The 72,089-nt window shown below is 45.2% G+C and overlaps 1 long non-coding RNA gene across 1 annotated transcript; it reads left to right on the forward strand.

Moving 5' to 3' along the window:
- The first annotated feature begins 35,907 nt into the window (after window positions 1-35,907).
- Window positions 35,908-40,578, forward strand: LOC308463227. Its single transcript, XR_013979519.1, has 4 exons — window positions 35,908-36,054; window positions 36,813-36,911; window positions 38,671-38,727; window positions 40,521-40,578. It is a non-coding gene; the product is annotated as an uncharacterized lncRNA (long non-coding RNA).
- The last annotated feature ends 31,511 nt before the right edge of the window (window positions 40,579-72,089 follow it).

The raw sequence follows: 72,089 nt of genomic DNA on the forward strand, positions 1-72,089 counted from the left end.
AAGTAAATATCTCTTTAAAAATCCACTGCTGTCTCCTCGGCTGTTTGATGCAGGATCGAGACCTGAAGTCTTCTCTTCTAAGAATGAAGTAAAGCTGTAGCTTCAGTGGAATAGCATGTGTTCTGCATGCGAGATGCTCCAGCTTTAAGTCCCAGTATTTCCAGATGGAGTTTGGAAAGACTCCTAACTGAAAGTCACGAGAGCTGCTTCCAGTCAATACTGAGCTAGAGTGAGGAACAAGTTGTCTTGAAATAAGAGTTGTCTTCCTCACCACTTCCTCATTGGTGGCTTGTGCCCATGGAGACTGGTAGCATGGAAGGCCAGGCGATCAGTCATGAACTGGCTGGATGCAGAGGAGCAGTGGGAGACACCAGCAAGGGAACCCCCAAGGGTTAGAGCTCAGAGCCAGGAGACTGGTGATGGGACGACAGGGAGTGGTCAAAGGAAGAAGAGAGGGCAGAATGGGAGGAAGTGGTGTCAGGAGCTGAAGAGGTAACAGGGTTTAGTGAGCAGGAAGAGGTTGTGGCAGACAGCAGTCCTGACTCAGAGGCAGAAGAGGAGGGGGGTCAGGAGACTGAGATGATGCAGGCTCCCCCTCCTGCTGTGACCAGATTCCCTCTCCCCTGGTCTCCCAAAACGCGAAGAGGAATGAAGAGGCCAGAGCACAGAGAGGCAAAGTGACAGAGCCTTAGGCTGCTGGAGAAGAAACCAGGGAAGGAGAATTAGACAGCAGTTGGACAGTGGGGATCTTCAGTCCTCACAACTTGCCTCGTTGGGGCAAGACCCACAGGGGAAAGTTACTGCCATCCCTAAGCCTGTACTGTTTTGGTTTCTTTGAATAAAGAATTAACTTCACCGACAACGGGTGTTTTATTACTGACCTACTCCTGGCTCCAGGGGACGCGGGTGGTGCTGTGGGTTAAACCACAGAGCCTAGGACTTGCCGATCAGAAGATCAGTGGTTTGAATCCCCACGACGGAGTGAGCTCCCATTGCTTGGTCCCTGCTCCTGCCACCCTAGCAGTTTGAAAGCACGTCAAAGTGCAAGTAGATAAATAGGTACCGCTCCGGCGGGAAGGTAAACGGTGTTTCCGTGTGTTGCTTTGGTTCGCCAGAAGCAGCTTAGTCATGCTGGCCACATGACCCAGAAGCTGTATGCCGGCTCCCTCGGCCAATAAAGCAAGATGAGTGCCGCAACCTCAGAGTCGGTCACGACTGGACCTAATGGTCAGGGGTCCCTTTACCTTACTCCTGGCTCCAGCTCCTCACAGAAGGTGGAACCAAAGCCACTGAGAGGCAGTGCCAAATAGTTCTTCAAGGGTCCTACAAGGAGGAAGAAGCTGACAGGTAGGGCTAAGAGAAACTAATTAAAACCTACACACTGATTCGGGTCTGGATCGAGAATGGGTGGCATCCAGGTCAGCCCAGGGTAGATCAGTTTGATCAGGCCCCACAAGAATGGGGGCCTGGTTGAAATGAAAAAAAAAAAATTCAAGATAACATTTGTTAAAAGACCTGAAACATTTTTATTAGGTATTGTAGGTCAAGATTTACCAAAAGACAAGAAGAATCTATTTATGTATGGGGCCATAATTCTACTAGCTCAAAGGTGGAAAAGCGATGAAATACCAATGAAAGAACAACGGCAAGAAAAGTTGATGGAATACGCTGAAATGGCGAAACTAACTGAGAGACTCAAAGATAAGGACAACAATGACTTCAAAAAAAGATTGGGAACCTTGTATGATGTATATACAGAAACAATGCATTGAAATGAACTCACTTGCAGGATTCAAGTACCGGTAATTACAATGGACAAACATAAATAGAAAATATAAATATGAGGTTAAAATGTTAAGAACAGACTGACAAGGTACAACTTTAATTTTAGTACATAAGGCATATAAAATTATCAGCAGAAGAAATAAATGTACCATAAGCCAGAAAGGGAAGTTGGGGGAAGTCGGGGTGGGGGGTTAATGTAAAATGTAATTTGAATTTTTGATTATGCTAAAACTTGGTGTAAAATTTTAATAATAATAATAATAATAATAAGAAGAAGAAGAAGAAGAAGAAGAAGAAGAAGAATGGGGGCCTGGTTCAGGGAAGGGGATGTCTGCAGCCCCACTGACAGGCAGTGCCATCCCTTGGACTGGTTGTAAGTAAGAAGCCAAGCAGGTGGATGTTGATGGGAGTCACACTAAGCCCTTTGCTAGGACAGTACTCCTGTCCTCCCTCAATGGTACCTCTTCCAGATTTTCAACTCTCCTCAGGTTACACTTCTGGGAGAGGCAAAGAGGTATAAATAATGGGCATTGCATCCTGAAAAGAGAACCACTCCTTTCCCAAAACTCATCCCTGGCCTCTTAATATGCTTTATGATCGGCCAGGACTAAATATAAAGCTGCCCATGAAACAAGCTGAAAGGTCCCAGGAACATGTTGAGTTCATACCACCGGCTATAAATATTTGCTTGAGATTTATTTTGGAAGCAGGAAAAACAGAGAGGACCATTGCTTTGGTTATTTTTCTTAAGCGCCAGTCATTACTAGAGGTAAGTAAGCTTCCTAGAAGCTGGAACATGTGCTGAGGAGGGCAACCAATCTAATGCCAAGACTTATGAAGAAGTTGGGTTGAGGTAATTGGGTGTGTGTTTAGCCTGGAGAAGAGAAGGTGATAAGTGGTGATAAGATAGGTAAAGGTAAAGGGACCCCTGACCATTAGGTCCAGTCGCGGATGATCTGGGGTTGCGGCGCTCATCTCGCTTTATTGGCCGAGGGTACAGCTTCCGGGTCATGTTGCCAGCATGACTAAGCCGCTTCTGGTGAACCAGAGCAGCGCACGGAAACGCTGTTTACCTTCCCGCCGGAGTGGTACCTATTTATCTACTTGCACTTGACATGCTTTTGAACTGCTAGGTGGGCAGGAGCAGGGACTGAGCAATGGGAGCTCACCCCATCGCAGGGATTCGAACCGCTGACCTTCTGATCAGCAAGCCCTAGGCTCTGTGGTTTAACCCACAGCACCACCATCTTCAAATGTCTGAAGGAAGGCCTGTCACATGGAAGATGGAGCAAGCTTGTTTTCTGCTGCTCCAGAGGGTAGGACCTGAACCAGTGGATCCAAGCTCCAAGAAAAGAGATTCTGACTAAACATTAGGGAGAACTTTCAGATGGTAAGAACTGTCTGACAGGGGAGCAGACTCCCTCAGAAAGTGGTGGACCCCCCCTTCATTGGAGGGGTGGATTAGATCACTTCCAACTTTGGGATCACTTCCAACTTCACAATTCTATGGTTCAATGGTTCCTTGTGAATGAGATAGCTTTCAGAGATATTTCTGTTTCTTGCCCTCTATCTCCCACATAAATTAACAACAGATTATGCATATAAGGTAAAATGTGAGCTCCTTATTTCTGTCGGCGATGGATTCAAGACAGAAGTGCATAACCCAAAAGTATGAATATATGAATATTGCTTGGTATTTTAGTAGTTTCCTAAAATGTCACTCTCCTATCCTTTCACATGAGGAGAAAAGGGCAGGCAAAGTATCAAATCATCTGAAGCATTTGCAGTTTTAAAGGGAAATAGGAAGGTCCGTATAGTTAAAGCTATGGTTTTCCCAGTAGTGATGTATGGAAGAAGAAGGCTGATTGCCGGAGAATTGATGCTTTTGAATTATGGTGTTGGAGGAGACTCTTGAGAGTCCCATGGACTGCAAGAAGATCAAACCTCTCCATTCTGAAGGAAATCAGCCCTGAGTGCTCACTGGAAGGACAGATCCTGAAGCTGAGGCTCCAATACTTTGGCCACCTCATGAGAAGAGAAGACTCCCTGGAAAAGACCCTGATGTTGGGAAAGATGGAGGGCACAAGGAGAAGGGGACGACAGAGGACGAGATGGTTGGACAGTGTTCTCGAAGCTACTAATATGAGTTTGACCAAACTGCGGGAGGCAGTGGAAGACAGGAGTGCCTGGCGTGCTCTGGTCCATGGGGTCACGAAGAGTCGGACATGACTAAACGACTAAACAACAACAAAGGAACTGATGGGAGGACTGACCAAAAAGTGTGTTGGGGTGTATTTCCTTAAAAACTTTCAGGAGCAATACCCACCCCCCACTTTGGAGTCCCCACCCACATTGCTCTAAAAGTGTGTGTGAATTTTTCTGTTTCCCATTCAGAGTGAGGCCAGGAAGCTGGAGCCTCACCCTCAGTTGGCTTTGTTACATTTTAATATCATCAAGATCCCACTATCACATTCAGCACAGGATCCCTGATGGTTTGAGATTCACTATTCTCACAAGAAGACACAGAGTTTTAGGTTGAGTGTGTGTGTTTTTTTTAAAGACACCCAATCAGCAACAGGTTTGAAGGCAACTGGCAGTGAACTAAGTGAGCAATCAGGGGGAGGTGTGTTTATGTGGGAAGAAAACATTTTGGACTTTCCCCATGTATACCTTTCACCTTAAAAATAGAACATGTGAATATTCAAATCAACCACGGTTGATGAGCTACCTCCCTCCCTTCCTGAATCTAACTGAATTTAGTTCTGGCAGCATCCCATTAAAACCAAAGGAACACTGTACTCCATTGGTAATGTTGAGGCTGAACTACCATAAAGCATTCTATGTGGGGCTACCCTTGGGACAGGTTTGGAAGCTCGAGTTGGTGCAGAATGTGGTAGCCAGGTTGCTGATGGGGTCACCTGGCCAACAACATGTAACACCATTGTTAAAGCATCTTGACTGACTGCCCATCTACTACCAAGCCCGGTTCAAGGTCCTTGTATTAATTTACATAGCCCAAGCAACTTAGGTCCCGGGTGCCTCAGGGGTCACAGAAACCATTATATCCCAGCTCAACCACAAATGTCATCTACTGGAATATTGTTGGTCATTCCCAAGTTGGCAAAGCTCATTTGACAACAGTAAGAAACTGAGCCTTTAGTGTCATCGACCTTCTTCTGTGGTTTATTCTGACAACACAGTTTCAGCAGGTGTCTTTTAAATGATGCTGACATTTTTTCCATTCTGCCAGGCTTATGCAGGCAATGAGAAATATATCTTTCCTCAATACTAATCCAATTTTTGATTTTAACTTTCTGATATGCTTTTCTTGTGTCAGTTTATATACTGCTGTTGTGAACCACGTTGATATTTTTTTAATGAATTAATGCTATATAAATATTTCAGTAAATAAATAAATGAACAGAACAAGCTAGCTGTGACAAACTAGTCCAATCATCACCAGTGAGAATTTGGTTTCAGCCCTATGTATAGAAAGCTCACAACTTACATGGGGTTGCGTTCTAGGGAGTGCCAAAATCACATTATCACTCAAGCCAAAATCACATTATTGGGGTCAGTGATGGGCAAGATTGCCAAAGTCATTTTTCCTGGAGTCCAGCCCCTATCCACCCCTTTTTATTTTATTTTTTAACATTTTGTATTCTTTATTGGAAAATAAAAAGTACAAGATTACAAGTGCACAGAGTAAGGTAGGACACAAAAAAACCCTTTTAAATTTTTAACAACAAGAACAACAACAACAAAAAAGCCACATGCATATGTGTAATGAGTATGAGTTACTCGTGCGTAAACTGGTGCCTCTCTAGGCTGATTTGCCTTGTTAAACCTTTCTGACTGCACAGCCCCTTCTGATCATGACTGTCTCAGTCACTAGCAGAATCCGTCAGTGGGCGTTTCTTGAATCTCTTCCAACATAAGAGTTGTTTGACACCCAATCTCCTCCGCCTCTCACTGCGCGGGAGCCTTCTGCGCAGGGTGGGCGTGGGTAGCGGGGGACCTGTCCCCTCCTCACTGAGTTCCAGTGAAGAATCCGTGAGCCCTCTCTCCGATTTTCCCATCTGCTCACTTTTGTTCCTGGTGTTGCGCTTAAATGCTTCCCCCTCCACTGAGTCGCCTCTCCCCCTGCTGCTGGGTCCTTCTCCAGCATCATCCAGGAGCCTCCCCTTCGCCTCCCGCTCTGATGTCAGTTCCCTGACATCCACCTCCCCCCCAGAATCCCCTCCACCCCTGGGCCGACCTGTGGGACCAACTTCGTCCCCTTCGTCGGCCGAGGAGGCGGGGAAACCCCGGAAGGAACTGTCACCATCTTCCGTGGGTTCGAAACCCGCTTCCCAATCGCTCTTCCACCTACCAACGGGGTGGTCTTCCCCGTCTGATGCTTCTTCCTCCGAAACCTCTCCTCCCTCCTCGGAGTCAGAAAATCCCTCAAAAACCTCTTCCTCATCTGTGGTTCCAAATTGCTCCTCCCAGAATCTCTCCAGGGGTTTGGGTTTGTCCGGGAACCGGTGGTGGAATACCTCCACCAGATACCTGTCCTTGACGGCTTCCGTGGGGACCCACGTGTTTTCGGTCCTGGGTTCCCCTTCCCACGCTACCAAATACTCCACCCGGCGCCCTTGCCACCTTGAGTCCAGTATTTCCGTGGCCCTGTGGTGGTGTTCCCTTTCTTCTACCTGCGGGTGTGTGGTGACTTCTCCCTCTTGCCCCTGGAATTCCCGCCCTTCCCTATGCGGTGAAAGCAGGGACCTATGGAAAACCGGGTGTATTTTCATGCTATCAGGCAACCTGAGCTTAAATGCCACGGGATTAACTTGCTGTGTTACCTCAAAAGGTCCCAGCCGTCTGGGCTGCAACTTCTTGCACCCCCCTTTGAAAGGTAGCCCTTGGGTGGACAACCACACCCGGTCCCCCACCCGTATGGTCTCCCCTTCCCTGCGGTGCTTGTCTGCCTGCCTCTTGTAAGTTTCCTTGGCCCGCTCCAAGTTCATCTTAAGTTGCTGGTGTAGGGCCTCCATTTCTTCCACAAACTGCTCTGCGGCGGGTACGCTCCAGCTTTCCTCCCCACTCCCCGGGAAGGCCCTGGGATGACACCCATGGTTGGCCATGAATGGGCTCATTCCCGTGGACACGTGTTCCGCGTTGTTGTACGCGAATTCAGCCAGCGCTAGTTTTTCTACCCAATCGTTCTGCCTCTCGCTGACATAGCAGCGTAGGTATTGCTGGAGTATACTGTTCGCTCTTTCTGCTTGCCCGTTGGTCTCTGGGTGTCTCGCCGTCGAGAAACCCACCTCCACCTGCAGTAAGCTCATGAGTTTCCTCCAGAACCGGGAAGTAAATTGTTTTCCGCGGTCGGAGATAACCCTCAAGGGGGCGCCATGCAGCCGGAATATGTGCTCCACAAACAACCGGGCTGTTTCCTCTGCCGTTACAGCATGTGAGCAAGCTATAAAATGGCACATTTTTGTCAGTAGGTCGACCACTACCATGACTGCTGTCTTTCCCCAGGACTTGGGCAAATCTGTCATAAAATCAATGGATACCACCTCCCAGGGTTTCCCCGGCGTGGGTAAGGGTTCCAGCAATCCTGTGGGGGCAGCCCGCTCCCCCTTTGCCCTTTGGCAGCGGTCGCACCCCCGTACATATTCCCGTACATCCTCCCTCACCCTGGGCCACCAGAACTGCCTGGTCACAAGCATCATGGTTTTGTGCTGTCCAAAGTGCCCTGCTGTGGGGTTGTCGTGGAGTTGTTTGAGTACCTTTCCCCTCAGGGTCTCCCCCGGTACGTACAGCGCTCCCCTATAGTACAGTACCCCTTCCTTCTCCTCAAACCCTTCTTGGGTCCCTCTTCCGTCTCGTAGTTCCCGGATTTTAGTTTGCGCGAACACGTCGTTTCTGGTCAGCCCGGCTAGTTCTCGTTTCCCCACCAAAGTTCCCCCACACACCCATCGGTCCTCGGGGATCACGTGTCGTTTCTCCGGCGGCCCCTCTCCTTCCAGGTACTCCGGTTTACGCGAGAGAGCGTCTGCTCTTACGTTTTCTTCTCCGGGCACGTAGCGGATTTCAAAGAAAAACTTGGAGAAGTCCTGTGCCCATCGAATCTGTCTCTGGTTGAGTACTCGTGCGGTTCTCCAGTACTCCAAGTTCTTGTGATCTGTGCAAACCTGGATCTGTTGTTGCGCCCCTATCAGTAGATGACGCCAACGACGAAAGGCCGCGTAGATTGCCAGCAGTTCGCGGTCATACACTGTATAGTTTTGCTCCGACTTGCTCAGTTTTCTGGAGAAAAAGGCACACGGTTTCCATTCCTGCTTTCCCTTCCCTGGCTGCAAAAGGACCGCCCCCACGGCTCTGTCGGACGCGTCGGTCTCTAGCCTCAGGGGTTTCTCCAGATCTACGTGCAGGAGTTGCTCTTCCGATGCGAACGCCTTCTTCAGTTTTTCGAAGGATTGCTGGGCCTCTTCTGTCCACACAAACTTCTTTTTGCTACTGAGACAATCCGTGATTGGCGCTGTCAAGTGGGCGAAGTTCTTGATGAACTTCCTGTAGAAGTTGCTGAACCCTAGGAACCTCTGTACGTCCTTCCGTGTTTTGGGAGCCTTCCACTCCAGCACTGCCTGCACCTTGCTTGGGTCCATCGCTAAGCCTTTGTCAGACAACTTGTACCCCAGAAACTCGACTTCTCTGGCGTGAAACTGACATTTTTCCAGCTTGACCCACAACTGGTGCTTCTGCAGTCGTTGTAACACTTCCCTGACGTCTCTAACATGTTGTTCCTCATTGTCCGAATAAATTAAGACGTTGTCCAAGAAGGCTACGCAGTTCTTGTACAGCAGAGACCCCAACACGTGGTGCATGAAAGCTTGAAAACAGGCGGAGCCCGACTGTAATCCAAAAGGCATAACTAAGTACTCAAAGGCACCTAGGGGTGTGAACATTGTGGTCTTCCATTCGTCCCCCTCCCTCATCCTGATCAAATTGTATGCGCCCCTGAGGTCCAGCTTGGTAAAAATTTTGCCTTTCCTCACTCGCGTTAAAATGTCGTCAATCCTGGGCATTGGGAAGGTCACGGGTTCTGACACCAAATTGACAGCTCTATAGTCCACTACGAGCCTGGGTTTATTTGTGTCCTTTTTGTCCACAAAGAACACCGGACTGCCCCCTACTGCCTTTGATTCTCTTATGAAGCCTCTTTTCAGGTTCTTGTTGATAAATTCTCGCAACTCCTTCATCTCCCTGTCTGACATGGCGTACAGCTTACCCACTGGCAGCTGAGCCCCCGGAAGCAAGTTGATCTGGCAGTCAAAGGGCCTATGGGGTGGCAGTCTATCTGCCTCCTTTTCGCTGAGGACCTCCCGCAGATCTGCGTATTGTGGCAGCACCTCCCCTTTCCGCTCCACCGCCATCCCAGCCACCCTGGCCACGGTCATTCTTGGGGCTTCCCCCCCTAGACAGTGTTCCAGGCAGTAAGCTGACCCAAAGGTGACTGTCCTCTGATGCCACGCCACCACTGGATCATGTTGTGCTAGCCAGCTCATCCCTAATATTATTGGGGGTCCTGCTAGCGAGGCGACGTGAAAGGCGATGGTTTCCGAGTGCCTGGACACCCTCATTCTCATTGGCGGGGTCTGGTGTGTCACTTCCCCTCCTAGAAGCTCCCTGCCATCAATGGTGGTCACTTGCAAGGGAAAATCCAAAGGCAGTAAGTGGAGCTGGTGCTCTAAGGCAAAGTCTTTGCTGAAGAAATTACATGAGCTGCCTGAATCCAGCATGCCTTTCACCTTGACTGGGTGCCCGTTCGGGAGTTCTAGCACCACTTCGATGGCTATTGCCGCCTTGGGGGGGTCTGGTTGGGGCACTTTTACTGGTGGCTGGCTTGGCTGTTGTGCCCCTTGATTGGCAGCCAAGCGTTCTCGTTTCCCTGTTCCTGTTCCTTTACCACCTCCTCCCCCCCCCTGCGGTTCCCACCATTCCTTGCCAAGCCTTTCTTTGAGGGCAGGCTCTGGCAAAATGGCCTGGCCGCTGGCAAAGGTAACACTTTTTGGAGGTTTTCCAATCCTTTCCCTCCTTCTTGCGCCCTTCGCTGGTGCTTGAAACTTCCCCCGCGCGCGCGCCCCATCTATTTCCATTGGCTCTGCTGGCGGGGAGGGCTGCCTTGGTATTTCAGGAATGCGGTAGTCATGGCAACGTTGCTCTCTCCCTTCCCGCCTCTCCTGGGCCCGCGCTTCCTGGCGCACGCCAATCGCAAGCACAGCCTTGGTCAGCTGATCCATCCCCTGTGGGCGGGGTGCGCGGGAAAGTTCATCCTTAACCGTTGGGGACAACCCCTCCTCGAATAACATCTGTATGGGTTCGGAGCCCAGTTCCCACCCGAGGCGATGAACTATCATGGCAAAGCGCGACCAGTAGTCCCTGACTGACTGGCTCCCCTGTTTACAGTTCATCAATTCCCGCTTAGTCACACTTTTTTGAACATCAGTGGAAAACATCGCGTCCATCGCTTGGAAGAATTTCCTCAGGTCCTGCATGGCGGAATTCTGCGTCGCCATAAGGGGTCTGACCCATTCTCTGGCCCCGTCCTGCAGGTGACCCACAACATATGCCACCCGCGCCGCGTCGTCTTCAAAATCGTTATGCTGCAATTCCAATGCGTACTCTATTTCCGTTCGAAACGCACTGTATTCTTGCGGCTTCCCCCCAAACTTGTGCACCAGTCCCGGTACCTTCCTTGCTATGGGGGTGGGTCTGACCTGTGCATCTTGAGACCGCCTTTCGTCCAGCCGTGCCGTCAGAATGGCCACATGCTGCTCCAAATCTCGGTTCCTCTCCTCCAGCGTTTGCCCTCCAGCTGCTCCCCCTTGGGTGCCTGCTTCTCCGGGCTTGCTCATGATGCTGCCTGCCTGCTGCTGCGCACGAGCAACTTTTCAGGGACTGACGGACTGCTGTAATGAGTATGAGTTACTCGTGCGTAAACTGGTGCCTCTCTAGGCTGATTTGCCTTGTTAAACCTTTCTGACTGCACAGCCCCTTCTGATCATGACTGTCTCAGTCACTAGCAGAATCCGTCAGTGGGCGTTTCTTGAATCTCTTCCAACATAAGAGTTGTTTGACACCCAATCTCCTCCGCCTCTCACTGCGCGGGAGCCTTCTGCGCAGGGTGGGCGTGGGTAGCGGGGGACCTGTCCCCTCCTCACTGAGTTCCAGTGAAGAATCCGTGAGCCCTCTCTCCGATTTTCCCATCTGCTCACTTTTGTTCCTGGTGTTGCGCTTAAATGCTTCCCCCTCCACTGAGTCGCCTCTCCCCCTGCTGCTGGGTCCTTCTCCAGCATCATCCAGGAGCCTCCCCTTCGCCTCCCGCTCTGATGTCAGTTCCCTGACAATATGCACACAAGTTAAATACACATAAGTTGTGGGCTTACTGTACTAGAAATTCATAGAGGAGGATAAGCCTATGATTGGCCATTAGACCATGATAGCTAAATGGGACACCAAGAGGGTATTGTTGGTTGCTGAGGGACCGGCAGTCAGCCAACACTGTTGCCTCCATGCTTTGTCTCTGGAGACATCTGCAAAAGAGGATGCTGGACTTAACGGACATTTGGTCTTACCCAGCTGGACTTGTCTTATGTTGTTATTCAGATTGCTGACTGCTCCAATTCTGCGTGTGCTTGTGTGTGCATAAGAGAGAGTTTTAAAATGTCCAAACCAGACGGTTCAGCAAAACGTGACAGAATTGCTATTTTCATAGGAATGCTATTTCCTCAGGCAAAGTGCCGACTACGGAAGTTCTATAATTTTGCCCGAGAATTACTGCTTTCGCCAACTCCGCAAGAATCCCCCTCCCCCCCCCTTGCCCAGCCTTGCTGTTGCAGCCTTTAGGAATGAGCAAATGAAGACATAACTGGACCTAAATATACTGCCTGAGTATACACACGTGCATGGAGACATATATACAAAATAAGACTTTCCTGGTTAAAGGCGGGCTAGTCCATTAATCAAGACATTTAATTAATTGGTTAAGTTGAAAGAAATGTGCCTAGCAGCAAAAGCTCTACTATAGATGCCCTTTTTGGAGGTACGGAAGCAAGTTCAAGGGAACGTTGCTATTTTAAAATTATTCTTCTTTACTGAAAAATAAAAAGTACAAAAGTACAAGTGCGTAGAGTAAGATAAGACAGCAAAAAGAAGAGAGAAGAAATAGTATCCATGTAGAAAACAAAAGAGAACAACAACGAAAAACGGTATTGTAATGTGTACATTACAAAAAAGGGGGGGTGTTATTGTAGTTAACCAGACCTTAACCTAATATGGTATTTATAAAAATGTATTCTTTCAGGGAAGAGCTAGAATGACCAGTTTCGTCAGTAGCAGCCGAAATTGAAGGAAACCACTCCCCGAATCTGACTCGACAGGTTCAGACGCCTGATTTTGAACTGCAGCTGTTCCTTGTATATATGTAATAAAGACTGTAAATATCACGCTGTGTGTGCTGGAGTTTTATTGCGAAGAGGGAACGCCACCTTTACAAATTCCAAATACTGTATTCTTACATTTGTCCATGACAAGTCTACGTTTGTACACAACTTGTTCGTGTGTAGCAAGTTTGTACATATCTTCAATCCAATCACTAAAGGGAGCAGCGTTTTTATTTTTCCAGTATTTATTATTATTTTTTAGGATTAACACTCATAAGGGAAAGGCGTTGGCTTTTCCCCCCATTGCTTGTTACAGTGATTGTGGCCCAGGTATCTCTTGTAATGATTGCCCAAGAGGACGTCAGCCCCTCTGATGGAGATAGAATTACAAAAGGAATAGTCTTGGACAGAGAAGTTGGGGGAAATGGCAAATTTGCAATGCCAATGTTTCCTGTACCAAAAATGTGAGGGAAAATATATCCCAAACCTCACCAAAATGACCCCTCCACGAAACACTCTTAACGGGATAAAAAGGATGCTTTGAAGGACTATGCATGATGCCATAAGAAGATCTCTGCTGGACTGGACAGAAAGGCCTGTCTGCTTTATCATCCTCTTTCTCACATTTGCCAACGAGATACCTCTTGGGAATCCTATAAGCAGAGCATAAGCACAACAGCACTTTGCCGCTGTTGTTCCCCAGAGACTGGTACTCAGAGGCATGTTGCCTCTGATCTAAGAGGTAGCATGCAGCCATTGGGTAAAGGTAAGGTAAAGGTAAAGGACCCCTGGACAGTTAAGTCCAGCCAAAGGTGACTATGGGGTTGTGGCGCTCATCTCGCTTTCGGGCTGAAAGAGCCGGTGTTTGTCCACAGACAGCTTTCTGGGTTGTGTGGCCGACAGGACTAAACCGCTTCTTGTGCAACGGAACACCGTGATGGAAGCCAGAGTGCACAGAAACGCCATTCACCTTCCTGCTGCAGCGGTACCTACTCATCTACTTGCACTGGTGTGCTTTCGAACTGCTAGGTTGGCAGAAGCTGGGACAGAGCAATGGGAGCTCACCACCGTTGAGTGGATTTGAACTGCCGACCTTCCGATCAGCAAGCACAAGATATTCAGTGGTTTAGACCACAGCGCCACCCACCAATGGGATAAGAAGCATTTTGAGGGATGTGGAAAGAAATCCGATTCCAGCTTTTTATGTACACTTTAGCAACAGGATACGTACAAGAATGAATATACTAGAATAAAGAAGAATACCTGGAAAATTTGGGGAAGCGCAATTTTTGTTGGCAGCTTTTTGATCCAGACAGTAGAGCATGAGTCTCTTAATCTCAGGGTCGTGGGTTCAAGCCCCACATTGGGCAAAATGATCCTGCATTGCCTTGGGGTGGGCTAGATGACTCTTGGGCTCCCTTCCAACTCTACAGCTCTAGGATTCTATTGTCCTGGGTAGCATACATTAAGCAGATTCACCTATAAATGTTAACTGAACCAAATTTCTCCTCTGTTCCTTAACTGTAGCTCAAGTGGGACAACATCTGCTTCGCATGCAGAAGGCCACAGGTTCAATTCCTGGCTTCTCCCAGTAGAACTGGGAGAGGACCCTGTCTCAAAACCCAGACAACCACTGCCAGCCAGTGTAGTCAGCATCAAGCTTGATGGACCAATGACCTGACAGCTTCCTATAAGGCAGCTATTCCATATTCCAGAAGTGCTCTTAGATACCAAGGAGGGGAAATAATCAACCACATGTAATTCACTCCCTCGTCATCACCCCCTTTTTGCTTAGGAAGCTCAATAATTCAGCCAGATGCTCTCTGCAAAACACTGCAGGAAAGCTGTCTGCATGAGATTGTTTGAAGCTAAAGGAACAGTTAAGCTGCCCAATTGATTTGGGCGTGTGTGTGTGTGTGTGTGTGTGTGTGTGTGTGTGCTGTCAATGGAGGGGGCAGAATTAAAATGTTACACACTCTGGGAGTAGCTAAACCTGCTAAATATTAGATGACTGTCTTGGACATTAATAAATGGGGGTGGCATGGGGGGGTGCTCCTCCGCAATCCACACACCCAAATCCAAAATGACAAAATTGCACTTGGACAGATGTAGCTTGCAGGCAATACAGGGGAAGTGGGTGGTAGTAGGGAGAGTTGAGCCAATTGTGAGACTCAGTGCTTTGTTGACTATAAAGGTTGAAGAACACCTGAGGTCCCAGTAGTCATTAAGAGAGAAAAGAGCAGAACAAAGCAAGTTGCTGTAGGAAGGGGGACAGGGGGAGAGAAAAGAATAAAATGGATGCTGTGCCTCTGCTCTAGATCTCTATTTGATGGATGCACAGGTTGTTTTCCCCCCTCTTTAGCTGTGGGATTGAATTACAGCTGGAATGAGCAGACTGGCTGGATGGAAATGGGGACTGGGGGTGCTGCTCTGTTAGACCAGAAGGGTCTCCAGCTGTGGTTGCTGGTGCTACAGTGGGAGAAGTGAGTTGGCCAGGCCCCCTCCATTGACCAGCATTAGGGTCAACTGCTCTTTGGTGTGTCCCCTCTTGATAAAATGCAAGGCAGGCTGATATATGTCCCAGTGCCAGTGGGTATAATGCAGACATCAGCACCTATGGACCCTTCTGGGTTGCTTGGTCCCCAGACGTTCCTTGAAGCTGCTCAGTGCTGGCACTGGCCTTTATTCCCATCTCCTCTGAACAGCCAGGATGGTAGAGCTTACAAGTGCTTTTGCCGTATGCACGGGCATGGAATCGTGATATGGAAGAACAGGGAGCTATATAAAAACTTTGGCTTGCATATAACTAGGTTCTACTCAAAATATACGCACTGAAATTTATTGGAACTAATGGACTTAATCATGCCAAGGTGTCTACTCTGTTTAGAACTGAGTTGGATACTGTTGTGGGCTTCGATTCACAGGGCCTAATGCAGGAGGAGGAGGAGGAAGAAGAAACAGCTGGGAACTGAATTGTGGAAACCTGGTTGGGAAATGGGGATCTCCTTCTTCTGCCCTAACTTCAGTCACTTTGAAAGCGGGGGCAGAGTGGCCTTTCTGCAGAGTGGAGAACTTCAGCGGAGGCTGGAGAAGGCCTTGATCAGCTGAGGGGGGAGGATGAACAGGAAATGTCAGTGACTGAACAGGAAACTGGGCAGAAGGGTGCAGTCTTGTCATCTAGAACCTGGTGCCAACTTTGCAAGTAGAAGCAGACCCACCTGCCCTGGTGGAGTCCACACTTGCAATCTCAACATTTCTATAAGGTGAGTGAGTCTCACGTGTTAAGTGCTCCATCTTTAACAGCTTGGTGCGAGAGGTGGGGAAACTTGTTAACATCTGAGTAGCTAGAAGGTGGGTTTCCTGCAGGTGCTTACAGATACAGTGTGGTATTTATTTGACATTAATCTGTTGTTACCAGATGTCCCCATTTCCCAGGGACAGCCCTCAGATTTACAAATCTGCCCCTGGACAAAATCCGTCCCTGGAATGTCCCCAGTTTTCATTTAATGTCCCCGGATTTATATTTTAAGTGTTGTAGATTTATTACTAGGGAATGAATGTTGCGTGATTGGTTCAACGGAATAAGACACATCATATGGGGACTTCCGGCGAGACAAAATGGTGAGCGCCATGGCAGAGAGCAGCTTCTGAAGCCAGCCAGAACCAACTGCGCTACCAGGCTGGCTCCAGGCTGCTGAGACTGCTGCAGCCATGGCCACTGCCAAGGGGGAACCAGGGACGCCTGGCGAGTCAACTGGGGGAACCGCTGATCCTGCCCCCCGCGACCCAAATCGAGCTGGGAGTGAGAGCGCCCGGCCACCTGGCCGACTGCCCAGCGTAACTCTGGGGCCAGTAAAACCCCACGAGCCGACTCAGGGAGGAGGAGAGGAGAAGGAGAAGAAAAAGAGAGAAAGGGGAAGGAGAAAAAAGAGGGGAGCCCCAACCTTACTGCGCTGCTGCTGAGGAGGAGGAGAGGTAGGAAAGCACTGGGAGAGCAAGGACACATGGCTGAGCCCGGGCCTAACCCGAGCCTACCCCATGGCGGCTAGCACTCCAAGAGAGCAAGCTGGGTCCCAGAGGAAGGCCGCGTGACAGAGGAGACCACAGAAGAGATTACTTCTTATTTTTATTTTTTTAATTTAATAACTTTTTTTCTCTTTTCAAAAAAAAAAAAGTGTCCCCAGATTCTTTGAAAAAAATCTGGTAACCTTACATTAATCATGGTGAGTGTTGAATCCAGTGGGGTTCTGTTTTCCACACTGACTGATATAGATTGCTAGGATGTCCTCTTCTGAATAAGGTGTAAGACAGGGGTGGGGACATTCCCTCAGGGGCAATTTTCTGGGGGCCACATCACAGCACTTGGTGGGGCCACACACGCACACCACTCACCACCCATCCATTCATATTGGGAAGCAAGAAGTATTACCACAATTCAAGGACACAGTCTGGTCATGTCCTGCCAAAATCTCAGGGAAGGTATCAGCTGTCTCCCAGATGCACTGTAAAGCAAGCAGCTAGTGGTGTTTTACTTAAACGTTACCACAAAGTATGTAAGTGTCCTGGGTTCATGGTGGGTTTTTTGGGGGGGCGGGGCGGGGGTATACTAAGATCTCTTTATTATTTCAATTACCCTTTTATGCAATTCTAAGTGCAAATTATTCACACTGGGTCCTACACAGCTGAGAGAAAAGTTGTCTTTTGAATCAGCATGTAATTTCCATTCTCACAAATCACAGAATTAAGCAGCAGAATGGCCCACCCAAGCTAAGGCCAATTTACAAATGAATTCCTACAATTTCTTTTACTTCTTAACACCCTGAGATTTCCATGCACATACAAAGAACCCATATTATTGCCAAATAAGACTGTGCTAACAGCTTGCATTAAGGCAGGGATAAACTCCCTTCTACGATTGTGTTGAAGACTTATACAAACTCGCAACATATGAACAACTTACATATAAACGCAGACTTGCCATGGACAAATTCATTGATATTTGGAATCCATTTTTACAAATACTGTAATAGTTAAGATCTGGTGAAGTATAATAACAGCTTTGTAAAGTATACAGTTTTGGGGTTTTCCCCTCTCCCCTTTATTTCCCCTTCTACATGGGTGCTATTTCTCTTTTTCTTTCTCTCTCTTTTTATTTATTTATCATGTTTAGTGCACATATATACTTATGCACTTTTTGAACTTTCAGTAAAGATGTCTCGGGGGGGGGGCAGGGATAAGCCCTACTAGTTGCCAGGAATATTTGAAGATTCAGAAAATACGAAATTTTGTGACACTCTCTTGAGGGCCTTCTCGGTGGTGGCGCCCACCCTGTGGAACGCCCTTCCATCAGATGTCAAGGAAATAAACAACTATCTGACTTTTAGAAGACATCTGAAGACAGCCCTGTTTTGGGAAGTTTTTAATGTCTGATGTTTTATTCTGTTTAATATTCTGTTGGGAGCTGCCCAGAGTAGCTGGGGAACGCCAGCCAGATGGGTGGGGTATAAATAATAATATGTGTTGTTGTTGTTAGAATGTCTGTATTAAAAAAGATGCCCTATTTCTGTAAACCTGTGTTCTCTTGGGGAATCGCTGCCTCTCTTTCTGTGTGTGTGTGTGAAGAGATGGACAATAGTGACCATAACTGCATACAACATTCTGAATTTTATTTCATTACACTAGAGTTTTTTGCAGTGGAGAGCAATCAAGGCACTGCCCCACTAACCTCAATCCACCTTCGATCAGACACCACATGACTTCCTTCCTTCTTACAATCACTCTGGGGGAGGAACTGGCTGTCAGCTTCCTCAGTCATAGGTCACGCTCACACCATATATGTACCGCAGTATAATGTCACTCTCAACAGTCACTTTCCCCCAAAGAACTCTGGGAGCTGTAGCTTGTTAAGAGTGCCGATAGTTTCTAGGTTAACCCCTATTCCCCTCATGGAGCTACAACTGCCAGAGTGGTTTGGTAATCAGTTCCTCTTCCCAGGGAACCCTGGGAATTATGGATCCATGAGGGGAGTTGTTGGCATGCGACCAAGGAAATGGGGGCAATTGGCAGGCCCCCAGTGGGCTCCAGCCCACCAGCCGGTGGGCCGGGCGATCTCCAGTCCTTCAGAAGCTAGGGCACGCTACTAAGCAGAGTAAACGCCACGCAACAGAAGTGGGAGGAGAAGTTGTGTGAGCATATTTACAAGCAGTTTATTCAGCATACATCAGGACAAAAGGAAAACATGTCCCATCTCCTTTGTGTCCAAAGCGAGACAGCAAAAGCTATACACAAACGGAAGTTCCCAGCAAGCTGTGCTGGAGTGTAAACAGGCATGTGACACACAACAATCATGCCTGTTCCTTAAGGTGGAACGGAATATCCCAACAGGAGTATGGGGTCTTCTAACCATTCTCAGCACCCTTAACAAACTACAGTTCCCAGGATTCATTTTTTTGAGGAGGAGCCATGACTATGGTATGATACTGCTTTAAATGGATCATGCAGATGAGGCCATTGTTGGCTTATTGAGCCTTTCTTTCCTCTTTCACCTTGCACCTACTAAGGATTCACGACTTGGGAAGTCGTCCAAAGCTCAGAGCCTTTCCTTAAAATAATAATAATAAAAAGAATGCTAAAATGTTTAACCTTCCTGTCTTTGGTTGCATGATTCTGTCTTAAAATTCATGTTGTCTGGTTGAAGTAGTTCACTAAAAGCGGGGCGGGGGGAGACAGAGAATTACATTAACAACATGACACACCAGCATGCAGACACAGGGGAAAAACCACCATGATTCTATTGTAATTGTATTATGGAGTGGGATGGCAAAGCTCTTTGGAGTGTTTCCTGAGGAAGGAATGCAAATAGCTAGAAAAGGAAGACTGGGGAAAGGGAGGGAGGGAGAGAGGGAGAAGGCAAATAAAGGCTGTTGAAAATGTATGAAGCTTGTCATTTGTACAAGCATTAATATTTAATTTTCCCTTTTCACAGGCCATTACCTCTCGAATTTGCAAGATGCCAGCTCGCTCCAAGTCTGGAGGAAGCCTAGGTTGGGTTCTGACAGCCCTGATGTTCCCTCAGATTTCAGGGCCATGCAAGCAGTGTATTAAAAGCTATATTCCAGCTGAGAAACTAGTTCAGAGTAAGAAAAGAAGACCTAGGAAGTTTGATTCAGGGATAGTTACTTCATGGCTTTTTCACTGTCTGGGGGTAGGGCCAGCTTAATGTATTATTCTGCCCGAGGGTGAAGGAGAAGATGGTGTCCTTCCACCATTCCACATAGAGAAGACCAAGGCCACATTCACACCACACACTGAAAGTGTAATGTTAACACTTTAAACAGTCATGGCTTCCCCAAAAGAATTCTTGGAGAGTTGTTACGAGGCTCCAATTCCCCTCTCAGAGCTATTATTTCCAGAGTTCTCTGGGAAGAGGGATTGATGGTTAAAACCACTCTGGAAATCATAGCTCTTTGAGGGTAATAGAGGTCTCCTGGAGGCTGCAGGAGCACCAGATGGGGAGCTGGGTCATCTTGAGGGCACAGAGCTGACTGCCGAAGATAGGGAAATCATTGCACATGAGGCTGATGGACAGGAGCCACCTGAGGCATCTCTCAGGCCACGAGAGCCTGTAGACACAGAGCTGGGACCCTCAGGGACATCGTTCATGCCTCCCACTGCTCAACACTCCTCTGGTGGTGCAGGGAGAGCACCAAGAGGGAAGTAGTGGTCCCAGTCTGCTCCCAACTTTTGTTGGAGCAAGTCTGTGTCTTGGAACTCTCCATGCCTGGAAGCCAAGCCTTAACTCCAGCTTTGCCACTTCTCCATGGGACTTGGCATCAGACCAGGCCAGCTTAAGAATTGCAGGGCAAGCCATGAAGCCCACAGAGATCTGTCCCCCAACACCTTGATGCATCTCTTCCCCCTGCCCCCCAGCATTTGATGCCTCCCTCTACCTAGATCTTCTTGGCCTACAACTCCAATGATCCTTAGCTAACAGGACCAGTGGTCAGGGATGATGGGAATTGTAGTCCCAAAACATCTGGAGGGCTGAGTTTGCCTATGTCTGTAATAGTAGGACTAGCTCTGGAGAGAGAGAGTACACTGTTGCCATTTACTCACTTAGAAACATTATTATTTTTTCATTGTTTTTTTCATTTTTATTGATTTTATTTTATTAATTTTAGTCTGCCTGTCTCCTTGATATCCTTCTTCCAGCAGGTTAAGAACTTCCTATTTGGAGAGTCCTTTGAAAACTAAGGTGCAGATGATGCTGATCACAGGTTATATGGAATAGTGGATAGATAGCAGTGCTCCCTGGTATTTTGATATTATATATGCTTTTTAAATATTTTTTTAAGGGGAAGCTCTTATTCTTGGTTCCACATAGACATATTCTGGAAGAAGTCTATAGAATCAGGAAAGAGGTGAGGTGAGGTCCCACCCCACCCCCCCACCAACAATCTTGAGCCGCTCAAAGGAAAGAGACAATTTGCACATTGAAGACGCACTAAGCTAGAGCTATGTGCAATTGCTCTGGCAATAAGGAAACTGATTTCCCTAATGGTTTATCTTTTCAGTGTTCAAAGATGGAGCTGGCAGCAACACAGAACAAAATCTACAACTCATTTCTTTGTATGGGTACAAAAAAGATATTTTTTTTAGGTGGGAGAAGGAGGGAGAACGAGAGATGGTATGAATTTTCGTTCTGCTATTGTTGAGCAGGCTGTATGATGTGTGTGCAATGGGCTCTGCTGCTGATCGCTTCAGGTATTTGCAAACCAAATTTTTAGTGATTGGTTTTGTCCAGTTGAGGGGGGGGGAGTGAAAACCATCTACCTAATAAGCCAGTCCTCCCCTGCCCCCAGCCTTCATGGATCCCTTTCTTCCCTGGCTTTGATTTACGGGCAACTGTTTTGATGAACGGCAAAGAGAGCTGGAAAATCTTCTTCCAAGCCAATTTTCACATTTTATGGGGTTCTGTGGAGGAGGTGGCTGCCACAGGGAGATAAGGATTCTAATTTTGTAATTGAGTACACTCTGAAAAGACAATTAAGGAACTAATGTGATAAGTGATTGTAAATTATAACAGCAGGGAGAAATCCGATTCACAGTCCTTCATGAAAAATGGTGGCAGTGCACTTCAGCAGTGCATCCTCACTTTATTTCCCCGAATGTAGGTATTGCTTATTAAAAGATAAGCATTCTTCTTTGGATTGAAGGGCAAAAACTACTTCCCAACCCAGAACCACACACACACACACACACACACACACACACCAGTTACGGAGTTGGATAGAAGTTGTGGTCTCCAGAAGTGCTTGGACTACAAGTCCCATCATCCCTGACCATTGGCCATCTTGGCTGAGGCCAATGGGAGTTGGAGTCCAACAACATCAGGAGGGATACTGGTTGCCATACTTGTATTATAGTTTTGCTTGGATCTCTGGAAAGAACTCCTGCCCAGAGTTAGAGGACGCATAAGAGGTGTTATGGAAGGAAGGGAGTGAAAGGTCTTCCCCACTTCCATTATAGATCATCTTGAAGTAGCAAATTCTGTAAGTCAACTTGGTGCTGTTTGAAGTACGTACTTCCTGAGTCTGCCATGGATATTTCCCACCAGCATAAGCTCAGGGTAGGGATTTGCATGAAAACATACATATTCAGAGAAAAAGTCAGGGCGGCCTTTAAAATAAAAAGCAAAGTGATGTGGAAATGTAGAGAATCAAACTTCAGATTGAGAAAATGTGAGAAACAAAAACTGGTAGATTCACCCATCACTAACTCAGGGTTCTAGTATTCTGTGAGGTGGATAAAAGCTCTATCCGCTTCCTCCACACAATGGCTAATTGTATACACCTTTATCATGCCCCCATTCTCCTCCCACCATTCGCTTCCCAAAACTAAAAATCCCCATATGAGGTAACCTTTCCTTTCAGGGGAGTTGCTCCAGCTCCCCTTCCCCAGCCCAATAATTTTGGCTATCCTTTTCTGAACATTTGAGTACACAGAAAGAGTATTTTATTCCACCCCCCCCCCATATACAGCTTTTAAACTGAACCTGACTTCTGTTGTCCCAGGTTTCCGTTTCTAGTTTCTGATTCGTCATTTTTCAATGATTGTGATTGATGCTGTTTTCAGCATTGTTTTGCTGGAGTATTTATTGGCTCTTTGCTTTGTTAGCCATCTCAGTTTTTATATGTGTGTGCTCGCGTGTATATATTTATAGTTATAAAATCATCAATCAGCATTCTATGTAAGCTTACTCCGGATCATTTTAGGATCTGATTAATTGCTAAAATAATAGACATTATTATGAGTTTGGAGGAGTTAAACTGATTGCCAGACCCCTCTAATTCCTGGATCCAACAAGTATTAGAATTTAAGCATGGCTTCTAATTCTTGGAATAGCTGGCTAGCCTGGTGACATGATAGCCTGGGAGATAGCCTGAGCCTAATTATGGTGGATAAAGGGTCTCGATGCAATGCAGCAAGTGGGCGTGGCTCCTTCCTTCAAGTCAGAGTTTAGAGTGGAGAGTTTTAGGGGTGTGATGTGACCTAGAAGGAAAGCAGCCAGCTGGAGAGAGAGCAATGGTTGATTTCTGTTTGAATCCAAGGCTGTAACTATGGGAGAAACAAGACCCTTTGGGATGTTGATACTGAACTCCTCCATCACAGGAGCGGGTTGTACATATGTGTAAATAAACCATATATCCCAAAGACACCACAGTCTCCACAGTGCCTCATTCCAAAAAGGAACATGAACCCTGGGTAAATGCCTGGAACTCCTGGAATTTCACACTGCTTGGAGATTGTGAAAACTGAGGTCCAGCTCCGAGGGCCTTCTGGCGGTTCCCTCACAGTAAGAAGTGAGGTTACAGGGAACCAGGCAGAGGGCCTTCTCGGTAGTGGCGCCCGCCCTGTGGAACACTCTCATCAGATGTCAAGGAGATTAGTAACTAAACAACCTTTAGAAGACATCTGAAGGCAGCCCTATTTAGGGAAGTTTTAAATGTTTGTTTTTAATATTCTTTTGGGAGCCGCCCAGAGTGGCTGCGGAGACCCAGCCAGATGGGCGGAGAATGAATAAATGAATGAATGAATGAATAAATAAATAATTTCAACAATAGGTTACTGTGATAAAAGAGTATTGTTTTCTTTGTTGGGGCATGTGCAGAGTGCCCATTCAACACACCCATGGATTGTGCAAATGGGGGGGGGGGACGACCCAGGATGTGGTTGGCAAAGAAAAACACCAGACCATTCCTTAACTGACAGATAGTCCAAAGTTTCTCATCTTAGTAGTTACATACAGTTGTAGCATAAAGTAACCCTACTTCAGTCTGTTGTTAATACCCAATAGGTAGCTTACAGAAAAAGTAATAAAAGGTCTTTGCAGCGACATGTCTTCCTTACAGCATTCCAACGCAGATTAAGTTTCTAGCCAAGGTCAGGGTCCAAGGCAAACTTGCTACAAACACAAGGCTATTTATATTGTGCTGAGTCACACTATGACTCATTCTCACAAGTTTGCTGACTCACACTTAACTACCTGCAAATGCAGTGTAAGTACACCTAAATTAACCCTTTCTTGTCCTTTTTATTTGCATGCATAAACCCACATACACTGTTGTAAGACAAAAAAAACCCTGCTCTCTTTCCCTTACATTGTTGTAAGACAAAAAAACCTGCTCTCTTTCTCTTATGGGGTATCTAAGAGCTCGTATAGAGTCCTCTTATAGATTATCTGTTAGTAGGAGAAAATAACAGAGGCCAACCAGAGAATATTGAGAAGCAAAACAGCTAGTAAGCATGATCTTTATTAAACTGTTGCAACAGGGTCCCCCACTCCCCCACACAGGGAAGGAGGAGAGGAACCCAGAGCACTGGTGTGCAAACTCTTATATAGACTTTTGAAATTGCCTACCCTGTACCCTTGCCGACAAAGGTCTGTATAGTTAAAGCTATGGTTTTCCCAGTAGTGATGTATGGAAGTGAGAGCTGGACCATAAAGAAGGCTGATCGCCGAAGAATTGATGCTTTTGAATTCTGGTGCTGGAGGAGACTCTTGAGAGTCCCATGGACTGCAAGAAGATCAAACCTATCCATTCATAAGGAAATCAGCCCTGAGTGCTCACTGGAAGGACAGATCCTGAAGCTGAGGCTCCAATACTTTGGCCACCTCCTGAGAAGAGAAGACTCCCTGGAAAAGACCCTGATGTTGGGAAAGATTGAGGGCAGAAGGAGAAGGGGACTACAGAGGATGAGATGGTTGGACAGTGTTCTCGAAGCTACCGGCATGAGTTTGACCGAACTGCGGAAGGCAGTGGAAGACAGGAGTGCCTGGCATGCTCTGGGCCATGGGGTCACGAAGAATCGGACATGACTAAACGACTAAACAACAACAACATGTATCTATGCAGTGCTAATTATAGTTTGCAAACCACCATTATGCCTCCAAGATGCCAGATGTCTCTCCTAACCTGATGCATTTCACAGTGCCAACGTGAAACAATCTCAAGGACATCAGACAGCACCGATCCTCTCCCTTCACAATGAATTCTGCCCTTAGCCTACATTTGCAACTGATCCAACACTGCTTCAGGAATTCAGCTTTATTGTGGTCATACTGCTGTGTAGGGTTCAGGGTGTTGGGCTAAGACCTGGGAAACCAGGATTGAAATCCCCAGTCAGCCATGAAGCTCACTGGGTGACCTTCAGCCAGACTCTCAGCCTAACCTACTTTATAGGGCTCTTGTGGGGATAAAACTGGGAAATGGAGAACCGGGTACACCATTTTGTTCTCTTTGGAGGAAGCTGGGATTTAAAAGCAATGAATAAGTAGCTAGATAAATGTAACCTGCACAGGAACACCATTTGCTGAATTTCACCCTCTGTACAATATCCAGAATGCTTAGGCATTCTGGGATAAATTACTTTACAGGAAATGCCATTTCTTCCCAACTGTATAACCTGGTGGTTTGTCATCTGTCAGCAGAACTCTGGATATTTATGACAGCGCTTGGGATTCTGTTTGGATCTCTCCACGCTGGCGGCCTCAGAAGGTACAATGCAATAACTTCTGTAACTACTCATCCATTTCCTGCTTAAGGCTATTTTTGAACAATGCTCCTTTTATGGTGGGCACTAAAGGCTCTGTGTACTAGCAGTTTGCACCAGAGTTGCAGTTTTATTGACAAGTAACGAGGCGGGAGAAAAGTGCTGATATACACACTTATGGGAGCTTTAGCGCCTGTTAAATTGGCAAGGCCATTTCTGCAGAGGTTTGGGCACTTCTGATTGGGGGAGATGGAAAGGAGTCAATGACTTAGACCTGTCGGAACCAAACTACTCGTGCTTTTCAGCCACACACACACACACACACACACACACACACACCTAGTGCTGACCCTACAAGCAATTCAAGATGTGCAGGGCCAGAAAAAGGTAAGTGGGAGGTTTAATAGTTTTGTTGCTCATCATGAACAACCGGGGTGTGTGTGTGTGTGTGAGGACGACAGGTTGAAGACTGAAAGGAAAAGATTTAAAAGGGCAGAGAGTGCCTTTTAAGAGAAACAATTACATTGACAATCCATGCAGAGGGCTCCCCTTTTTTGAAACTCAAACTGCTGTTGAAAGCTGCCTCATGCAACCCTGCAATCATATGAGGTCAAGAACATGGAAACAGTGGCTGTTCCGCAGAGAAGGTATGATTACATCCTGTTGAGTTTGCAAAGAGTTTCTGAGGCTGTAAGGAAGAAGATGCCGTTTTAACTACTAGCACCAACAAGCGGAAGATCACACACACACACACACACACACACACAAACACACACACATGCAGCAGCAGCAGCAAATAGCAACTAGTTCAGAGATATAAAGACTGGCTTGCAAATTCATTTCCGTTCATAGAATTTATAACCCTCCTTATGATTAACCTTGTTGGTTTTTAATGTGGCAAAGGAGTTCAGCTCCCACTTTCAGCAGCCGCTCTGATAAAAATGTAATGAACTTCTGGATGGTGGACACATGAACAATCTGCAGTATAGGATCAGTTTTGCAAAGATTCAGCCGATGAAGCCATTCTGAGCATTCCATCCCCAAAGTCCTAGAACTGCCCCTGTGGAAACACAATTGTTTCAGTTTTATCAGAGCAGCTGAAGAAGCAGTTGCACAAACAGAAGCCTAACATCTGGAACACCTTGCCATGTAAAAAAGTTTGTGTATGTTATAGGAATTCTAAGGTCATATATATATATATAATTTTCATAAATGTACAAGGCAAACACATACTTAAGTATATAAACTATGTGTCTGAAATAGTACAGGAGAACAATTCTGCAGCCATTTTGACTCTCCCAAATTGACCTCAAATATTTCTCTGCAAGGAGGAAGGAAATGGGAAAAGCTTTCCAATTATCTTTGGACCATAGGGGCTTACACCTCCCTGCAAATACAGTCTGAGAAGTATCTGTTAAGCTGAGCACACTATCAATATGCGTAAGAGATTCAGGATCTAAGTATTTACCATCTCAAAGGAATGGCCAGGCTACCCAGAAAAGGCATTCAGATAAGGCATTATCAGGTATCCTGGCAGACAGGAGAGAAGCAACACACTCAAATTTCTGCTGGGGACCACCTCTTTCTGTGACGTATGTATGATGTTTTGGGGGGTGGCCTTGAGCTACAGGGTTCTTAGAATTGGGAAGGGGGAAAGCACATAACTAGACCACAGAGGCACAACAATGCAACAATAAACAGCTATTCATAACCCTGAACCATTCTCTGCCTCCATCTGAACTATGAATTTAAATCGGTATCATACCACTCAACACAGTTGTGGTTCCCCCCGAATAATCACAGGAAGGGTAGTTTGTTAAGGGTGTTGAGACCCCTATTCTCCTCACAAAACCACAGTTCCCAGAGTTACCTGGGAAGAGGGGTTGAATACCAGTTGCCGGAAACTGCAAGAGCTGAGAGTGCTCTAGTGCTGGCGTCTTGCTTGCGGGGTTTGCACAGGCATGTAGTTGGCCATTGCGAGAACAGGATGCTGGACTAGATCGGCTATTGGCATGAGCCAATATTTCCAGGCAATGACAAACCTAGACAGCATCTTAAAAAGCAAAGACATCACCTTGCCAACAAAGGTCCGTATACCGTATTTTTCGCTCTATAGGACGCACTTTTCCCCCTCCAAAAATGAAGGGGAAATGTGTGTGCGTCCTATGGAGTGAATGCAGGCTCCTCGGCTTTGCGGCGAGGCGCCTGACCTGGAAGCCGGAGGAGGAACAGAAGGGACTCCTGTTCCTTCTCCCGCTTCGCAGCGACGCGCCTTTCCAGCGAAGCCGGAGGAGGAACAGAAGGGTCTCCAGCTTCGCTGAAGGGCGCTGCACCTTCTCCCTCTCTGCGCAGCACCTCTCCTGTGAAGGAGAGGCGCTGCGCAGAGAGGGAGAAGGCATAGCGCCCCTTGAGCGGCGCACCTTTCCAGCGAAGCCCGAGGAGGAACAGAAGGGTCTCCTTCTGTTCCTTCTCCAGCTTCGCTGAAGGGCGCTGCGCCTTCTCCCTCTCTGCGCAGCACCTCTCCTGTGAAGGAGAGACGCTGCGCAGAGAGGGAGAAGGCGCAGCGCCCCTTGAGCGGCGCGCCTGTCCAGCGAAGCCCAAGGAGGAACAGAAGGGACTCCATCTGTTCCTTCTCCCGCTTCGCAGTGACGCGCCTTTCAGCTAAGCCGGAGGAGGAACAGAAGGGTCTCCTTCTGTTCCTTCCCCAGCTTCGCTGAAGGGCGCTGCGCCTTCTCCCTCTCTGCGCAGCACCTCTCCTGTGAAGGAGAGGCGCTGCGCGGAGAGAGAGAAGGCACAGCGCTCCTTCAGCAACGTGCCTGTCATGCGAAGCCGGAGGAGGAGCAGAAGGGTCTCCTTCTGTTCCTTCTCCAGCTTTGCTGAAGGGCGCTGCGCCTTCTCTCTGTTCCTTCTCCAGCTTCGCTGAAGGGCGCTGCGCCTTCTCCCTCCCTGCGCGGCACCTCTCCTGTGAAGGAGAGGCGCTGCGCAGAGAGAGAGAAGGCGCAGCACCCCTTGAGCGGCGCGCCTGTCCAGCGAAGCCCGAGGAGGAACAGAAGGTCTCCTTCTGTTCCTTCTCCTGCTTCGCAGCGACGCACCTGTCCAGCGAAGCCGGAGGAGGAACAGAAGGGTCTCCTTCTGTTCCTTCTCCAGCTTCGCTGAAGGTCGCTGCGCCTTCTCCCTCTCTGCGCAGAGAGAGAAGGCGCAGCGCCCCTTCAGCGACACACCTGTCCTGGCTTCTGCTTTAGCCCTGCGCAGCCTCTTCGGGCAGGGGGAGCCTTCATCCCGCTGCCCTGAAGAGGCTTGGCGCGGTTATCCCAGAAGCCAGAACAGCCACATGGTATCCCAGAAGCCAGATCCCTCTTGCTGTTCTGGCTTCTGGGGTTCAGAATGAGTTTTTCTTGTTTTCTGCCTCCCTAAACTAGGTGCGCCCTATGGTCCGGTGCGCCCTATGGAGCGAAAAATACGGTAGTTAAAGCTATGCTTCTCCCAGTAGTGATGTATGGAAGTGAGAGCTGGACCATAAAGAAGGCTGATCACCAAAGAATTGATGCTTTTGAATTCTGGTGCTGGAGGAGACTCTTGAGAGTCCCATGGACTGCAAGAAGATCAAACCTATCCATTCTGAAGGAAATCAGCCCTGAGTGCTCACTGGAAGGACAGATCCTGAAGCTGAGGCTCCAATACTTTGGCCACCTCATGAGAAGAGAAGACTCCTTGGAAAAGACCCTGCTGTTGGGAAAGAAGGGGACGACAGAGGATGAGATGGTTGGACGGTGTTCTCGAAGCTACAAGCATGAGTTTGACCAAACTGCTGGAGACAGTGAAAGACAGGAGTGCCTGGCGTGCTCTGGTCCATGGGATCACGAAGAGTTGGACACGACTAAACAACTAAACAACTACAACAACAATATTTCCAATGGGTCATTATTTTCCATTGGTCTACTCTTAATAAGACTAGCACTAGCTGCAAGCTTTGAGGTTTGTCGAAACCCCCAAATGTAACTCAATAATTGGTTATGTTTTCAAGATTCAAACTTAGAACAATCAGCTTGTTTCAACTCTCACTTTAAAGAATTAACGAACAAAAAACCCTCCAGAATTGATGGCAAGTCAACTTTCTGCAGGAATCCCCACTTTGTTCCTGGCAGAGAAATTACTCTGGTTATGGATTCACTGTTTATTAGACAATAGCACCGCTGTTTTTCTGAGAAGGTAAAACCCTCCTGGCATCCCCTCCACCCCACAGTCTCTCTCCTATGATGTTCGTCATGTCCAGAATCTTTTGCTGGAAGTCAAAATAGAAAAGAAAAACCTGTGGTGTGAGATGAAACTGCATTATTTTAAATGCTTCAAGGTCTGAAGAGAACTCACTGAATGTGGTCTCTGAGTGTGTATTTTAAAGAAATAGCCAAGGGTCAGCAGGGTCCCTTTATTCCATTTTCTCTCTCCACCTTGGTTCTTAAGCACATCAGCTTGGCCTAATTACACCGAAACTTGCATTCTCCTCTCTGCAAGAATAATTGCTGGAGACTTATCGGTGAGGAGTTGAAGCAGTGCAAATTACCTTCCGCTTTCCAGATGTCTTTGATGTGCTGTTTGTATGGGGTTTGGGGCTTGCTATGGAGATGCGGTGCTGAGCATAGTGCACAGACATAAAGTCCCTGCTGCGGAAAACGTGATGGCAGACTTGTTTGGAGACTGACACCCAATCCTTTAGAACTGAGCTCAACAGTATAGCGATCTCTCCTATTCTCTCTCTCTCTCTCTCTCTTATACATGCACACACACACACATGCACACATGCATAAATAGAACCCCATCATCTATATGTTCATTATAAGAACATAAGAAGAACCTGCTGGATCAGGCCAATGGCTCATCTAGCCTAGCATCCTTTCCCCACACTGACCAATTAGATGCCCCATTGAGAAGGCCGCAAGTAGGACAAGAGCATTTTCCTCTTCCGTGGTTTCCAGCAGCTGGTATTCAAAAGCATTACTGTCTCCAGCCATGGAGGTAGAGCACGGTCATTGTGGCTAATAGTCACTGACAGCTACTCAAACAGTAAGTCCTCTTGAATACAGTGGGGTTTACTCCCAGGTAAATGGAGTTGGATTCTTTTATTTTATCTATCTATCTATCAAAGGGACGCAGGTGGCGCTGTGGGTTAAACCACAGAGCCTAGGACTTGCCGATCAGAAGGTCAGCTGTTTGAATCCCCGTGACGGGGTGAGCTCCCGTTGCTCCTGCCAACCTAGCAGTTCGAAAGCACATCAAAGTGCAAGTAGATAAATAGGTACTGCTCCGGCGGGAAGGTAAACGGTGTTTCCGTGTGCTGCTCTGGTTTGCCAGAAGTGGCTTAGTCATGCTGGCCACATGACCCAGAAGCTGTACGTCAGCTCCCTTGGCGAGATGAGCGCCGCAACCCCAGAATCGTCCACAACTGGACCTAATGGTCAGGGGTCCCTTTACCTTTTTATCTATCATCTATCTATCTATCTATCTATCTATCTATCTATCATCTATCTATCTATCATGTACAGCAGGGGTGGCCAACTCCCAAGAGACTGTAATCTACTCACAGAATTAAGAACTGGCAGTGATCTACCCCCTTTTCGGGGGTTCAGGTCAAAGTTGTTGAGCTATTTTTAGGGAGGAGGAAAGCCCTGATTTTTTTAGAATTCAAGCCTAAGCTCAAGGGAGAAAGGGGAACAGCCACTTACCAACAGATCGCTGGGGAAACAAACTGCCTCACTGAGTAAACTCCGTTTTCTGTTCTGCAGATCGTGCAACAATGGAGGGCAGAGCGAGGAGTTCAGGGCCGGATTCTATTTTACCAGCACTAAGGAAAGGGACCCATCGACCGACTGTGATCTACCAAAACCTCCCAGGGATCTACCAGTAGATTGCGATCGACCTGTTGGACACCCCTGGTGCACAGAATACAAAAACAGCAACAAACAACCAAAACTAATTTTACAAAAATAAACATTTAAAAAACATTGCAATAATACAAACATGCTCATCCACTTAAACCACTGTCAGTTCTTTTTCCTTCCCTACTCAGCCTCTTGACTCTCACTCAGGGCTGAAACAAACATACGCAGAGTTCCCTGTAAAGAGGGATTGATTGTTAAATTACTCTGGGAATTGTAGTTCCGGTCGGGGAATAGGCACCTCTGAACAATTCTCAGCACCTTTAACAAAGTACAGTTCACATAATTCTTTTGGGGAAGCCATGACTGTTTAACGTGGCATCAAGGTGTTTTAAAGGAATGCGACCCTAAATTAGTCATGTTAATAAATTTCAAAGGGTCTGTTCTGCATAGGAGTAGGATTGACCACATCTCACTCGCTCGTTCTCCATCAGCGCATGCCACTGCTGAAACCCTGTAACTTTTTATACCACGAATGTTATAATAATAATAATAATAATAATAATAATAATAATAATAATAAACATTATTTATACCCCGCCCTCCCCAGCCAAGACCGGGCTCAGGGCGGCTAACACCAGATATAAAACAATTGATTGAAATACAACTTAAAAAACAAGATTAAAATACAACATTAAAATGCAGCCTTATTTCAGCAGAAACTCAAAAACTTTTGGGGATGAAAATGTCAAGTCTTCACCAAGGCTAACTATGTTCTGTGGTTCTTTTTCTCCTGCTCCTGTTGCACTATAGCACACAGATACCCAGGGCTGTCCCAAGACCTTTTGGAAACTAAGGCAAACCACAAAATGGCTCCGCACTAGGGAAGAAGGGGTACGTGAAGATCTACATCAGGAACCAGAGGGGAATAAAGGGCTACATTGGGATCTGTTGCCCCTGTGGATCCTGCTGCCTGAGGCAGACACCCCATCTTGCCTCATGGGTGGGCCGGCCCTGCAAGTACCCATCCAATCAGTAACATCGGATCCTTAAAGTGTCCGTATTTCCCAGAGACAGTCCTGGATTTACAGAAGCCATCCCAGTTTTTCTTTTGATCCTGGAATGTCCTGCTTATCCGTAAGACACCCTTATTTTCATAGGTGAAAAGTTGGAGGGTATGGAGTTATGCAACCCCCAAGCCAAGGAGATAAGTAACTGTACAACCATTAGAAGACACCTGAAGGCAGCCTTGTATTGGGAAGTTTTAAAATGTTTAATGCTTTTTTATGTTTTTGTATGTGTTGGAAGTCCCAGAGTGGCTGCAGCAGTGCAGTCAGATGGGTGGGGTATAAATAATAAATTATTATTATTATTATTATTATTATTATTGAATAGGAAGGAAGTCCCTATTTTAATCGGAGAAACCTTAGAGGGTATGTGACGTTGAGGACACATACTAAAATGATGGAAGTGGAATGGTATGTGGGTGTTCTTGTATGCAAATCTTTATCCCAGCTGGTATCAGCCTTGAATTTGCAATTAGTTTATGTATGTGCTTTTAAACTCTTCTTACACTATAATTGTTCTTAAAAGTTATTTTTGTATCTATCCATTTGTTTCAACTTTTTTTGTTTTTTTAATAAGTGCAACTGTTTTATGTGCGTTATTATCTTGTAAATTGCTTTGGGATGCCTCATGGGAAGCAATTCGCAATTGAAAATGATAGTGATACAACCAGCACCAGCACCACTACTAGTAATATAAACCCATCACTAATGTGCTGTTATTGTGTCGTTGACATGTTAGAATACACACTTCCAAACCCACCCATCTCAAGGGACCCACACCCATTTTCAGTACTGCAGCTGGAAGGTGAAAACATGTGTCACTTTGCAAGAAAATACAGCAATGTGCTGCAGGCTTCCTCAAAGTCCCCACTCAGTCTATGCTACAATGACTGCATGCCCATTAATTGTCAGCTGAGGCCCTTCTTCCCTTTGTATGCATCTCTCTGTGTGTGTTTTAGCAGTAAGTAATTGTAAGGAAACGAGAGTTCCTCCACATTCATAGTCATGTCAGGTTTTTAACAATGCCGGCTTCCTCTCTTCTCGCCAGTCAAGTACAATAAGATAACAGCACCTGGGTAGCGTTGACTTGGAAGTGCTGGGCCTTCCTCGCGAGCTTCGCCTGTGTGGGGTTTTCTCCTGGGCAAAAAAATTAATTTGGGAACCTGTCATGATCCCCCTGCGTGAGCCAGGGAACATGATCAGAAAAGAACGGGCTGGTTAGCAAGCTGTTTATGAAAATCAATAGCAGACATGACAGGTGAATCTTTGAAATAATCCTTTTTTCTCTTTTTCCTTTAAACAATATCTGGTTTTCTGGCTCCCTTTCTTCCTTTAAATTACACTTATGGAGAGAAAAAAAATCCTTCCTAGCGTCTGAAGCTACAGAATTCCACTCACTCTCGCCGCCCTTGAAATTCGACTTGAAAAGCTGCAGTGTTGTGTTTTGACCACAATGTAGGCCCAGTACTTTTCCAAGTTATAGAATAAAACTGTTGTCTATGTTTACTGGCAGTGAGTGTCAGCTATGGGGAGTCAGACCTGGGGGGCCAAATGAGGCCCTTCACTGTCTGGCCCTTGGGACTCTCCCCAAGGTGCCTCACCTCTCCAGGTGACACCCCTCAATGTCTCTGCTTGGCCACCTCCTTGAGTGTTTTTATTAGGCTTGAACATGTCCTTCAACTCTGACAGTGATGGAGGACAGAAACTAGCCAACTGCACGAAGACGAAATTTACACCTGTTGCTCTGCCTACTTTTGCCTCTGATCTTGTCCATCATTGGCATGTGGCCCTTTGATGTGACCACAAAGAGAGTGCAGCCCTTGGACTGGAAATTAAAAGGTCATCCATCCCTGGATAGAGAACCTGTGGCAGATGCTATTGGACTCCAAGGTACGATTCTATGATGTCTCTGCTTCCCTGATGACTGGCAAAGGCAGGTGGCATCTCCCTCTCCTGCTACGAGTCATTTCAGACAGACTCCAGTCCATCCTTTTGGCTGGCTCTTCTAAGCCAGGAATATCAAAGGTCAAGAGGGTGTGTGTTTAGCTGGCCCCCTTCAAACATCTTGTCCACATTTTCAGGCTGCAGGAACTGAATCTGTGCCCTAACTCATAAAAGCTTAGTTCCAGGCACAGCTGCACACAGGGTATCATTGTCAGCATGTAGCCTGGACAGACAGAGTCAGGCTTCCTCCTTGCGCTATCAAGGATGGGATCATTTTACTCCCCCTGGTGGGCAGCATTTTCCATTTTGTCTCAATCTGTTCCGGAAGTCTGTTCCAAAACCAAAGTATTCCAAAACCAAGGCACACTTTCCCATAGAAAGCAATGCAAAATGAATTAGTCCGTTCCACACTTTTAAAAACAACCCCTAAAACAGCAATTTAACATGAATTTTACTATTCAACAAACCGTTGATCCATAAAATGAAAGTAATAAACAATGTACTGCAGTCACACAATCAATCCATCAGTATCTGAACTGGGTTCTATACAGTCACAAAAACCAAACAAAAAGAGCTGCAAAAACAGAAATGCAAAATAAATAGCAAAAACAGACAGACCTCAGCGTAACACTCAAAATGGAAGTTTGGCACTCAAAATGGAAGCGTAACACTCAAAATGGAGCACGTTTAGCTACCGAAAAAAGTTCACAAAGCAGAACACTTACTTCCGGGTTTGCAGTGTTTGGGTTCCAAGTTGTTTGAGTACCAAGGTGTTTGAGAACCAAGGCATGACTGTGTGTGTGTGTGTGTGGGACACCACAACTTCTTAAGCCTTGCCACATCTACACTGGCCAGGACTGGCAACCTTTTACCCTTTCCTCCCTTTCTCCTCTCTTCCGCTTTTTTGGGGGACGATGTTTTCACGTCCCCTCGCCTCCTACTTGTGTGTAGGCCCCATGGCCTTGAAACTTCCCCTGAACTTTTCTGAGCTAGTTCATTCTCTGGATGTATGTTGACTAGGGCTGTGGAGAACATCATGTTAATCTGGGAAGATGATTTCAGCTTCTGCCTCTGGTAAGCAACGGCTCGGCCTTCTTTGACTCAAAGGCATTCTGAAAATGCACACACTAACAAATCAACATGAAAATTGCATTTGCTTTGTCTTCAAGGGCAAAGCAGAGTCTCAGCCTGCCCCCCTCCTTCCTTGCCCCCAAAGTTTCCCTTCCATTTTGTCACATTCCTAAATTATAAAGTTAGCTGTTGAACAGTGCTCTTGTTCTTTTTTCTTCCTTCCTTTCTTTTGGCGTCGAGTCCTGGAGCTGTCATTTTTGATAAGATGAACTGTTATTAATATTGATTGTGGTTTACAATTTTCCAAGAGCTGCAACTTTAAAACAGTTGGAGCGGATGGACAGAAACAAGAAAGAAATGTGTTTTCCAATGTAGAGATTGGGTAGATTTCTGAACGTTCTTGAAAGGGAACAAAGGGACAGCAGAACTGCAATAGCCAACTGACCAGAAAACCAGATATGTGCCCAGCAACACATGCCTGCACGGAGAATTTTTAAGGAAACAGACTGAAAAGGTCAAGGATCCTACTGTTAGGGCTGGTTCTGCCATTAGGCAGAGTAGGGCAGCCACCTCAGTTGGTGAATGCTGGAATGACCTGCTCAACTGACGTGCTACTGTTAGTTACTATGGATGACATCGTCACCATTGTGGAAGCTGTATTCAGTTGCCAGTCCATTTGGCTTTTGTATATCCCATGGGAAGGCACCATCCTGTCCTTTTCCTCAGGCAGCAAAATGTATTGGGCCAGCTCTGCCTGCTGTGGAAGGGGCATCTCTTTAGGACTGGTCTGGATAGGGTTAGTGAATGGAAGAACAAGGGCAGAGCCAGGTGTGTCCAGCTTCAAGCCAAACAACCCACATGGCAGGACCTGGTAGTGGACGGGAGAGGAGAACTTATTCCTTGTGATACATTCCAGGCTACACATCAGGGCTGGGGGACCAGTGGCCCTCCAGATGTTGTTGGATTCCAACTCTCATCAGCCCCAGCCAGTAAGGCAAATGGTCAGGGAAGATGGGAGTAACACCTGTAGGTTCTCCATCCTTCCTTAGCTTAAGGTTCTGACCTGGATGTCAACTAGCAATCTCTTGCCAGCATCACCCCCAGTTCCTCTGGTTTCTGTTGGACAGCCTTCTTTGCTATAGCCTGGCTAACAAAGCCAAGAAAGAATCTTGCCAAGTGGCAAAAATGTGTATATTAGGAAACATTTAATACAACCACGTGTATGTTGGGAGAAATTTGCACTAAAATTCTGATTTGTTTTCATCAGCACTTAAAAAACAAAAAATATCTCAAACTGCTGTGGCTATGTGGAGAATAGAACTTGAGATTGGGAAAACGAGAAATATGGAGAAACTGAAATTGAGAGATTTGCCCATCCCTGATGGCCAGGGGAGATGGAAGCTATACTCTGGCAGCATTTGAAGGGCACCACGTTGGTTACCACTGATCTCCATCATCACAGCAAGTGTTGTCTTAGGTCCTGCACCTAGACAGATAAACAGAAGGCAATGGATGGTGTATTGTACCCTGAAAATCACACTGAACCAGAATAATTTTGCTGCCTATCCTTCCATCCCTTTTGATAGGATTTATGGTCAGGCAAATGGAAATAGCTCCTTTGCATGGAGTCCAGTTGGAAATAAATCTCCCCAGCTCTTCCACCCGCCACCCAGTATTATATGCCTGTAAGTATTCAGATCAGAGCGATTTATGGCACAGGGCTAATTCATACTGGGCAGCCTCAGCTCTGTCTGTCATCAGTTCTAATGGACCATGAGCTTGGAATTGGGAACTGGTGTATCCAGATAAAGAAGTAAATTTGGCCGGTATTGTGCAGGACCTGTTGATAAGCAAAGATGCTCAGCCCTTATGGAAAAGGTTATTTTACCATTCTTCCCTGTCTAGTCATGGGGGTAGTAACTGTTAATTGGGCAAGCCAGAAATGTCAAGGGATTTGCAAGTGGAAGAGGTGAGGGGGAAAGAAAGAAAGAAAAAGTATCTCTTAATAACAGGGAGCTAATTAACCGAGCAGGGAAATAATCTGGTGTGAATTATAATTTATTCAATGAGTTTTGCTCCCTTTTATCTGTCCATGGATTGTTTGCAAACAGATGGTGACTTTCTAGGATCCATTCATTATTAACAATTACTTGACCCCTTAATTCCTGTGAATAATTATCAGTCAGAGGCTCATTTGCAAAATGGTTTGCTTGCGGTTTCAGCTGTTAAAAGGGGGGGGGGGAGAGATTCAGAGTCAAATTTTCAAATCTGTGAGGTTGGGTGTTTTTTCCTCCCCCCCTTTTTTTGTCACCCTCGTAATTCTTTGTTATAAAACTGTAACCCGGAGCCAACATAAGACACCACGGATTGATATATTTAATTTTGTTAATAAAAGTATGTACATACTCAGCCCCTGCCCTGCCGAGTTAGCAGCAGTATGCTTGTGAACGCCAATTGCTGGAAACTGCAGGAGGGCAGAGAGCAGCTGTGCCTGGGTCCTGCTTTAAGGCTTCCCACGGGCATCCGGTTGGCCTCTGTGAGAACACAATGCTGGACTAGATGGGTCATTGGACTCTTCTTATGTTATTGCATTTTCATAAAATACAGTGGTACCTCGGGATGTGAACGGGATCCGTTCTGGAGCCCCGTTCACATCCTGAACAGAACATAAGATGCGATGGAGTGTCTGCGCGTGCGTGGGTCATGTTTTGCCGCTTCCGCGCATGCGCGTGAAGTCATTTTGAGCGTCTGCACATGTGCAAGCGGCGAAACCCGGAAGTAATGTGCTCCATTACTTCTGGGTTGCCGCAGAGCGCAACCCGAAAGCGCTCAACCTGAAGCACATTCAACCCGAGGTATGACTGTATCAGGGTGGTGCTCAGTAATATAAAATAACATTAAAAAACACAGATCAATATAAGGACAGCCTACTCAAGAAAATTCTAAAGAACTACATAGGCCTGTTGACATCAAAGAGTCTTCAAGAGCTCCTTGAAGTCAAAAGCAAGGACTCCTGCCACATCTCTGATAGAAGAGCATTCAGCTGAATGACCATCTTCTAGTTCAGGCCACTTGGGCTTCTGTAACATGGAGGACAGCATCCTCCAGATGGTCTTGGTGATTGGGCTTGGATATAAGGACTCAGGAGGTCCTTAAGGTTTCCTGGGCCCAGTTGGTTCAGGGCTTTGTATACCACCAGAAGCAGCTTGAACCTGTCCCAGCAGCATGTGAATAGACCGTGTAGATGTTTTAATGCTAGAAAAATGCAACCTGTGCTGCTGATAGAAGTGCGACTCATGCAACACGTTGGCGATTAATATACACAGGACAATAATTATACATGCTTTATCAACCTTCTGAGAAAAATACAAAACATTAAACAAAGCCACAAAGACTTGAGAACTACCCAGTCTGAAATGAACTTATAATGTCTGGTTTCAATAGATTTTTCAAATGCTTAACTCAGTCTTTTGGATAAGTTCATGAAGATACCAACAAAAGGTAAGTTCGGTGATATTCACAGTACTGAGAGGTGCTAGTAGGATTGTACATAAAGGTAAAGGGGACCCCTGACCATTAGGTCCAGTTGTGACCGACTCTGGGGTTGCGGCGCTCATCTGGCTTTATTGGCCAAGGGAGCTGGCTTACAGCTTCCGGGTCATGTGGCCAGCATGACTAAGCCACTTCTGGCAAACCAGAGCAGTGCACGGAAATGCCGTTTACCTTCCCCCTGGAGTAGTACCTATTTATCTACTTGCACTTTGACGTGCTTTCGAACTGCTAGGTTGGCAGGATCAGGGACCGAGCAATGGGAGCTCACCCCATCACAGGGATTTGAACCACCGACCTTCTGATCGGCAAGTCGTAGGCTCTGTGGTTTAACCCACAGCGCCACCCGCGTCCTTGTAGTAGGATTGTAGATAGATGTTAATAAAGTTGTAGACAATGAAGTTGTAGACGACAGGGTGCCGGTGTTTTGCACCTGTTTCGTCCTGGCAGTCCAAGTAATCAAAAGGCCAGTGTTCGCCCCCGATGGGGCCCTCTAACTGGGGCTTGCAGGTAGCACACTCCCAAGGTAGTTTTAGCAGAGGTGTCACATGCTGTTGGCAATCTGCCCCCACCAGCAGTTTAGCTGCTGCATTTTGCACTTGCTGAAGTTTCCAGACGAGGCCTAAGAACATCCCCACATAGAGCACATTGCAGCAATCCAGATTTGAGGTTACTAATACATAGACTACAGTGGCAAAGTTCTCCCCTTCCAGATATGTGCGTAGCTGGTGTACAGTGGTACCTTGGTTCTCAAACTCAATCCGTTCCGGAAGTTCCTTCCAAAACCAAAGTGTTCCAAAAGCAAGGCGTGCTTTCCCATAGAAAGTAAGGCAAAATGGATTAATCCGATCCAAATTTTTAAAAACAATGCCTGAAACAGCAATTTAATATGAATTTTACTATCTAAGAAGACCGTTGGTCCATAAAATGAAAGTAATAAACAATGTACTGCAGTCACACAATCGATCCACCAGTAGCTGAACTGGGTTCCACACAGTCACACAAAAAACAACAACAAAAAGAGCTGCAAAAACAAAAACGCAAAATAAATAGCAAAAACAGACAGGCCTCAGCGTAACACTCAAAACGGGAGTGTGGCACTCAAATCGGAAGCATAACACTCAAAACAGAGCATGTTCGGCTTCCGGAAAAGGTTCACAAACCGGAACACTTACTTCCGGGTTTGGAGTGTTTGGGTTCCAAGTTGTTTGAGTACTAAGTCGTCTGAGAACCAAGGTACCACTGTACTACACAAGGCTGGTAAAAGGATTTTTTTTTTTTGCCACAGATGTCATCTGGGCCTCTAATGACAAAGATGTACCCAGGAGTACACCAAAGCTATATACCTGTTGCTTAGGAGGGAGTGCAACCCCACTCAGAACAGAGAGCTGGCCTATCTTCCAGAGATGGAAGCCACCTACCCACAATGCCTTCATCTTCCCAGAATCCAAATCCAGTTTCTTGGACCTCATTCAGTCCTTCACTGCATTAAGACATTGATCCAGGACTTGTGTGTGTGAAGAAGTTTTGAGCCAGTTGCTGCAGCTCATACCGCATGGCTCTTACAAGCCATTCTTCAGTTCCTAGACCAATAATTTAGGAACATTCACCACTGTAACTAAACAAAGTTTTGCCACCTGCACAACTTTTTCTGAATGCTGTGTGGGAAAAGTATATGAATCTGACTTTTGGAGAGTTTGTAAGTAAACCATTTTAAATTTACCAAACGTGGTCTTTTTCTACAGGAGAGGAAGAGGGGAACTTTGGAAGGAACATAGAAGGGCAAATAATAAAGATCCAATGGGCTATATCTCCATGCTTTGCTTTGCTGCATATTTTGTGGTTTTCAACCTCTGCTGGGCTTCTCTCACCTGAGTACTGAGCTGTGGCTGGATGGGTACATGGGAGCCAGTTGAAGTTAAATCCTTTGGCTGGGAAGGGACGATATGGGATGGGGGGGCAACTCCCATCTCTTGCGGGGGTGCAATTAGTGCCAGCATCGTCCATTAAGAGTTTGGGTGTAATTTTCGACACCTCCCTTTCCATGGAGGCGCAGATTGCAGCTATAACAAAGGCGGCATTTTTTCATCTCCGCCAAGCTAAGCAGTTGGCTCCTTACCTCTCTCGCCCTGACCTAGCCACTGTGATCCACGCGACGGTCACCTCCAGACTGGATTATTGTAACTCGCTCTACTAGGTCTGCCCTTGAGACTGACCCAGAAACTCCAGCGGGTGCAGAATGCCGCGGCAAGACTACTTACGGGGTCCTCGCTACAAGATCACATTCACCCGGTGCTATACCAGCTGCACTGGCTCCTGGTGGAGTACAGGATCAGGTTTAAGGTGCTGGTTTTAACCTTTAAAGCCCTATATGGCCTAAGACCCTCGTACCTACGGGACCGCCTCTCCTGCTATGTCCCACAGAGGAACTTACGGTCTTCAAACAAAAACATCCTGAAGGTCCCAGGCCACAGAGAGGTTAGGCTGGCCTCAACTAGAGCCAGGGCTTTTTCGGCTGTGGCTCCAATCTGGTGGAACGCTCTGTCACAAGAGACTAGGGCCCTGCGGGACTTGACATCTTTTCGCAGGGCCTGCAAGACAGAGCTGTTCCACCAGGCCTTTGGTCAGGGCACAGCCTGACTCCCTCCTTTGGCAATCTTCACAGAACTTAGGCTAATGGTTGCCAGCAATTTGAGTTGAATTAATTTTATAATGAAATGATTTTAGAATTTTGTACTATTTTATTGTTGCTGGCAGCCCTGAGCCCAGCTTCGGCTGGGAAGGGCGGGATATAAATAAAATTATTATTATTATTATTATTATTATTATTATTATTATTATTACTTGCCCCAAACTTGGATCTTAGCACCCTGGAAATCTCAGGACGGCTTGCACAGACTCTCCTGATACAGATGTTATGGAGAAGCAGAGCTGTGTGTCATCAGTGTATTGTTGGCTCTGTGCTCCAGAACTCCCCATGGCTGCTCCCAATGGCTTCATATAGATGTTAAATAGCAGTGGGGACAGATTTTATATGGCATGGGGAGCAGGGGAAGCAACCCAGGACCTGCTCCACAAAGGTTCTTTTTTTGTTGACATATTTACAAGTGCTGCATAATATCCAGTTGTAAGAACTTGATCTTTCAGCAGAGAAGTGCTTAAACTCTGAAACTTAGGCAGATGCCTTTTGGGTGCCTGATCACCATTTTCTTCTTGTGGCAAGCCTACCCAGACATGTATAACCGACACACATTTTAATATACATTTTAAAATGAATACTGTTTATTTTTACCTTCTGATTTTATTTATATTTATTTTAGGTCACCTTGCTTCTAACCTATAGGCTTCATTTTTAATGTGCATTTTATGTAAACCACTTAGAGGTTCTTACAGTGAAGAAGTATGCAAATTCTGTTAAGACAAATACTTTTCTTAAGGCTTCTGAGCCTGTTTAGCCAAACACACTTGGAAGCTCCCTTCTAATATTGCTTACTGGCCTATCCCGAACAACAACAACAGCAAAAAACCCCATAAGACTATATGTCAAGTGGAAGTGATTATTATAAAGGCAGATGGATCGTAGTTAGTGAAAACGCCATATTGGATAATTGTCCCATATTCTTGATTCATGCAGCTTCAAGCAGGGCTGCATCTTTGGAATATAGATATGTTTTCCAAAATCCATTCATTGATATAAATGATCCTTTCCAGTATTTCATTTGTTAGACCAAGCAGCGAGAGGTACAGTTGCCGAGAGAAGAGCTTGGTGGAAACATTAAGTTGTATCCTGGATTCTTGCAAATCTTTAATACAAGATTTCCCCTCTTTCTCTTCAATAATCTTTGTGTGGTTTATGAAAGGAGGCAATTTTTCAGCGTATTTGTAACAAGATGTGGTTTCTTTAAAGCATTTTTTAAAAAAAAATAGTCAAAGGACACAAACCAATATAAGAGAGACACAAAACTGCCTTATACTGTTTAAAAAGAAGAAGAAGATTGGGAACCGTTTATGTTGTGTTTACAGAAACATTGTAAAGAATTGGACTCATTAGGAGGGTTTGAGGAAACACTTGCAACTAAGAAAACAAATGCCAAGGTTAAGAAATAACAATCTGGATATTAATTAACTGTAAGACATAATTGGAAAGAAAATTTGGTTAAAAAAATAATGATAAGAATATAAGAGTTTTTAACTAAATATTAACAAAGTAAGGAAAAACAAATTAAGCAGAAGTTGTGAATATTTAAAGAACCGGAAGGGGAAGTTGAGGGAAGTCATGGGGTGGTGGTGGGGATATTTGGATTCTTTAACTATTTTTCTTTTATATGATAAATGTGTGGAATATTAAATTGTAATAATAATATGTATATTTTATACTGAGTCAGACTTACTGAACCACCTACACAGCATTGTCTATATAGACTGGCTTGTTTGAAAAGGAAAGTCTTTAACAGACACCAAAAGATCATAGAATTGTAGAGTTGGGAGAAACAGTGAAGATTGTTCAAGTCCAATCCCCTGCAATGCAGGAATATACAGCTGTCCCATACGGGGACTGAACCTGCAACCTTGGCATTATCAGCCCCACGCTCTAACCAACTGCAGTGGCTTTCCAGGGTTTCAAACAGGGAGCCTCTTGGGGATTGAAGGACCCTTTCTCCAAATGTAGACCAGCTGGGCAGCTACAGGTTCCTTAGTCCTGGGCAAAGGTCATATGTTAGAAATCCTCTTGTACAGGTGTTTATAAATAATGTCACAGCAGCCATTTCATTGAGCAGAAACTGGATGGAATCCTCCCCCTTTCTATGTCTACCCCACTTTTCCTCTAGGGCATGGGTAGGCAAACTAAGGCCCTGGATCCGGCCCAATTGCCTTGTAAATCCGGCCTGCGGTCGGTCCGGGAATCAGTGTGTTTTTACATGAGTAGACTGTGTCCTTTTATTTAAAATGCATCTCTGGGTTATTTGTGGGGCATAGGAATTCGTTCATATTTTTTTTCTTCAAAATATAGTCCAGCCCCCCACAAGGTCTGAGGGACAGTGGACCGGCCCCCTGCTGAAAAAGTTTGCTGACCCCTGCCCTAAACTATAGCTTGTTTAGTTTATATGTAAATACGGCACTGGGGCCAAGCCAGCCTGGAGACTGGCCGTGTGGCAACCCTAGTCTCCCATCAGTGCTCAGCACCCTTAGCAAACCACAGTTCCCAGGATTCTTTGGGGGAAGCCATGACTGTTCAGAGTGGGATGGTACTGCTTCAAATGTATAGAAGAAGAAGAGTTTGGATTTGATATCCCGCCTTTCACTCCCTTTGAGGAGTCTCAAAGCGGCTAACATTCTCCTTTCCCTTCATCCCCCACAACAAACACTCTGTGAGGTGAGTGGGGCTGAGAGACTTCAGAGAAGTGTGACTAGCCCAAGGTCACCCAGCAGCTGCATGTGGAGGAGCGGAGACGCGAACCCAGTTCCCCAGATTACGAGTCCACTGCTCTTAACCACTACACCACACTGGCACACTGCAGATAGGGCTAAGGTTGGCTACAACCCTATATTTTTAAATGATTTTTCCTCCCTCCTTGCCCTTTCCAATCCTATGTCCTGCTCCTTTTGTTCCTGCTCTTCAGGATTACCCCACGAGCCTTCAGCTACCCAAAACTGAGCTGCATCAAGGAGACAAGCGCTCACTTTTGGGTACTTTCAAGACTGTGTTTATGACAACAAAGATGAATATGTTCTTGCTTCTGTAGGCAGCTCATAGAAACAGGGAAACATTATGTGACAGTGTTTTCACTAGCACAGGCCCGAGGGACCATCAGACAAAGCAACACAGCTCCAGCAATAAAGAAAAGCCAGGAGTTTCATTCAATTATTCATATTTCCATTGTGTCTCATTTTTTAAAGTGGCACTTTCTCGGCATTGATCGTTTGACAGCAGCTCGTTTGATTTTTCTTCTCGTGTGATATATATTTTTTCCTTACCTCATCCCTTCTGTTTATATAACCGGCAAGGGGGCCATTTCAGATAGTCACTCATGACAGGGTTTCCCCTCCCTCCATCCCAAAATGTGGATATCCACAGTGGCCACTGACTGACAACAGAAATGCGAGTGTGTAACCTGCTTTGACCCTTTTGCAGATGCCACATCTAATCAGCGTCACTGAAATAAAAATTGACCCAATAAATAGCTTAGGGATATGGTAAGAGCAAACTCTTCTCCTCTCTTCATCTCTGGTTTAGCTGCTCTGATCTGTACTAAGCAGGGATGGGAGGGTTCCTGAGAATGTGGGGTTCTGACACTGGGTTTTGATAGGCTGTGCAGGCGATTTGATGGAATCCTGAATTGCATTGGGCCAAGTTCAAGGAGATCTGGGCATGGGCTAAGTCAGGTTGAGAGAGCCTTGAATTAGCCCAGTTTGGGTGAGGCCAGCTGGACTGACCCAGGGCTGCCAACTGGTGGGCATTAGCCATAAAGGCTGGAGGTCTGCTTTGCCAGCCTGCTCCATGAATGGAACTCACTGGGGAAGCAGACCCCAGCAGGATTGAATCTTCCACTCACCAACTGGTAAGCGGAAGCTTTAGTCCTGCAAAATATTGGGTGCTCTGGGATGGGGAGAGTGGTCCCCAGGTTGGCCTAAATCAAGGGGCGCATAGCCCTGGATTTCTACCCCTTGATTCATTTAGAATTAAGCCCAGAACCCTTGTGATTAAGCTGAGGTGCAATGGAACTCATTCATATACAATAGCAGTGAGGCGTCTGGAGGGACCTGGATGCTAACTGTACAACTATGACCAGGGCAATAAGGAAGCACAGTGGTACCTTGGTTCCTGAACGGCTTAGTTGTCAAACAAATTGGCTCCTGAACGCCACAAACATGGAAGTGTTCCAGTTTGCGAACGTTTTTCAGAAGCCGAATGTCCAACGCAGCTTTTGCTTGAGTACAGCAAGCTCCTGCAGCCAACTGGAAGCCACACCTTGGTTTTCGAACAGTTTCGGGAGTCCTGGAATGGATTAAGTTTGAGAACCATGGTTCCACTGTATTAGAAATATAACTCCATTAATTAGAAGGTCACGTGGCTTAGGACACACTGAATGCTGCTGTCATACCCCGCAACCACCCTGCTTTGACTGGGAAATTCCGGATTTACAAAAGCCATTCCTGGCTTCTGATTGGAAATGTCCCATTTTTTGTTCCTGCACTCTCGTGTAAGCCAAAGACATGACCAATAGTAACAAAGAATTATCCTTCCTTGCCTCTGGTCAACATGTGCCAAAGCAGGCATGCAGCTCCACATTTTGCTTTCCCCCTCTATGGTTACTGTGGAGGTCTGTGGGTGGGGAGTTGGTGTGTGGTGACGGCGGCAGGCAGGCAGGCAGGGGTGAGGGCATTGCAGAGGGTGATAGCGGCTGTGAGGAGGATGGTGGTGAAGCCACCATGGAAAGGAAAGCTTGGGAAGAGGCCCCCCCAAAATGGGCATGGGGTGGGCAGACCATGGGGCTGTAGCTGGAATGTGATGGGAGGGAAATGGGAGGAGGTCTCCCAGAGGTAAGGGCAGCTGGGAGGGCTGGGAGGCGGGAGTATCAAGCCGGGCATTGGGAGCTTGGCAGCTGGGAAAGGGGAGCGAACAAGCAGATGGAAAGCACTGGCAAAGGGGACTCGGTGCTGGGGGCAAGAAGTTCTGCAAAGGTGGCTGCAAAGTGGAAGAGATAAAAAGGGCTTGGGGTGGTGGTCCAGAAAGGGCAGGGAGTGCGTGTGTTAAGAGGGACAGACACAAATTCGCCCCTTCAGGGGGAAAATTTGATGAGGGAAGGTAGGGCTTGCGTCCCAATTTTTTTCACCAGGATATTGGACTGTGTACATAGTCACAGCAGTGTCTAGGGAAGTTTAGGGAAGTTTTTAATGTGTGACATTTTAATGTACCGTATTTTTAATCTTTATTGGAAGATTAGAGTGGCTGGGGAAACCCAGCTAGATGAGTGGGGTACAAATAATAAATTATTATTTATTTATTTATTATTATTATTATTATTATTATTATTATTATTATTATGGGTTAAGGAGTCATGGGATCTGTATATTTCCTATGGTTCCCAGTAGCCCTGGCTACTGCCAGGCAAGCCCACAGCAACCGAATAGAGCCACTACTTTGACATGCTCCATTTTGTTTTGTAAACAACTATGTCAGCCCTACTGTAAAGTTTGTGAAATAGAAGATGGCCTTATCTTTCAAGATGTAGACCAGCTTTGATGTCTATGAGCACATATACTCTCATCAAAGGATAACAATGTCAGCTGAGTGTGATGCATTGTCTCATTCTGCATTCTGAGCATTCCTTAGGAATAATGCGGGCATAGCTGTCTTCAGGCAGAACTAGGCATTTAAGAGACATGGGGCTGCTACTCCAATCCTTCACAAATCTTGATTCTCCCTCAGCCTTCTGTTGGCATGATCACTCACTCAATTACTTTGTTTCCCCTGTGAAAGGCACCCAGTGATGCAAAGGAAGGGAATCTATACTGCAGAAAGACAGCACATCACACAGTGAATTTCACTATACCTTTAGCCTGGAATTAGAGGGAGAATATTTGACACAGAGATATATGTTAGCAGCAACACTATGTCTTCCATTGAAATCAAGGTTTGTCTTTTAGTGGCTAATTTTTATTTATTTATTGCTGCAGCTAGTAGGTTTCCAACTAAAATGAATTGCCCAAGACATATATGATTTTCCTTTGCTTGTGGGTTCCCAGGAGCATCTGGTTGGGCGCTATGAGAACAAAGTCCTAGATTAGATGGACCTCATGCTGAACCAGCAGGACTCTTTTGGTACTTAAGTTCTTGTGTTCTTAAAGGTAAAGGTAAAGGTAAAGGGACACATGACCGTTAGGTCCAGTTGCGGACGAGGGAGCCGGCTTACAGCTTCTGGGAGGTCATGTGGCCAGCATGACTAAGCTGCTTCTGGTGAACCAGAGCAGCACACGGAAACACCATTTACCTTCCCACCGAAGTGGTACCATCTACTTACACTTTGACGTGCTTTCAAACTGCTAGGTTGGCAGAAGCAGGGACCAAGCAACGGGAATGTCGCAGGAATTCGAACCACCAACCTTCTGATCAGCAAGCCCTAAGCTCTGTGGTTTAGACCACAGTGCCACGCATGTCCCTCTTGTGTTCTTAAGTAGGCCCAAATTATTAGTAATGGATTCCTACTCAGACATTCCAACTCACAGCCATTTCCAATTTCCTTCTTCAAGTTGTAGAGATAACTTCTGAAGTTCTCATGAAGTCTTTCTTCACAATATAGAATCCTGACTTTCTAGAGTTCCTGGTGCCCTCCAGATCTTGTTGGTCTACAACTCACATTATCCCTGACCACTAGCCATGCTGGCTGAGACTCATGGGAGGTGGAGTCCAAAAATATCTGGAAGGCATCACATTGGCTACCCCTGGAGAATAGCCTTTTGCTGCAGAATCTTGCCCCCAACTCACGGAGGGTGAGGAGGAGAGTAATCTGGAGCTGATACGCTTGTCCCCACTCTCCCTCACATGCTTCTAAACACATGGGGGATTAGAATGCCCAAATGTGGCTAATACTTCAATTAAAATTAGATTACAGGCAGGATGCGTTAATTCCCTCATGTTTGCCAGAGCGTTCAATTTTCTAGGCCAATTTTCTAGGCCAAAGTATACAAACATCCTCCCCCCCCCCACTTCCATCAATGCAAACAACACTAGTGGGGGTACATTAGCAATGGAAATAGCCTTCTGCATAACTGTCTCCATGTATGTGATGCATCTGCAATCAATCTTCCTTTCCATTCAGAAACAAAGGTGGGGAGACATCTGCATAATTGGCCATGTTTTATGCTGGTCTGATGTATAATGTTGTCTCTTAAGCATACCGCTCCCTGGAATCGTGATGAAGTGTCAACATGCCGTGTGTAGATGTAAAACAAACATTTTCCCTCTTTTTTTGGGGGGGGGGAGTTGCAGCTGGCAGCTGACAAGAGGAACAGGAGGCAGGATTTAGTTTTCAGAGTATTATAGTTTGATCAGAATTAGCTGTGCAACCCTGTCTCACTCTTGTCTAGTAGTACTCTGGCGTACTCAGTCTATTTGGGGGCAGTAATGCTTATGAATACCTGTTGCTAGAGACCGTAGAAGGGGAGAGTGTGTCCTGCTTGAAGGATTCCCACAAACATACGATACTATACAATAATCTTTATTGTCATTGTCCTATACAGAACAACAAAACAGAATAAATCTACATCAGACATTCAAAAACCAACAAGCCTGCTATCTCAACTATCCCAGCCTGGTTAGCCCCTAAAAACTCTGATACCCCATAATTGAATACAATATACTCACATAGAGACGACCTTACACTGCATTTAAAACCAAAATTGCATTTGGATAGAAACTGTTTCTCAGGTGGCTAGTCCTAGTCTTTATAACCCTGTACCTTCTTCCAGAAGGCAGAAGCTGAAAGAGATCATTTCCAGGGTATGCACTATCTCTGCAGCTTTCTTATGGCACCTGGAAGCATAGATTTGATCCAAGGTGGGAAGAGTGCACCCAATTATTCTCTCTGCAGTCTTTACAACCTTGTTTTTTCCATCTGGTTGACCACTGTGAAAAGAGGACTAGATGGGCCTCTGACCTGATCCAGTAGCCTCTTCCCATGTTCTTACTCTACGCTGGAATAGCATACAGTAGATCATCACAGGGAACCTTCCTGCCAGCCTACAAACTCTTGGCCCATGAGGATAAGGACCTGGCCCATTGACTGGATCAGGTACCCCACCCCTTGTAGTAGATAAACGCATGTTTCCACTCTTGCAGATCTGAGATGCTCAAGTGCTTCTCCCTGTGAGACATTGCTGTTTGACAATAATCGGGTGTTACGCTTTTCACTGCTCTTGGCAGAGTAACGCTTCTTTGCGATGAGAGTGGAAATGTGCAGCCATTATGTTTGAGCAGGAGGAAACAGGCAGACATCGTTTCAATATTATGACAGGCAGGATCCTGCTGAGTTAATGTGGTTCGGCTCAAACCTGTAGTTGCCGGCTCTTGACAAGTCAAGTTTGGGAGAGAAGGGCTGGCACCTGAGATTGGTGATGTCGCAAATATCCTGCGCCTCTCCCAGCCTCCCAAGTTTACTGCAATGTGGGGTTCAGAAACCTGGGGTCCTTTCTGAAAACTGCTCAGAAGCTTCCATTACGACAGGCTCTCACTTAGGAGCTGGAGCTTATTTATGTGAAATAATAATAATAATAATAATAATAATAATAATAATAATAAATACTATCTCGTTCAGGAGAATTGTGTACAAAATGTGTGATGTTTGGAGAAATTCACACCAACATGGTGATCAATTTTCACGAGGCCTTTTTAAAAAATGGAAATGGATGTGGAAACATGGAGACAGAATATGACAGAAGAGAGCTAGACAAAGGGCACTTCAACAATGTGTACAATACAGTGGTACCTCAGGTTACATACGCTTCAGGTTACATACGCTTCAGGTTAAAGACTCCACTAACCCAGAAATAGTGCTTCAGGTTAAGAACATTGGTTCAGGATGTTCCTGCGCGGCAGCAGCAGGAGGCCCCATTAGCTAAAGTGGTGCTTCAGGTTAAGAACAGTTTCAGGTTAAGTACAGACCTCCGGAATGAATTAAGTACTTAACCTGAGGTACCACTGTACCGCAAAATGAGAATCTCTGATTACCTACCAGAAATCTGATCAGCTCTTTTGGTCAACAGCTGAAATAAAACAACTGCATCCAGGAAGGTGTTTCCAGGCCTCCACAACCACTTTAATTGGTCCCATCACACCTAGAAACACACTTCGATCCCATCTGCCGGAGCATTTTCTGTGTAACTGTCATCACAGACAAACATCCAGACAACTCTTCCAGCCGAATGGCTCTGAGAACTTTTTGCTTTGCTTTGTTTTTACTAATGGGATACATTCATTTGAAGTTTGTCTCTGTCATTCGGTGGCTCCTTAGTAAGACAAACATTGCACTCCTTTCCTTCTTCCGACCTCTTGCCTTTGAGCATCTGGTTGGCCACTGTGTGAATAGGATGCTGGACTAAATGGGCAACTGGGGGATCTAGCGGGGCTGTTCTTTTTTTTTTTTTAAATGATATTTATTCCAAATTTAAGATTACAAAAAAGAATAGAAAAACCATACAAAATAAAATAAACATATAACAAAAAACAGACAATAAGAAAAACTTAACAAAAAATATGAAAATACATTACATTAAGATAAAGCAAAAAACAAATTAAACCTTTACCTAACCTTTTTTCCTTTTACTTATTTCCATGACCTCCTCTCACCTCCCAGCTTTGTATTCTAGTTTAAATCGTATTTCCAGCAGATCCTTCTAACCTTCTTTTCATTTACTTATTTTAACATTCAATAATATAATTAATCCTCCTCTATCCCATCAATTTCTATACTTCATTTTTACTTAATCCATTATATCATATCTGCCAAAACGATCTAATGTTCTTTTTCCAACCTCTTTCTAACATTCTTTTATGTTGCAATATTTTTGAAGATATGTTTTAAATTTTTTCCAATCTTCTTCCATCGACCCTTCTCCCTGGTCTCGAATTCTGCCGGTCATCTCAGCCAATTCCATATAGTCCATCACTTTCATCTGCCATTCTTCTCGGGTAGGCAATTCTTGTGTCTTCCAGTATTTCCCAATGAGTATTCTTGCTGCTGCTGTCGCATACATGAAAAAAGTTCTATCTTCCCTTCGCACCAATTGACCAACCATGCCCAAGAGGAAGGCCTCTGGTTTCTTTAAAAAAGTATATTTCAATACCTTTTTAAATTCATTGTATATCATTTCCCAGAAGGCCTTGATCTTTGGGCACGTCCACCAAAGGTGAAAGAAAGTACCTTCATTTTCTTTACATTTCCAACATTTATTATCAGGCAAATGGTAGATTTTTGCTAGCTTGACTGGGGTTAAGTACCACCTATAAATCATTTTCATTATATTTTCTCTTAAGGCATTACAAGCCGTAAATTTCATACCTGTAGTCCATAACCGTTCCCAGTCAGCAAACATAATGTTATGTCCAAAATCTTGTGCCCATTTAATCATAACAGATTTAACCGTTTCATCCTGTGTATTCCATTTCAGCAGCAAATTATACATTCTTGACAAATTCTTAGTTTTAGGCTCTAACAATTCAGTTTCCAATTTAGATTTTTCCTCCTGGAAACCAATCTTTTTATCTGAGTTAAAAGCCTCCCTTATTTGAAAATAATGAAGCCAGTCTCGAACTTTAGTTTTTAGTTTGTCGAAACTCTGCAGCTTTAGTTTCTCTCCAACTTGTTCTAAAATTTCACAGTATTTTGGCCAGTTTGTCTCCATATTAGTTTTTTTCAAAGCCTTAGCCTCCATTGGTGACAGCCACCTTGGTGTTTTACTTTCCAACAAATCCTTATATCTCACCCAAACATTAAACAGTGCTTTCCTGACAATATGGTTCTTGAAGGCCTTATGCGCTTTAACCTTGTCATACCATAAATATGCATGCCATCCAAACACATTATCAAAACCTTCTAAGTCCAAAATGTCCATGTTTTCAAGAAGTAGCCAATCTTTCAGCCAGCAAAATGCGGCTGATTCATAATAAAGTTTAAGGTCTGGCAGGGCAAATCCACCTCTTTCCTTTACATCTGTTAATATTTTAAATTTTATTCTAGGCTTCTTGCCCTGCCAGACAAATTTAGAAATATCTCTTTGCCACCTCTTGAAACAGTCCATTTTGTCCACAATTTGCAATGTTTGAAACAAAAACAACATTCTAGGCAATACATTCATCTTTATCGCAGCAATTCGGCCCAACAATGATAGCTTCAATTTTGACCATATTTCCAAATCTTTCTTTACTTCTAACCAACATTTTTCATAGTTATCTTTAAACAAATTCACATTTTTAGCAGTCATATGAACCCCTAAATATTTCACTTTATTAACTAATGTTAATCCTGTCTCCTTCTGAAACCTCTCTTTCTCGATCTCTGTAAGGTTTTTCTCTAATACCTTAGTTTTCATCTTGTTCAATTTAAAACCTGCTACTTGACCAAATTCTTGAATTAATTGCAATACTCTTTTTGTACTGGGTTCTGGCTCCTGTAGTGTCAAAACTAAATCATCAGCAAAAGCTTTCAATTTGTACTGTTTAGCTCCGAGTTGTATACCTTTAACCAATTGGTCTTTCCTAATCATGTTGAGCAAAACCTCCAGGACCGATATAAAAAGCAGTGGGGAGATTGGGCAACCCTGTCTTGTTCCTTTCTCTATCTTAAATTCTTCTGTAACTACGTTATTTACAATCAGGTTAGCTTTTTGTTCTGAATAAATTGCACCTATACCGTTTTCAAAACTTTGACCTACCCCCATCCCCTGCAGATTTTTCTTCATAAAATTCCAAGAAATATTGTCAAAGGCTTTCTCCGCATCCACAAATATTAAAACCGCTTTGGTATTAATATTAACCTGCAATTTTTCTAAAATATTGATGATATTCCTCGTATTATCTGACAGATGTCTCCCTGGGAGAAAGCCCGCTTGATCTTTATGAATTTCTTTCACCAATACCTTTTTTAATCTTTTAGCCATAATTTCCGCAAAAATTTTGTAATCCACATTAAGTAGGGATATGGGACGGTAGTTTTTCAACTGTGTCTTTTCCACTTCTGTTTTTGGTATGAGTGTAATGTATGCTTCTTTCCACGACTCGGGTGCTTTTCCTCCCCTTAGTATTTCATTGCAAACTTCTTTCAAAGGTTGCATTAACCATTCTTTCAAAGATTTATAATACTTTGCAGTTAGACCATCTGGCCCTGGAGATTTGCCCAATTTCATATCCTGAATAGCTCCTTCCACCTCTTGGTCAGATATTATAGAGTTTAGTATTGATTTGCTCTCTTGAGATACTTTTTGTAAACCATTAATTTTCAAAAACCGATCCATATCTAATTCTTTCTGGGTCTCCTGCGTATATAACTATTTAAAGTAGTTCTGGAAACACTTTCGAATCTCTCCAGGATTCTGTATATTCTTCCCTTCTACTACCAAGTTCGTAATAGTATTAAGCTTTTGTCTTTTTTTCATTTGCCAGGCCAATAATTTCCCACACTTATTTACCGATTCAAATGTCTTTTGTTTCATCTGTTTAATCTTCCATTCTATTTCCTGGTTCATCAGTTTCATATATTGTACTCGGTATAGCTTTATCTCTTTTAAAATCTCCTGTGAGTTCGGTTTCACCCTCAGTCTTTTTTCTCCATCTTTAATTTTCTCCAAATTTTTTTCTCTCTTCTCATTTTGGTGTCTTTTCCTAATTGCATTTTGTTGTATCAAAAATCCTCTCATCACCGCTTTGCTGGCATCCCAGATCACTCTTTTCTCAGTCATAGTGTTCATATTTATCTCAAAGTAGTCTCTCAGATTTTTCTGGGCCTTTTTAATAATTTCCTCGTTCCTAAGCAAGGAGTCATTCATCCTCCATCTGAAAGCTCCAATTGGCGTTAGTATCATTTCCATCTTTACTGGATTATGATCAGAGCAAATTTTCGGGCAAATTACCGCTTTTTTTATCTTAGGGGCCAGTCCCCTGGTTATCCAAATTTGGTCTATTCTTGTCCATGTCATTTTTGCTTCAGAGAAGAAGGTTCCTTCTCTTTCCAAAGGGTTCTTTATTCTCCAAATGTCCACAAGGTCCATATTGTCAGTCATTTCAAAAAATGTCTTTGGTAGTCTGCCATCTTTCGTCACCGTTTGTCTTTGGGCTTTATCCATATTTGTAGACACTACTCCATTCATGTCTCCCATCAAAATTATATTGTAATCCAAATAGTCCAATAGGGTTTCATGCAGTTTTTTAAAGAATTCTGATTTTCCCTCATTTGGCGCATAGACTCCTAATATCAAAAACTTCTGGCCATGAAGCTGAATTTCAATTGCTATATATCTTCCTTGATCATCTTTGAATATAAATTTTGGTGACAGGCTTTCCTTTGCGTAGAGTACTACTCCTCTTTTTTTCACATTGTCCGATGAGATAAATTCTTCTCCCAATCTTTTATTAATCAAAATTTTCTGGTGTAGCCTCGTCACATGAGTCTCTTGTAGGCAAATCAAGTCCAAATGTTCTTTTTTTAATGTATGAAATACTCTCCCCCTTTTCCCCGAAGAATTTAGGCCATTAATGTTCCAACTTAATACTTGCAGTGTCATTTTGTACTTACTCTCCTTCTCCCCCAACAGCCCCCAGAAGTTTGTCTATATCTGTCGGTGGCGTTGGTTTCACTTTTTTTTGCAGACTCTTATCCGGTACAACAGGGTCTTTTCCCAGTCCTTTCTGTAGATCTTCTTCGTATACACTCAAAAACTTGTTCTTTTCCTCCACTGATCTTATCTTAGTCTTTCTTCCTTTAAAACTAAAGGATAGGCCTTGAGGGAATTCCCACCTGAAAAGGATCTTGTTTTTTCTCAGCAGGGCCACCAAGTCTCCAAAGTCTTGTCTTAAATCCAAAAGGTGTTTCGGTATGTCTTTGAAAATTTCCACTTTTGATTGCAGAATTGTCAAAGGTTTCTCATAATGCAGGCCCAAAATTTTGTCCCTCTCTTCTTTAGATCAGAGGGTAATCAAACAGTCCCTTATTTTAATCTTTTTTCCTCCTTTCCCCAATCTAAAGGCCCTCACAATCTTAAAATCCTCTTGTTTCAAATCCAATTTCCAAAATTCCGCAAATTCTTGTGTCAAAAAGTCTATCAAGGTGCCCTTCTCCAGCTCAGGAACAGCTCTAATTCTTAGATTAGATTGTTTGTCTCTAAGGTCAATCATAGACAACGTCAGCTTGTGTTCTGCAATCTCTTTCTGTAGGTCTGGTACCTTCTCAGTTTCCAGTTGCCCCAGTTTAAATTCCACAGCAGCAGTTTTTTCCTGTATGGACTTTGAGTCTTGCAATAGTCTCTGAATAGATTCTGTATTACTATTTACTTTTCCCCCCAAATTGTCTAATGTTTCTGTATTTAAGTCAATTTTTTTATTTGCAATGTCCACTTTCTGGTTCGTCTCTTCAACCTTTTTATTCGTCTCCTCAACCTTTGTGCTAAGTTGTTGTAAAGTTTCATTAATCTTAGTCAGGGCACTGGCTAGAATTTCCTCAGACATTCCACTAGACTTAACTTGTGTTGTTGTCGTGGGCAAGCCGGCAGATGATTGCCTTCGATGCCCCCAAGGTTTTCCAGATCTCAAAACTGACGGATCTAATTTCTCTCGGCCATCTGCCATAACAATGTGAAGGTCAAAGCCTTTTCCAAATATGCTGTTCCTGTTTACAAGTGGAAAATTCCTTTGCTGTAATTTCAGGGAGTCCCACTAGGTGGACACTGTTGCCACCATCCAAACTAGTCACTTTCCTTATTGAGTAACAGGAAAGGAAAGAGAAACTAAGTATAAGCAAAAAAAACAGGATACAGTTCCAAAATGTAACTTTCCAGTTATTTTTCCAACGAGGCTGGCCACAATATATCCACCTTACTGTCAGCAGTTAGCTTTAACAGATTTTGACAGCTGAGACGTCTCACTGACAAATCGCTCTTTAAGCCTTTATACAGTCTGGAAGAAACAAACCCTTTTCCTTTTTTTCCCCTCAGAAGGGTAGATTCACCAGAAGTTCTCAGGTCAGGAAACAGCTCTTTTCAAATCAATTTCCCACGTTTAGCTCAAAGTCTCTATGCTTTACACTATTTACAAGGCAGGGAAGCGGACTTCCTGTTTACACTTCCCACCGCGGTAGCCAATTTTAGTCGTTGTTTTGTTAATAAAGCCTTTCAAATCTTAATCCAGTTCCAAAACTTTAAATCCAATTTCTCCTACTCACGATCGATTTTTAGTCCGAATGTTCCAGGAATAAGTCAACGCTCTCCAGCAACGGCAACACGGCTTCGCTCCGCGAAAGCAGCGATCCACTCACAGCACCGTGCTTCTCCCCCGCTCCGTTCCGAAGCCTCAAAAAAAGGCTTCCTCGCGAATTGGGGGGGCGCTCAATGGTGCCCGCCGAGTCTCCACGTTCGCAGGCTTCAGCGCCTGCGATTTCTAAGGGTCCCCGCTTCGCCGCAGCGCACAGGACCCGATTTTCGCGGAGCCGATCCCCTCCGACTGAAGGGAATTTCTCCGTTTGCTAATGGTGCTGACCGGAAGTCCCTAGCGGGGCTGTTCTTAAATTTTATGTTGCTATAGTAAGTTAGTTACAACCCTATCTATTCCTCATGCAGGAAAGCAAGAAGCATTGTCAGAGCTCAAGGACACATTCAAGACACTCAAGGAAGGGTGCAAAATAGGGTGTGGCTTGGGGTTGAAGAGGTGTGGTTGAGGAGGTGTTGTAAGTGGGGGTGAGTCCTGAGGGCCAGAAACAGAGGAGTGGAGGGCTGCATTTGACCCACAGACCTGAAGTTCTCTACCTCTGAGTTTGGCTGCATATCCCTCAACTGTCTCAATTTGAGTGGGACATCCTAGAATTAACAAAAGCCATCCTGGCTTCTGACTGGATCTTGGAATGTCCTGTTTTTTGGTCCAGTGCTGTGACGTGAGTCAGCAGGCTCGCACCAGAGCACCAAACCAAAATATGTTTGGTGGTTGACAAAGTTTGTTTTAAACATCTTCATTTCATTATAAATCATTTCCCAATACTTCTTAACAATTCTGCAATTCCACCAGAAGCTTTCCTATTAGGTATTACAGGAATGGATTTACCAAGATCACAAAAGAATTTGTTTACGTATGCAACCACGGCTGCACGAACATTATTAGCACAACACTGGAAAGAAGAAAGTGTCCCAGGTAAAGAAGATTGGCAAGCCAAATTAACAGAATATGCTGAAATGGCAAAGTTGACAATGGAATTAAGAGGAAGAGATGACAATGAATTTAAGGAAGAATGGAAGGACTTTATTGCATATATATACAGAAGCAATGTACACAGGTTAATACATTGGCAAGGTTTTAAGAATACTTGTAATTTTAGTATGAATGGACAAGAAGTAATTCAAATGGTCAAAACTTGATAATGGACATGTAGTACATAGGCATACAATGGAACCAAGGAAGGGGATAGGGGGAAGTCAATCTGTTTTGTTTTGTTTTTGTTTATATCTTTATTATTGTTTGTTTTGTTTTTGTTATTGTTGGAAAATTAATAAAATGCTACAGAAAAAAGAAAAAGTGAGAAGATGTTTGGTGGTTGGTATCGCAGTCTCACACAAGTCAGCTGGCCTCCATGAGAACTGGGAACCAAAAAACCAGCATCCGAATTTTGATAAGCAGGATGTTGGAGGGTATGAGGCTCACGGTTAGTAACTGGACCAAGGCTGCCCAGTGAGCTTTGTGGCTGATTGTGGACCTGATTGGGGACCTGAGCTGTTTTCCCCAGGGAAAATGATATCTTAGTGCAAGGGTCAGCAAATTTTTTCAGCAGGGGGTTGGTCCACTGTCCCTCAGACCTTGTGGGGGGCCGGACTATATTTTGAAAAATAATAATATTAATGAACCAATTCCTATGCCCCACAAATAATCCAGAGATGCATTTTAAATAAAAGGGCACATTCTACTCATGTAAAAACACGCTGATTCCCGGACTGTCCGCTGGCTGGATTTAGAAGGCAATTGGGCCAGATCCGTTGCCCCGGGCCTTAGTTTGCCTACCCATGCCTTAGTGGGAAGCAGGGAGAAGGAAATGCCAAATCTGCGGACCCCCCCAACCAAAATAGACCCCCCTCCCTCATGAATATATTATTTAGGCATTCTCCCATGTCTGTGGGATCCACTTATGGATAAGCATTTATCAAGCATCTGGGAGGACTAAAGCAGGTGTGAGCAATCCTTGGCCCTCCAGGTGTTGCTGAACTACAACCCCAGTCATCCCTAGCCATTGGCCATGCTTGCTAGGGCTGATAGGAGTTGTAGTTCAGTTAAATCTGGAGGACCAAAGGTTTCCCCTGTCTGCACTAAAGGGTAGCTGATGGGAGGCAATTTCATTCCGCCTGCATTTTAGGGTGAACTGCCCTAATTTGCAGTTCCTGGAGGTATACGCTAATTGGAATTGAGACAACCAGATTGCTACATTTCTCTGAATGTTATGGTGCAATTTCAGCTATAAGAATGAATAGAAAACTGTACATTTTATAGGGAAACTGTACAGAAAAGCATATTTTATGGAGAAAATGAGTACAAAATCCTCTGGATACTTACACTGTCTTACATTGAATGTAACCAAAAAACTTTATAAGCTGAACAGCAACAAAAAAGAGACATTGAACATTCTTTTGTAGTTCATGTAAATAATACGTGTGTGTGTGAATTTTAGGGAGAAATACATTAAAAACATTAAAATGCGTTTTGGGGGGATGCATATGAAATGTGTAAACACGTACACATAAATTGTATTTGAGGAGAATGTATTTTTTAAAAATGCCTCCAATTTAAATGTGACACCCCCTTTCCTTTAAAAAAAAATAAATCACAGAAAACAGGATGGAATAGACTTTTTTGTGTAACACGAAATGGAGATTGGCTGATCCACCCAGGAGCAAATCTGTAGCTTGTGGCGAGAAAGGTAATTTTTTTGTATTAAAAAGTGGGTCATTCTTTTAGTCTGTGGTGACACTACAAGCAGCTTAGATCTCATAAGGCCATTGACAGCTTTGTCACAACACCACAGCGATGCACATTTGCAACCTGGGGCTATGTGCCGGGTTGCACGCATATCCAAAGAACCGACAGGGCACTCCTTGTCAGCCTGTGATCTGGAAATGATCTTTCCTGACCGCTAAAAGTTTCTTTAGTCATCTCTTCCATCAATGCTACTTTGGAGTTGCGCCCTCCTCGGTAGACTCAGGGAGAAGCATTGCGTCGTTCTGTTTGTGTGTGTTTTGATTCTTCATGTGTCTTTTCTACGTACTTCGGAGCTTTGCCCTTGGTTTATTTCTTTCCAGGTCAATATGACGAATCTCCTCTAATGTGCCATGGGCTTTTGGAACTGAAGAACACATGTAGGGAGGTTTACAGACACTGTACTTGCATACACCCTGTAAGTTCTAATACCCCTCCAGATACCCTCTGGGTATGCAAGCACTTGGCAGAGTGATACCTTCCACTATCCCTTTGCACCAGGGGTCATTTAAGGCACCTTGGTATTGTTCTAAAAGACAAGAGAGGCCATTCCAAGCACCATTCATGACCTTCGCTCATCCCATGACTCACAGGCCATACGAACATGATGAACGCCACAGAGACAATGATACGTGCTATCACAGGCTGTCGACAGCATGCAAAGGCAGTTCAGCTGAGGTCTCAGCACTTGAGCATCAAAATAACGATCTGCTTGCACATGGCTCTGTGGAAGTTGTCAATGTGGTGCACTTGTATAGGAGGTGACTTTAAAAAAAAGGAAAAGACAATCTTAAGATTGCGCAGAATATTCTTCCGTAAGAATCTAAGAAGAGCTGTGCAAAAGGACCATCTGGCCCAGAGTTCTCACAGTGGCCAAAGAGATGCCTATGGAAAAACCCCCAAGCAGGACCTGACCATGACAGAGCTCTCCCCACTTGTGATTCCCAGTATGCTGCCTCCGACAGTGGAGGGAGAAGGGCACCACTACTGACTAGTGATCATTTATAGACTTGCCACCGCCCATTTCAATTGGAGAGATTTCAGTAGTTTCAGATGGTTTCCTGAAACAAAAAAGCTTTGACTGTGTGAATGTTCTTGGTTTTTTTAACCCTCTTTGGAGTTGTCAGGCTTGAGGGATGCTCCTTCTCCCCCCGATGGCACCAAGAGGCAGGGAAGAAACAAGAAAGTTCCTACATATGATTTAGTCAGTCATCACAGTAAAAGACAAATAATTCCCGTCATTCCTCCATAATGGAGTTGCTCACACTGAGCTCCTCCCCCTTCCCTCTCTAGCACCAACACCTGCTTCTACAGCATCTGTCTGTGGACAGATTGGCAGTTGTTGTAACAATGAGCTCATATATGTTTATATTCACATATGCAAGATTTGGGTATGTGCTACCTATGCCCTTATCTGGTCAGGTGAAGAGATGAGAAGTCCTGGCCAATACCTCAAGGACCGCCTCTTTCCATATGAACCTCACCGGACCCTGAGATCATCTTCTGAGGCCCTCCTTCATGTGCCTCCTCCTCAAGAGGTCCAGAGGGTGGCAACTCGAGAACAGGCCTTCTCTGCAGGGGCTCCCCATTTGTGGCATGCTCTCCCTAGAGAAGTTCACCTGGTGCCTTCATTATACACCTTTAGGTGCCAGGCAAAAACATTCCCTTTTAACCAGGCCTTTGATTGATCTTATTGACATTCAATACCCTTTTAGGGTATTGGCTCTTTTGAGAGGGGAGTTTATTGGGTTATTGTTTTTAATTTGATTTTATATATTATGATTTTGTTTGTGAACTGCCCTGAGACCTCCGGGTATAGGGCGGTGTAGAAATCCAGTGATGGTGATGATGAAGAAGAAGACGAAGAAGAAGTAGAAGAAGAATGTTGCTTTGAGTATAAAGACTATATGAGCATTTGTTTGGGTGTGGACAAGTCATGGCGACCTCTCACTGTTGTGGTGTCTAGAGGTGAGGCTCTGCGTGCTGCATTGTAAGTTTACATCTTTCTTTAATAAAGCATGAGATCTAAGCATCCTTTTAACATTTTTAACATCCTTCTTTGGTATCTTTGCATCAGATTACTGCGGTTCAGAACACAGGAGATACCAAATATTGAACCTGTGGTCTTCAGCATGCAAAGCAGCTCCCACTAAGAATAATATCAAAAGCAATGCAGACATCTTGGCAGGTGTGCCAAAAGGAAATACAGCTGAATAAGGGCATTTTTTTTCTGACTCCGCTTAAAAGCAGTTGTGGAAAATCTCTGTAAAGCTTTGGCTCAGCCTTAGTTGGAACTTTTCTCTCTTCTTCTTGACACAGACTGCAAGGGTGTCGACGAAGCCTTCCAAACCAAGTCTGTGCATGCCTGCGGACAGAGAACTAATGAGTAATGAATCAAGGCCACTGTGGTGGAACCAAGAAATTATTGCAAAATATTACACACAGCTAGACAATAGTTTGCTTTGTTTTTGAACCATGACGGCATCATTAAGAGGGAAAACAACAGCAGCAACACAGATTAATTCATCCTTTTCGGTTTGAAAGAATTAGTCACACCTGTTTTTGTATTCTAATTCCATGTTTATGTATTCCCATCTGCTGATATATTTATCTGCACATCATTCTGTCAAGAGTCACCTGCTTACAAGCCTTCTCATTTGCTACTCCATGACAGTGCAATAGCTCCCATTGAACAAAATCTGAAGAGTTGTTGTCATTCTATTGCAGTTAACTCTAGAGAGCCCCCTGCATGGTGTTGTTGTTAGACCTGAATTGAGGAGCCTGAATTTTCCAGCTTAAGGACTGCCTTTGCTTCTAAGTAACCTTCTATGAGTCATGTGCCAGGGTGGGCAGAGCCACAGGCAAAAGTGGTCCCAGCAACAAATGTCCATTTTATCTTTACCCGCTAAGCAGGTTTCTTCTGGTGCTTAGGTACTCCACTATATTCTCCATTTACACAAGGAAGGGGCTTTTTCAAGGTTCAAGGACACAGTCCCGCCAGGCAAAAACACTCAGGCTACAAAGAAAAGCTAGCGTGGCCCAAGGACAGTGTGTCTGACCTGGAGAGAGTTTTGACGGTCGGACAGAAAAGCCTAGAGTAGATACACCATGCATTAAAATCACTGCTATACCACTTCAAACAAGTCAAAGCTTCCCTCCAAAGAATTCTGGGAGCTGCAGTTTGTTAAGGGTGCTGAGAATTGCCTCTCATTCCCCCTGCAGAGCTCCAATTGCAGACTGGTTTAACCAGTGCTATTTTTTCTAGAAAAAGAGGTGCTGGAACTCACCTTGAATGCTTGTCCTTTTATAATGGAAATGGAGCCAACCGGAGAGGTGCTGGATCTGAGTTCTGGTGAGTTCCAGCTGGAAAAAAAAGCCCTGGGTTTAACAAGCCATCCCTGTTCCTGGGGAACTCTGAAAATTGTGGCTCCGAGAATGCTTAATAAACTACAACTTCCAGGGACCTAAACGGGAAGTCATGACTGTTTAAAGTGGTATAAGAGTGCTTTGAATGCATGGTGAGGCTGTGTCATAAAATGTTTGGTGCTGAGACTTGCTGGCAACTGTGCTTAACATCATGCCCAGATCCCTTTGTAAACCTTTGAAAAACACACACACAAAAACACACACGTTCAGTTCTACAAAAGAGGGAAGCAACAAGAGATCTGGGGCCACAGCATAAAAGACGTGAGGCTCCTGCTCCCAGAGCCATCCACTAATAATGTCAGTTTAGGAGATGTCAGCTAGGCAAGACATTCCCCTCACAGTGCTACAATTTTCTGACTGGTTTAACATTCAACCTCTCTTCCTAAGGGACTCTGTTAATTGTAGCTCTGTAAGGGGAATAAGACCGGGACGCGGGTGGCGCTGTGGGTAAAACCTCAGTGCCTAGGACTTGCCGATCATATGGTCGGTGGTTCGAATCCCCGCGGCGGAGTGAGCTCCCGTCATTCGGTCCCAGCTCCTGCCCACCTAGCAGTTCGAAAGCACTCTTAAGTGAAAGAGTGCTCTTATAGAGGGAAGGTAAACAGCATTTCTGTGTGCTTCGCTGGTGCTGGCTTGCCAGCTGCAGCTTCGTCACGCTGGCCACATGACCCGGAAGTGTCTTCGGACAGCGCCGGCTCACGGCCTCTAGAGCGAGATGAGCATGCAACCCTAGAGTCGGACACGACTGGCCTGTATGGGCAGGGGTATCTTTACCTTTACCTTAAAGGGGTATAAGAGGGACACAGGTGGCACTGTGGGTTAAACCACAGAGCCTAGGACTTGCCGATCAGAAGGTCGGTGGTTCAAATCCCTGTGATGGGGTGAGCTCCCATTGCTCGGTCCCTGCTCCTGCCAACCTAGCAGTTCGAAAGCACGTCAAAGTGCAAGTAGATAAATAGGTACCGCTCCAGCGGGAAGGTCAACGGCGTTTCCGTACGCTGCTCTGGTTCGCCAGAAGTGGTTTAGTCATGCTGGCTGCATGACCCGGAAGCTGTACGCCGGCTCCCTCGGCCAATAAAGTGAGATGAGCACCACAACCCCAGAGTCGGTCACGACTGGACCTAATGGTCAGGGGTCCCTTTACCTTTACCTTTAAGGGGAATAAGGGTCTCCCAGCAACCCTTAACAAACTACAGTTCCTAGGATGCTTTGGGGGGGGTGTGACATGGCTGTTTAAAGTGGTATGATAGTGTTTTAAATGTATGGTACAGATGTGGCCACACAATCTAATCTAGTGCAAAGCAGCTTCTGATACTGCTGTCCATCCATCCATGCTCTTACATTGTTGTATTTTATTTTATTTTTTAAAAAACCAGGCATTTCACTTGTCCCTAACTATCATTGCCCAAGGCAATTCCCCGTGGTTATTTCCAGCATGAAAACAAGAGAGGAGAGTCCCTGTTTCCTCTTCATGAGCTCCGCTCCTTGCTTGCTTCCATTGTGCCTTCTCCGAGACTATAATTACTCTCAATGCTCCTCTGAGCATTCAAATGACTGTTTATACAGGAGCCCCCAAACTGCTTACAGTACATTTGCAAAGCTTGTTACATTTATTTGCCTTCTTATTGACTCGGGTTTCATTGTTTCAGTGACGTTTTGAATTGTTGTGCAGAAGCCTGAATGGAGCGTGGGCGTCCATAGGAAACAACGTGGGCTGTTTAAGGCAGCGTGTGTTTAAGTAGGAAGGAACAATGTATGCGCAGCGCATTCAGTTCTGGCAGCCTCTCCCAAACTTCTGACACTCGAGGGACCTTTTTCCTCTGAGTTAAAATTAGGGCTGAACCAAAGTGCTGCCCCATAACAATCTGCCACCCTCTTTGCAAGTGGTAACTTCAGGTGCTTTTAAAACCGATTTTATTTTGAAGAATTTGGTGCAGGTTTTTCGGAACTCTGCTTGGCAAGGGCCAGAAGGTGGCCGCCATTTTATCCCCTCAGATTTACCTAGATATACAGTGGTACCTCAGGTTACAGACACTTCAGGTTACAGAATCCGCTAACCCAGAAATAGTACCTCGGGTTAAGAACTTTGTTTCAGGATGAGAACAGAAATCGTGCTGCGGCGGCAGTGGGAGGCCCCTTTAGCTAAAGTGTTACCTCAAGTTAAGAACAGTTTCAGATTAAGAACAGACCTCCAGAATGAATTAAGTTCTTAACGTGAGGTATCACTGTACTGGATTATAGCTAACTAAGGCCACATTCGCACCATACATTTAAAGCACTATGATGCCACTTTAAGTAGTCATGGTTTCCTTCGAAAAAATCTTGAGAGCTGTGGAATGTTAAAGGCACTAAGATTTGTTAGGAGGCTCCCATTCCCCTCACAGAACTAGAATTCTCAAAGTGGTTTAACAACCAGTTCCTTCTCCTGTGAAACTCTGGAAATTGTAGCCCTGAGAGGGGAACATTTGCCTTCTTATTGACTCAGGTTTCATTGTTTCGAATTGTTGTGCAAAACTCTGAATGGCACATGCACTCACACTCCCCTCTCTATCCTCCATCCACACAATAAAAAAGGAGCAACAGAATTCAGGGACTGAGTCCAGCCAAACAAAACCAGTTGAAGAAGAAGAAGAAGAAGAAGAAGAAGAAGAAGAAGAAGAAGAAGAAGAGGAGGAGGAGGAGGAGGAGTTTGGATCTGATATCCCGCTTTATCACTACCCAAAGGAGTCTCAAAGCGGCTAACATTCTCCTTTCCCTTCCTCCCCCACAACAAACACTCTGTGAGGTGAGTGGGGCTGAGAGACTTCAGAGAAGTGTGACTAGCCCAAGGTCACCCAGCAGCTGCATGTAGAGGAGCGGAGACGCGAACCCGGTTCCCCAGATTACGAGTCTACCGTTCTTAACCACTACACCACACTGGCTCTCAGTTGAGCATGACGGAAAGCAGGCCTGGTGAGGGGTGTGGCCTGGGAAGATTGCTGAGGGCCACATTTGGCCCCTGAACCTGAAGCTCCCCACTTCTGGTCTAAATGATTTAATTGTGAGTGTCTACCCACCAGAAGTTTAGAGGGATGCCCAAAGGTACCTTTGGCTATAGCAGGGGTAGTAAACTTTTTTTATACCTACTGCCCACTAGTGCATCTTTCTTGATGGTAAAATTTCCTTACTGCCCACCAGTGCTCGATGGAAGGAGGATTCAGCTTGTGCTGTAGAACCCCCTACCGCCCACCTAGAATCCTGAAATGTTAGGGACCAGGTTGACAACCCCTGGTCTATAACATTGCCCATATAAGCAGATATTTGAGCTTTGGCTAGTGACAAGGGTGAAATGATGGCTTTCATTTTGGGCCATCATGGTTTCTCCCACTTGTGCTTTTGTTTATCTTTATTTTGACATTTTAATTTTGAAAATGCCCATCACTTCTTCATTTTATCCTTCTCGTCTTCTCTCCCAGCAATGTGTGTGTGTACACACACACACACACACACAAAGTGTCAAGAATTTGGTCAATATCCCAACTCTTAAAAAAATCATAAGCAAGCTGGCAACAACCAGAATTGAGATACAATCTGGATTCCAAGCTGTTGCCTGATGTTCTTTGGGCATCCCCTCCCCACTGAATCTGAAGCAGCATTTGGTGTTGGGATATAATATTTTGCAATGACTCATTTTTGGCTAATTAACTCTAGATTTATTTAGCTAACAAAATCCCCCTTGCAAGGGAGCTGCCAGTTCCCGCACTTAGCTGGTGCCAAGACGGTGCCCTTAAACGTGTACTAAGCTAATCAGGTCGGGAGGAGAATCGGCACCTACTCGTGTTCCTGTCACGTATTAAAAAAGGGAAAGCAATGCATTCCCAATTGGGTGCATTTTGCTGGATGAACCAGAGTTGCTACTATATTACACACTCTCTATACTAATTACAGATTGAAAAAGAGATACCTTGACAGGCCTATAAATAAGAGACAGATAAGAAAAGGACAACCTTGCTAATGACCTCTATTCAGTGGAGAAACTCTACAAAATCAATGCTTCGCTCACTTCCGGAGGAGAATACAGCTGCATCGATTCTGGATTATAATTAAATTGAAGACATTTAGCCTAATTTGGGTATTCGTGATTCTTTTCACTACTCACTGGCTAATTCTAAAGAGCCGTGTCTCCTCCAAGGCTGCTGCGCCCCTTTTCTCTCCCTCGAAGCTATTGCCTCATAGAGTCATTTAAGTGCAGAGTTGGAAGGGACCCCAGTGGTCATCTAGTCAACCCCCTGCAAGGTAGGAATCACAGCTTTAAATAAATCGCTGGTGGATGGCCATCCAGCTTCTTCTTTAAAACCACCAACAAAGGAGAGTCCACCACTTTTTGAGGCAGCCCATTGCACTGCCAAACAGCTCTTATCATCAGAAAGTTCATTCCAATGATTAGTCAGAATCTTCTTTCTTGTACTTTGAATCCACTGGATCAGCAGAAAGCAAGCTTGCTCCAGAGCCTTCCATCATAAGTAAACCGACAAGAACCAGAACTGAGACACAATTCTTACTACACATGAGAAGAAGCCAGAGCTCATGCTCCAGGTTCACTCCTTGGAAACTCTTCTTCAGGGGTGCTGACCCATTCAGTCCAAGGTCGAAAATGGAATCTTTTTCAGCCCAGGGGCCACATTCCCTTCTGGGGTCCACCTGCCAATGGTGGGAAGGGTCAGAGGCAAAAGTTGGCAAAGCAAAAATTATGAACATTTCCTTTTACAGTAGGCTAGTTTCCACACACACACACACACACACACACACACACACACACACACCCTTCTCTATCCTTCATCCAAGCAAGCAAGGGGCATTATCAGAGCTCAATGTCACACACAGGCAGAGCTGCAGCTCCATGGTAGAACATCTGCTTCACATGCAGAAGGTCCCCTAGGTTCCATCCCTGATGTCACCAGGTAGGGTTGAGAGGGACCCCTGCCAGAACCCCTGGAGAGCCCCTGCTGGTCCATGAAGACAACACTGAGCTAGACAGGCCTATAGCCTGAGTCGGCATAAGGCAGATTCCTATGTTCCTATTCCAGCCAGACAGCTACAACTGGATGTGAAACAGGGCCAGTGATAGGGAAGGATTCCAGTGGAGAGAGTCCTGGATGATTCCATTCATTCCTGCAGCTTGAAGTTCTCCACACATTATCTAAAATGACAGACACCTCTTGCCAGTGGTCTGTTTAGAGTGCCTCTCTAACCACTGAGACTGGCTAAGTTGTCTGTTAGACAGTAAGAGGGTATGAATGATTAGGGTGATGGTGCTGGTCAGGGCCCAGGCATGGGATGCTTCTAGTCTGGTGCTGCAAGAGCTGCCAGTCACTCATACCCTCCTGCCACGCACTTATAAATGCCATTTCCAACTCTTCGAAAGATTCCATCAATGGTGTCTCCAAAATTTTTTACACATCACTTGGGAAGACAGGCGAACTAATGCCAGTGTACTGGAAGAAGCAAAGATCACCAGTGTCAAAGCAATGATTCTTCAACATCAACTTTGTTGGACTGGTCATGTTGTGTGGATGCCCGGAAACCTATATCCCCACTGTAGAAGGATGTGTGGATCCAGAATTGGCTTCCACAGTCACTTACAGACTCACTGTCAAAACCGTGTTTATGGAAGACAATCTAACTCGGCTGTGAGGGATCGCCAAAGAAGAAGAAGAAGATCCTCTTGTCACCCAATAAGCAGCTTTACTAGTCCCAGCATAGAAAGGGTAAAAAGGTAAAGGGACCCCTGACCATTAGGTCCAGTCATGGCCGACTGTGGGGTTGCGGCGCTCATCTTGCTTTATTAGCCGAGGGAGCCGGCGTACAGCTTCCGGGTCTTGTGGCCAGCATGGCTAAGCCGCTTCTGGCGAACCAGAGCAGCGCACGAAAACGCCGTTTACCTTCCCGCCGGAGCGGTACCTATTTATCTACTTGCACTTTGACGTGCTTTCGAACTGCTAGGTTGGCAGGAGCAGGGACCGAGCAATGGGAGCTCACCCCATTGCGGGGATTCGAACCACTGACCTTCTGATTGGCAAGTCCTAGGCTCTGTGGTTTAACCTGCAGAGCCACCCGCGTCCATATAAAGGGTAGCTCTGCAATAAAAAGGAAGCCAGGCTCCCATCCTGCTACATACCAGACTAGTAGTTGCAGGAGATGGACACCCTCTTCAGCCTCCCATGAGACAATGTTTGATATGATGCTACATTTTGAGGTGATGTTCAAGAGCCAAGGTGGAGCTTGGCTTTGATTTTGTTTCATTTCTGTAGCACAATTATTTATACAAAGGTCACACCATGGCCACCAAAATGGAAATCACCAGACTCTCTTCGCGCATGCATCCAGGTCTGCCTTGGGCCCAATTACCTCCCTTGTCCCTGCAACTGTTGCCAGGATTTCCTTCCTAATCAGGTTCCTTTTGCTGAAAAGCACCCCGTAGCTATTTAACGCTGAAAGGAGGCAGAACAGGAGTTACATATTAACTGGCTTTTAAGCTCTAATTTAATGTGCGGGGCTGCGTATTGGCATAAATGAATCGAAAGACTTGAGGTCGTGCACTTCAATAAAGCCGAAATGAGTGCAGCGAAGAGTGGAAGGATTTTGACAGACAAGGGCCCCTCTGGGTAATCGCTAGGTGTGGCCACTCGGGAGCAAAATTAAACGTGTGGCCCACAAACCTGGAGAAACCTCAAGATACCTTGCCTTTCTCTTCCTGCAGATTCCTTTTGACCCTGAGAATCTGCCTGTCAGCAATAAAATGTCATTCCTTGAGGTGAAGTTAATTTTAAACACAATAGAACCCATTATGCGTGCTGAATTGAATGTCCCCTATTTTGAGATGCCTCCCCTGAATTAACCTTAAAAAACCCCACCTTACCTCTCTACAACCACATGAAAAATTACTCTTTTTACAGCTCTGTCAGTTAATCAGAGTTATCAGTTTAATTAATGGTCTTCTGGTATGTGTATGTGTTAACTTGGTGACCGTCAGAACCTATGGTTTAGCATGACTGCCACAAAAGACGTGTGACCTCCAAGGTCTCCCAGTCATCCCTGTGGAAGCCATTTCAAACAGCTGGAGAAACGTTTTATTTCACCACACTATAGCATAACCACAGGGCTTTGGAGGCCATTCATTTCAAATGCCAAGTGAGCATGCCAGTCACGCAGCCTCCTAGCTGCTCATTTATTTCTCTTCAGGAGTCCTCCAGTCCTTCAGAAGAGCCCCCCAAAAGGTGGCCACTGACACAGGGCTGTAGCTCAGTGGTAGAGCATCCACTTTGCATGCAAAAGCTCCCAGGTTCAGTCCCCAACATCTCTAGTTAGGGCTGAAAGGAGAGGAATCTCTTGCCTGGAACTATGGAGAGGCAGCGTAGAGCAGCGCTTCTCAAGCTATCTGTGTAGGATGTGAAACACAAGAGCAGTCAAGTACAACATTCCTAGAGTGAACATGTTTGCGCATGGGGAGGAATGTTTGTCCAGCCAGCAGGTAAACTTCCTGTTTCCTTCTGGGCTGGGACAGACTTCCTCTGCATGTGACTAGAGGTGGGTGTGGCCTCACCTGTGCAGGTAATGACAGAAGCACAGGGCAGGGCAGCCGTCTCTCTCTCTTTCACCACATGCATTGAAGAAACAACATCTACTAAGCTAAAGATGCTCTCTTGGCCTCCAGCCAAGAGAGGACAAAGGGACTGTCTCCTTATGAGATAGTTTCCAGGTGTATGTTACTTCATTAAGCTAAGTCTGCATTCTGGGATCTGATTGTGAACAGAATGTGAGTAAACTCTTTGTATACTTTTGTAAAAGACTGTGTCGTCTCTTATATTTTATGAGGGAATAAGGGGAAAATACTAGAACAGTTATTATAGAGGCTTTAGTGAGCCTGAGCAAACACATCCATTGCAAAGTTTAAAATTAAGGGGAATGTTACTCTGCTGAATTGTGGAACTTGTTAACACAAGTTGGATAAGGATATAATCAGACAATACATCCTCTCCTGCATCCCTGAACATTCCCACAATCTGATGTGGTGGACCAATATTCCCACCCTCAAGATTCCAGGGACCAGGACCATATTTGGTCCCTGAAGCATCCCACCCAACCTGAGCTGTGGTGGCGTTGTTGGGATCCAGCAGCTGATGGCTCACAGACTGGAACATGTCCACCATGGCCCACCATTTTGAGGAGCATTGGCATAGAGAATCAAATCAGTGTTGGTGAGTGTAGATAACATTGAGCTAGATGGATCAATGGTCTGAATTTGTATAAGGCTGCTTCCTATACTTCTGTGTTCCTGCCCGCATCACACACACAAAAGGAAGAAGAGAGGAAATGTCTCACCAAATAAGAGGTGACCGAGAGGAGATATGATAAACTTTCTTCAAATATCTAAAGGGCTGTCATATGGAAGTTGCAGCAAGCTTGTTTTTGCCTGCTCTGGAGACTAGGACCCAAAACAATAGCTTCAAGTTACAAGAAATGAGATTCTGACTAAACATTTGGAAGAACTTTTTGGTGGTAAGAGCTGTTCAACAGTGGAATGGACTTCCTTGGAAGGTGGTAGACACTTCTTCATTGGAGGTTTTAAAGCAGAGGTTGGATGGGCATCCACCAGGGATTCTGTAGCTCCATCAGCCTGAACCAAGGTAGTGGAGCTGGCTGGGTCTGGTGTGAGCTGTCGACCAAAGCATCTATCTAAATGGCACCAGGCTGGTGAAGACTGATAATGAACCAGGTGGATCAGTGGTCTAACTCATATAAAGTAATTTAAGATATTCTTCATCCTTTTATACATCTCCTCCCTATATAATTATTCTGATTGCAGAATTCCACATTGATTTCCCTACTTTCGTTTGGAGTATCCGCAGTAGTTACCCAAAAAAATCACTTTTCTGCTGCAGCAGCCAGGGAAAACTCATTTAAACTCCAAAACTTCTTTGGCGCGGATTCTTTATATTGATGAAACAGAGCTGACGTTCTCTGGAGAGGCAGAGTGTTATTAAAGCACTTAACCTAGCACGGCAGTGGCTATCAATTATACCCTTCATTTACACTATACAAGGCTGATGGCTTACTTGAAGTTCAAGAAGGGTTTTTTTTAATGAGATGTTAATTGAGTACACCTGCAGTTGGCTAAAATGTTCATGGACAATTA

This window comes from Podarcis pityusensis (genome assembly GCF_964106645.2).
Source record: "Podarcis pityusensis genome assembly, chromosome: 14".
Taxonomy (NCBI): domain Eukaryota; kingdom Metazoa; phylum Chordata; class Lepidosauria; order Squamata; family Lacertidae; genus Podarcis; species Podarcis pityusensis.